Genomic DNA, 72,089 nt, shown 5'->3' on the forward strand with positions numbered 1-72,089 from the left:
ATTTTGCTTAGTCCCCTCTTCCAGTTTTTTTAAAATTTCATAGTATAAGTTAGTGCAAGGAGGCAGAACAGTTTTGCTGTTGCTATAGCTAACAATTGGGGGCTCAGCATCTTTTCTTCTTCCTTAAATGCTATATCCAAAAGGAGAAAAAAAAAAAGGAAGAGGAAAGGATGCTTTAGGCTCTGATCTCTCTTTTGCACAGTCCTGAATGAGAATCTTGCAAGGCATAGAGAGAGGCTTGGGCGTCTTAAAAGACTTAAAAGATCATGGAAATGGCAGGAAAGAGAAACGATTTTAATAGTGGCACTTTAAAATGAATTAAGAGGGGAATTTGACAAAAGGAAAACTAGCAGAGAAGGGGTAACACTTGTCTAAACAAGGCAAATCAACAATATGTACACATTGATAAAAATTAATTGATAAAATTGTTGCTGGGAAAGGAGGGCAAGATTTTGCAGCTGAGGTCAGTGAAAAAGCTGGCAGATTTGGTGATTGTTTGAATGAGAAGAGAAAGAACAATAAGGAGTCAAATGCCATCCTGAAGTATGAGCTTGTGAACTGTTGAGAAGAAGATAGCACTCTCTTTGTGAAAATATTTGGAGCTACAGCAAGACTTGGCTTGAGGAATCCTAGAATAAATGTCAACAAATTCAGAATTGGCATTTGGCAAAAACATACTTTTCCAGTTAGCATCGATCTGATAACAATAGCTGATGTCTTTTAAAGGTACTGATTCCAATGCCCACCCTTCTCAGTAAGCGTGATTACTTCAGTGCTTCAAACAGAGATAGGCTGTTAAATTTGGATACTTCAGAATCTGCACAGAAACCCTCCCATTTCTTCCCTCATGTACAGTATGTCTATATGAAGATTCTCAGTCATCCAAGTCATCTTTTTTTTGTTTTTCCTTGAAGATGTTTTGCTTCTCATCTAAGAAGCTTCTACAGTTCTGACTCAGTTAAAAAACCAAAGAAAATCCAGTTGCTTTTTGAAAAAGCACCTCTGGGTTCTTTCACATATGTATTTGGGATAGTAGAATCCTTCCATCACTACAGAGAGTGGGACTTGAGGGATATTCTACTTCAGATGTCTAGGAAAGAAAAATAGAAATTCATTTATGCTGGTTTATGGAATAAATGTTGGGTGGGATTATTTGAATTCTGAAGAACTACAAACTTAAGGAAACAGAAATGTAAGAAAAAACATTTAAAGTATTTCACTTTCCTGCTTGAAAAGTTCTGATAGAAGGCTAATTTAAAAAAAAAATTAAACCTTGAGGAACCAGAGAAACTGAGTATCTGCTATATATGATTGATGATTAAACCAGAGAGTATAGCATTGTGTCAATTTATATCATTTGCATGATGTTAACATGTAAATGATGCAAATTATGTAACTTACCTTATTTTATGCCATTTGTTCAATGAAGTCATTATGCAAATTCCATAAAACTCCACAAAATTTTAGTTTGTTACATACAAAATTTGTTATACTAAACTCCAGTTAATGAAGTTCTTATTTGAAATCAGTTATAATGGCAATGATACCACATTGGAAGACTTGAAAGAACAGGTTAGGGACAGATGTCATGGAGAAAATCTATTTACGTGGCTGCTAAGAATAAAAAATGACTTAATGGCACATCATCATCAATGATTATAATACATACTGTGTAGGACTATTGCAGCTACATAGCTTCCTGGTGTGTTTTATAAATCAAATTATATCAGTTTTAGCCCAGTAGTCACAACCAATTCAGGGTACAAGTTTGTCTGTGCAACTATGTACGAGCATATCCATGTGTGTGTGTGCACACACAAACACATACACACCAATGTCTATCCATGGGAAACAAAATGGTTCCATCTTTCAGGCAGTCTATAAAATAATTTGAGTTCACTTTATTTCTGGCAGTTTTTAACATAAAAATATTTGAATTCCATTTTTGAGATTTTTAAATATTTTGGATGTTTTGTCAGGAGGGTTGGATCCTATGGAGGTTGGGTTATATGCCTTTAAATTGAATCCTGGCAACTCCCTGGACCAGTCCCTGCAGTTTTCTTGGCAAGATTTCAGAAGTGGTTTGTCATTTCCTGCTTCCTAGGGCTGAGAGAGAGTGACTGGCCCAAAGTTACCCAACAGTCTCTCAGTTTCTAGTCTGATTCTCTAACCAAATTGTGTCTCTTTTGTCAGGAGTAGAAATATACCATTTTTAAAAAATATAATTTGTTATTTTATCATATCCCAAAACAATATACAGTATACATAATGTGGTAAAAACCCAAATTCATTTTCTAAATATGTTTATATAAATACATGAAAATAATCAAACTTCACAATTTAAAAAAACTGATGTAAACAGAGCAGTAGCAATTGGGAAGAATCACGGAACAGTAATTAAAAGGAAAATAAAGAAGAAAGATTTTTTTTTCTTTATAAATCAACTCTCAGTTTTCCTTGATTTGTAAATCTAAAGTCTGTGCTCTATCCTGACTGCATTTTTTCAGAGGACGCTGGCTGGAGTCCAATTAAAGACAGTCACACTTAAGTCCCATTCAATTTAAAGTGTTTTAACATAATTGTAATAACACTGACTCATTGATTCCAGTAGGACTTAAGCACAACTAACTTTAATTAGATTGGAATCATTATTTTTAAATTGGAAGGTATACAATGTATACAGTTTGAGCCTCTGGACAAATGAGAATCAGCACTGCTCAGAAATGTGATGTTAGCAAATTTTGCTCTGAGTTTTCCTCCAAGTAGATTTTATTTTTATTTAATGTTTCTTATTTAATAAGTGAAGAATACAGAAATAATATTATTTAATTTGTTTAAATTGATGCTTTTAATAACTGAGCCCTGTTTGAAAATAGTTTGAAGAAAAGACTTTAAAAGATAGCCAATATAGTATTCAGATAAACTAGTGGTATAGGGCATGGAGCCTAAGGCTACTATCTAATTGTGGGGTCTAGATTATTTATGGATGAACACTTTAATTACCTTTAAAAAAAATCTCAACATCTATCACTCTGTTAATAATGCGTTATGGAATGGAATCCTACACTAGGAATATAAAACAAGAGTAATTGTGCAATAATACAGACCCCTCAACCAAAAAAGTACATCTCAATTAAGCTTCTACAATGCAATGGTGAATATAATCAATTACTCTTTTAATTATTCATTTGGCTGATATTCTGCCTTTCTATTCTGGAAAGTGTACTCCATTATATATTCAAGGCTAAAGCACTTAGATGATTTTTGGAGCCACAGAATATAACTTTGGCTAAAATCAGAAATCTGAGGCATTTTCCAAGTTGAGGTAACTGAGATGACTGGACAATTATCTTTTCATTTCTGGGTTTCAACCACTGATATCACCTGGAGTTGTATATAGCCACTGTGATTAGGAGTTACTGATAATTTATCATTGCTACCTTCTCCATTTCCTTGAGGTAAGCTTTTAAAATCTCAGTTCCACAATCATATGTAATTGGTGTACTGTATAAAATAAGACATCTGAAGCGTTAAGGTCACAGGAATGATCAAGTGCACTTACTGTTACAAAATATTCAGTGTTTTTGATATGATGAATAGGCTTGTCCAACTGTCCCCATATCTCCCTTGCACTTTGCTTCATCGTTTCAAAAAATGCTTATTTGCCTCATAAGATAGCTTTTTTTTTATCTCATTGCAGACTTCAAAAGAAATTACTGTGCTGTTCTTATGCAAACTGAGTCAATAAACAATCCAGAAAGAAGTAGCCTCAAATATTTCCCAGTCTGAGCGAAGCCAGGCAGATACTTTTGCTCCATTCCATCCAGGAGACTGGCAGGCAAATCTTACTTCAGTTCTGGAGTTAAAGCAGAGTTCCTCCACTCCACCTAAGATTAGTAGTCTATGTGACAAATACAACTCCATTGTCTTCCCCTTGCCAACTCACTTTTCCACTACCTTTGTCAGAACTAGTTACCCTACTTGGCAATTATTGGCAGGATTAGAAAACAACAACAACAACAGAGCCAACCCATCATTTTCATACTCCCCCCTCAGGAACAGTAATAAGTAGTGACATATTCTTTTCAAAGGTATAAGCATCTCTTGGTAGAAATTAATTGAGAAGAATTATGAGTGAGAGAAATTCTGCAAGATTCTTTGTGTGGAAGAGCCCTAATTGTGACAAAGATGCAGGTAGTTTTTTCTGCCTAGATGAAATGGGTGTATATAATGAAATGGGTGTACAAACTAGAGAAAGGCTACCAATGGTATGCCAAATGTTGCTGAACTGAAGTTTCCAGCCTCTCTCATTGCTGACTACGTTTCCTAGGGAGACTGGGAGTTGTAGATCCAGAACACAGGGTGTTTCATAGGTTCAGCAACTTATCAAGGCTCAATCCTCTAGTATAATGAAAATAAACTATACATTTATTAATGACAACACAATGTGGTCTGTTTAGGACAAAAAAAAACAATGTACTATTAAGGGATGGGGCAGATAGCACACAATATAACATGTAAGTTGGCTGCAGGTTGCTAACGAGATGTAGTTGGCAGAAAGAATGTGATTAGGGTTCAAACGTTTGAACTGGTTTCTATTAGAGAACTTTCAGTCATTTTCAAATGGGGCATTTGAGTTTACAGAGCCAGTCCTGGATGAAAGGCACAATACTGTACTGTAAAAAGTTAGAAAAACTGGGACACTCCAGTGTATCCTACTTCACAGGATTATTATGAAGAAAACACTGGAGAAGTATGTATTTTTCTGTGTGTTTTACATTTCATCCTTCTTTCAGATCATAAGTCTACACAGACCTCATCTACTCCAATGTTTACAACAACAACCCTGTAAGGTAGAATGGGCTGAGAGTGAATGACAGAATGGAAGCCACCCAGTGAGCTTCCATATCTCACCATGGTCTTATCTAACACTCTATTTGCTGTTCATCAAAAAATAGAAAATAAAAATAAAATAAATATGAAATAAACTCGGTGGCAGAGGTTGTATAACAGTTTAAAGCAGTGCTTTTCAAACTTGGCAACTTTTAAGATGTATGGAGTTCAACTCAGTATGTTTGCTGGGGAATTCTGGGAGTTGAACTCCATACATCTTAAAGTTACCAAGTTTGAAAAGCACTGCTTTAAAGCCATCTAGTATCAGTAATGGAGAACCTATGACATGAATGCCAAAGGTGACATGCCGTTACTTTTTAAAGGATGAATGTCAGCATTCACCAACACTCAGCAGCACCTATTTTCAAAAGCGCGCCCCATTCTGGCATGATTTTCAGAAGCATCGGAGGCTGCATGAGAATGGGACATGCCTTGGGAAGGCTGCAGTGAACACCCCTGAAGGTAAGAGGCGCCTAGCATTTTAAGTGGTAGTGGTGGAACTCAGTCTGAAGTCAATGCCCAGGCCTCAAATTCAAGCTCAACCTCAGCACTACCATGAAGTGCCACCGTTCATCAGGATGGACTAGATGGGGGAAAGATAGAAAATTATTTATCTTTTGTTTGGTGGGGGGTAACACTGCAGCAGAGCCAAGTTAGGCACTTTCCGAATTTTTGACATGCCGAGCCCAAGAGGCTCACCATCACTGATCTAGGCTAAGGAAATCTGTTGGGTCCCATTCATTCACCATTCAGCCCTTAATATTTTTTGTTGACCAGATTTGAGATAAGGCAATTCTGAATTTAAGGCCCGCTGACAGATGGCATAACTTTGGGGGTCATCTGGAGGGACATGGTGGAGGTTTCATTACGATCTGCCAGGCAGAGCACTGATTTGACAGTAGCCTGGGACTGGAAATTGAAAAACCTGGGTGAAGGCCATGACAAACATCTTCTGTAAACTCTGTCAAGAAATGCACTTGGATACAGCGAATAAGGAGTTCCTACCTTATAAGGTTGCCATATCTGGACGGCAAAACTCTTGTGCACTTTTAGCGTTGCAGGGGTAGTCAACCTTGGCTCTTTTATGACTCGTGGACTTCAACTCCCAGAATTCCTGAGCCAGCTCTGGGAGTTGAAGTCCACGAGTCATAAAAGAGCCAAGGTTGACTACCCCTGGTTTACAGTCTAAAACTACTTTAGAAGCAAAACATCTCCTGCTCTGATCTCCAATCCTGAGGTTACAGTCTCGACGTTTCCAGCCCTGCCTTTCCCCCCTCCTCTGTAGCACAGCAACAGCCAGCTATAACCGGCCGCCGAACCTCCTGGCGCTTCCCTCCAGCAAGATGGGGAAGTCCCCTTCCTATTTTCCAGCAAATTATTAATTGACGCTTTGCATTTGCCTTAAATGCTGCTAATCCGAGGGGGCTCAGTGCTTGCGGTTAACCTGCGCCGAGGCCGGAACTCGGTTTGGGGCGGGTGGAAGCGAGCCGAGGGAGGCGACCTCAAACAGCGGTGCGGCTGTAATTATTCCCCAGACAAATCTCTGCCGATCCAGAAGACCAGAGAAACCGCAGCCCATATTGCACGGCCTACCATCCCCGCCCGCAAGGATAATTTGAGACTCAAATCCCAGCAAAGACCTGCTACAAATTGCTGCAAATTAAGCTGATTTCGCCCGAATGAGGGATTTTCTGCTGCAGATCAAGCCTTCGTGAGAGTTGATGAGGCGGGGGATTAGGGAAAGGGCTGAAATCAAAGGGGCAGGACGAGGCGGGTGGCTGAGTGGGGGGATCAGAGGGAGGCAGAAGAAGGAAAGACGGCAGATTGGCCTAACAGTGAAAGTCCTGGAGCATTAGCATTTGGTTGATTCTTACGTTCAATGACATTTTATTCCATTATCAAATGTATGATTAGCCTAAACAAAAATAGAAGGGATGCAAAGAAGACTTGGTGGACATCGGGGTTATTTTTATTTTTCTCCTGATTTTAAGACGATGAAATCTCTCTCACTTTGCCAGTTTGTGCCATTTTAAAGGAGAGGACCAAGTGAACCAATTCCCTCAAATATCTGTATCTTGAATTTATTGGCACTTTGTCAAAAGTGATCTCTGTTCTAGCCCAGATACAGGCCCCTGTATTTGCATATGTATATGTGTATATGTATGCATGTAGTTGAAAGACTGCTGCGGTTTTCATTTATAGGAATGCTGTTCTTAAAAGTCAAAAGGGTATGGTATTATTGGAATCATTTTGTGTGAGAGACTGTAAACTAAGCCCCTTCCTATATTTTATATCTTTCCTTCAATAAACTCGTGTTTTTCCTCCACTTTCAGTAATTGTGTTTTTAACTCAGGTTTGATGGTTGAACTCTTGTTTTTGTTGTTCAGAGTATTCTTTTATTTGCAAAATTATCCCGCTATTCCCATGTATTTATTATTTGGAAAACTTTGATCAACTATAGATAACTATGATAAAAGCAATTATTAGATATCAAGGTTTTCTTTTTCTGTTCAATAGTGTCTGATTCTCAGAGACTGTTTGGACAAGTCCCTGCAGTTTTCTTTGCAAGGTTTGTTCAGAAGTTGTTTGCCATTGCCTCCTTCCTAGGGCTGAGAAAGAGTGGTTAGCCCAAGATCACCCACATGGCTTTGTGCCTCAGATGGGCTAGAACAGGGGTCTCCAAGCTTGGCAACTTTAAAACTTGTGGACTTCAACTCCCAGAATTCCTCAGCCAGTGTGTCTGGCTGAGGAATTCTGGGAGTTGAAGTCCACAAGTCTTAAAGTTGCCAAGGTTGGGGACCTCTGGGCTAGAACTCACAGTCTCTCAGTTTCTAGCCTCATGCCTTAGCCACTACACCAAACTGGCCCTCACATATTAAATAATCATGTCTTTGTCATATCAGTATTATGCTACCTTAGAAATTTATGGCTGTTCCAGCAGACTAAAAGCCAATTATTTTGTAACCTCAATTAAGTCAATTCTATCCCCAATTCTTAATAAAGACACTCTCTTATGTCTTTATTAGGAATAAAATCACTGTACTGAAAGGTCAAACACAGGGAGTTTACAAGAATAAGACAAGAATTTAGCCAAAGGATCAAATAGGCAATAAAAGGAACCATTTACTTTTTATTCTTCCCCATCTCAACTGTATCCTTTACTTTTCATCTGTTTTAAGAGGGATGCATGTTGCAGCTATTTGCAATTGCACTATTAAAGATTTTATGCTGTGCATGTTAAAGTTAAAAAGATATATGTACTAAGAGTCACTATGAATGTAATCAACTTGATTTAATACTAATAGGAAACAGTAAATGGAATTTATGACTTTAAAATAAGTGATTTTTTAAAAACACAAGTACTTTGTGCATAATGGGGGAAAATCTCAATCTGAAGAGTTTATTAGAGTCTAATCCCTCATCAACAAACGAAACCAGGGCTGCCCACCCAATAATCCGAACTGCCATTAAAATATTAAAAATAAATCTAATCGTCTCTTTATCCAAAATAAGCAACTTTTATATGGAGAGAACCCTCTTGGAAGAGAATTATTCCTAGTGTTGCAAATGAAATTCAGTCAGGAAATTGAAGCTGCATTTAAAATCAGATGAAGCAGTATAGTAAGAGATAAAATATAATATGACAAATTAAAAACATTCATTTAAACACACTGAATGTCCTCTAAAAACTGTAGTGTTGCAAATGAGACTCCACTGAGATTCTTACTCCCTGCTTATTCAGGGGAGATCTGTTCAGATTTAGAATTTTAAAAGTGTGGATAGGATATTGAAAAAACAGTTATCCAAACCCACAAATGATTCTTATCTTCTGAATATCTATTCTTACATATTGCATGGTATTTCCTTCATTGCTGGCATATCTTCTCTATTGACAGTCCCTGGGAAAATCAGATGGGGTGAATGAGCTTTGATGATCCTTGAGTGATAAAGATCTGCCCTTCAGACTCAGTTAAGATTTTGCTTGGTACTGTACTAACTGGGTGGCCTTGTAGGGAAGTCTTAGATCAGGCTTTTTCTACATCTATTGCAGTACTGTTCTATAATTGGCAGAAGTTCTTCATACTCTTAGGTTTTGGTTTTTTTTCATGTTTTGTCAGTGGAAATTATTTTAGATCCAATTATTCAAGTGAACCTGGCAAAGCAGATGCTTTACCTCTGAGTTATGCCTCTATCCTTCCATCTCAGTTTCTGTTTGATAGTGGGAGCCTTAATAATAGCAGAGGTTTCTATTGGTGATATCGTAAGAGTTCTTCCTGAAATGTGTAGGACATCCAGGTGTTGGTACTTCTGCTAGCATTTCTGACAATGAAGCTGTAAGCTGTTCTTCTTGCTGACAATGATGATGTAGCACCTGGCTTGTTTTGATTTTCTCTCCTAACTTTCTCTGGCTGGACCTCATTCCTTAAGGAATCATTGTATAGCCTTTCCAGTTTTAAAGGTTTTTTTTTTCTTTTCTAGAACTCCCTACCAAATCAAAACTGAAAATAGTTGTGGGTTCTAAATTGTCTTTCATCTCTGAATTCTTGATAGCTAATAAGAAAACCTAAACCTAAGGAAAACTAATAATTTTGTTATCTATATTCTAGTATTATACTTTATTTTGTTCTTAAAACCTTTCATGATAATTAAATTGCCAGTAAGTTTTAGTCATTATTTAGCAGAGCATGAGAATTTGAAGAAAAACATCGATCTACAATGGCTTCTGGTACCACTTTTTATGAGAGATTGTTTTCTCCCACGTTTGTTCACAACCTTTTCGCAGTTCTTCTCAAAATTGCATATTTTGAGTTTGCCAAGTTCTTATTTGCTTTATCCCAAAAAAATATGCAACTAATAATAAGAATAAAAAATTAAAGAATTTCCTCAAGAATGCCATTTAAATTCATAAATAGTTTTAAAAGCTATTGTTTTTATTAAACAAACAAGTGCTGCTCTTCTCTTCCCATCTTAACGAATTATTACTGTTGTTGTTTTGGAGAGAATCTGCACCTCTTGATGCCAGGCAAATTTTTTCCAATTCCATAGATAGAATTTTAATTTGGTTAACTGTTTCATTCTGCCTTTTTCAATTTTAGTTTTGATTTTAATTGCTATGGGCCAATTTGCAGTTGCTTCCGTAGGAAATATAATTGAAGATCAATAGAAATAGTAATAAGTATTAATATACAGTGTATCTTTAATTGGGATCAATCACACCACTGTTGTGAAAATCAAGCCTGTACTACCACAGTAACCTGAGCAAGTATATTCTGTGATGCTAAAAAAATAATAATTCCTTGGGTTTAAAGATTCACATAAGAGGATGCAATTAAGCTCAGTGGGATATTTGGCTTTGTAAAATTAATATTTCTTCCTTCTTACAAAATTAAAATACACAGTTTAATTCCCAAACTTTAAAGCATTGTCAGGTATAGTTTGCAGAAATGCATAAAACTGTTAAAGAAAAACAAATTGAAACCCACTAGTGTTACAGAAATGACTTAATGAAACTTAACACTACTAATTAACAACTCAGTTGTGTTTATGGTTCTCCTTGCATTAGCTATGTGATAATATAAAGGTCTGCAGTGATGAATATTTTATTTATGAATAGATTACTTAGGTGAATTGTAGAATGGTAACTCAGTATTAAATGAATGGACTCAGTTTTTGACCTGTTGACATATTGGACATCAAAGTAACAAATCTATTTTCATGTGTTTTTATATCATGTATAAATAGATGTGCAATTCTGTAATTAGCCATCTATCCTTTGTTAACAACATAATATTTTATGACAAATGTTATAGTTATGTTTTGTTTTTCTTTTCCTATATAAGCAAAGGAAAATTCTGAGAAAAAATAATCCATTAACATTTGATGTCAAACCTATGTGAGCGATTATCGTATAACTTTGAATTTACTTCAGAAGCTGCCCTTAAGATAGAACAATTAGGTTTAGGGAGACAATTTTAATCTAAATCTTTAAAAGAAATTGTACATTAACTATTTTTAATGTTTTTACTTTTTAAGACCAACCATTTGTCTGAAATGGTATAAGGACTCCTGCTTGAACAGGGGGTGGACTAGAAGATCTCCAAGGTCCCTTCCAACTCTGTTATTCTGGAAATGTATTAATGTAATTGCTAGGAATTGTTATTGACATTTTTGGAAGTTACACTGCATTTTATTAAACTAGAACTACTGTAAGTACAATGTATTCTTTCACTAAAAAAGAATGTACACTAAAAAAACCCTGCCATTTGGCCCATTAATGTATTAACACTAGGTAATAGCGCAGTCATTTATATCAGTCATGCAGAAAATTTAAAATTTCACAATATTTCACATATAAGAACATAATTCAATGTACTATAGAACTATAGATATTTATATCTCAATTTCTTTGACAGTCTGAAATGTATTGCAACTTTAGTCCTTTCTGGTTGAAAGGAAATATTTTTTGGGATATTCAGTTAGAGTAGTTTGGGCTGCAGTTTTTAAGAAAAAGAAAAAACTGTTTGGAATATAAACAATTTCTTTTTGCCCAATGTTTTAAAAAGCTTCTTTAATTGTACAAACTGTTTAGATGGAGGATTGTTTTAGATGGAAATAGCTTTGTTGACCTAGCACTATATTCTAACTAACAAAATAAACTCATTTTTTTTTTATTTCTGTTAGGGTGGTAAATCTGGAAATGTATTTCCTTTGGAAATTAAATTGACCACAAGTTGTAGACAACCGTCATCTTTTCCAGCCTAATATGTTTGTGCAGCTACATATTAATCCATTTATTGATTAATCCATGTATTGTCAAGCTATAACAATGATTTCTGTTAAATCCCAAAGTCTTTAAACACCTTGGCTTTCTTGCTTATTGAGTTTTAAACTATATAGAGACTGCTTACCAAGTGAAAATGAAGTCTGCATAAGTACAGCATAGGCTTATTTGAACCCTACTTGAATTATTTTCCATAAGCAAATAATTGTTGCTTTTAACTGCATCAAATTTTGTATACAAAATCCTGTATGAAAGTTACCTGCACAACAGAAATTCACAAGGCACTTTGTGTATTTTTACACAATTATTAATTACACTTTTTATATTTAAATTTTTTTATAAGGGTCAGTGTAACTAGTTTCGTGTGCGGGCCAAATAAAAATGATGTAAAGTGAATTAAAAAAACCAATTTCTGAATACTGAAATTAAATGAAAAAAATTGCAATCCATCTCTTCCCATGTAAGCTGCTTATTTTCTAGTACACAGGGAAAATATATATTTTGTATAATTGGAAGAAGGAATATAGAATATAGAGAAGGTCTTTTAAAAACAATTTTAGAGGACAACATAGAAAAGATCTTTCATTCCTGTAATTTTTTTCTTCCCCTAATTTTTTAAAATAATACTGTCTATATCAGCATGTAGTCAGATTTATCTGGTGTTTGATTTCCCAGATATTGAATGATACTATTGTGTGGTATAATAAGTACTAAAATTGGGTGGTGCCATTTATTATAAATGTTTCCTAAGGTTTTTTAGACTATCTGTACATATTTAGTTAACTGGAAAGTTCTGAGTTCAAAATAATAGATTATACTTATTTTGTGCCACTATTATCTTGATTTAAAAGTGGTAGTATACCATATGTAGAAATTTGCATTTTCTCAAGCTAATTTGATCGTATGGCATAATCCAGACTTTAAAATCAGTTTTAAGCAATCTGTTGCGTGAAAGCTTTGAAGGGAGTTTAGGTTAATTATTGGATGATAATCATTGTCTGTCTATCTGTCTGTCTATCTATCTGTGTATCATCATACTGCCTTCATTATTTTTCTAAATAATTCAAGGTGACATACATAAGACTCTTTCCTCTTTTTATTTTCCTCACAACCTGTGAGGTGGGTTGGGCTGAGAGTGACTGGCCTAAGGTCACCCTGCTGGCTTTCATGCCTAATCATTTCCTGTGTTAATGAACAAATATAATTTATATGTTTCCACCAACTAGTTGGATTTACAATTACTGTATGTATTAGATAATCCATGACTCGTTGGATTCTTTCCACATATAATATAGACTGGCACCATTTCTCCTTCCTTCACAACTCTTAGCAGAGCCCCATCTTCCCTTGTGCCACACGACCTACATGTCCTGGGAAGTGTAGTGGAAAATCATGTTCATGTGACCAGACTAACTGCAGCAATGCTGAAGTGGCCGCAACTTTGCAAATACAACTGCTGTGAAGATCCTTGAATTTCAGTTATGCAGGTCTGGCAGGAGGTTCACCATTTTGCAGGCCAGGAAGAATCATAATGTCAGCCCCACCAGATAGACTGAGCCAGGGAATATATTCCATAGGAAGACTAAAACTATTTTTTGGAGAGTGGCAATAAAAACAGAATCTTGCAACTTTGTACTGTACCCCCTCCCCTTTTTTTAGAGAGATCTCTCTCCAAGTCATTTCTTGTGGAGTTCTTGGTGCTCTCACGTTTGGTTATTCTCTTGCAAATGTTTCATTATCCAACTAGGCAAAATCTTCAGTGCTAGCCTAGGTTACCTAACAATTACCCAACTAGGTAAGCATCTTGCTAGCACTGAATATGTCACCTAATTGGATAATGAAATGTCTGCAAGAAAACAAGCTCAGAGAGTACCAAGGACTCCACAGTTCAACTCTGAACTATAGAAATTCTCTTCTATTGACATTTCCATATATTCTCTGGTGGTTTGGATGTCAGCTATGTTTTTCTTTGTTGCTTTGATAATGAATCTGTTGTATCTCTGTCGAAGTCATCTTCTTTAGGGACACATGGCAACAGAAAGGCTGGTGGTTGAAGCATGTTGATCCTCCAGCCAGAAATGACAGATTGAGGTGCTACAATGATGAGTTTAGGCAAACTTGACTGAAGAGAAAAGGGAAAAATTCATTTTAAGTACGGTAGTCACATGGAAAATATTAAGAAGCAGGGAGGAGAAACATACAGAACTACTAAAAATATAGACAGCTTCTGAAAAATGCCTCTAAGAAAAAAATATAAGGCTCTGAGCAGATTATAGTCCAAGTGATCTTAAACTCATTGAATAGGCATCATACTATGACTACTTTCTGCATTTTGGCCCTACAAACTGCCTTGTAACTAATTTTCAGTTAATTCACTAATTTTCAACTCAGTACAAGATTTACAATTCCTAGTGGTTTTAATAAAAGTTAACAAGTGAGTAAAAGATATATATGGGTTCATGGTTTGAGTATTTATATAATTGTTAGTGGACATTTTTGTTTCTTCCTAGCATTTTCCTGCAAGTGCAAGGTCCTTTTTTTAATTTATCGATCAAGTGTTGATCCATTGGTTGTGACACGAATTGACCATCCTGATGTCATGAGCTGAGACACAGCAACTGATCTAAAGTTACTCAGCTGGCTTTCATGCCTAAGGCAGGACTAGAACTCAGTCTCCTGCATTCTAGCCTGGTTAGCAAAGCAATTAAATAGATGGCTTTGCTAGCATTTAAAATGGTACAGTGGGAACTGAAAGAGCTTATCAAAAACTGTTCCTTGAATCTCTCTCAACTTGGCCTCCAAAATTTGGTGGCTAAGGTGATGGGAATTGTTATCTAATATACATAGCATATAAGTTTACAGAAGGATGTATTATTGTTTTTATTATTATTGCTGTTCCACGTTTCTACCTATAATATGATTGATGATGTGATAGTGTAGGATTTATAATTCATTCCTCTGACAAATATTTTCCAGTAAGCTAAGTTTACACTGCCCACTTGAAGGAGATGGGGCGGTTCCTAAAGATGATAGATGATAGATAGATAGATAGATAGATAGATAGATAGATAGATAGATAGATAGATAGATAGACAGATAGACAGATAGACAGACAGACAGACAGACAGACAGACAGACACAGATGATTTACAGATGGACAGACAGACAGTCATTTTAAGAAGAAAGGATTCATCAAATTGCAGTAGCATTTTGTAATTGATAAAATATATGAATCATTGTGGACTTGGAAAAAAGCCAAGATATTGCCTGAATCTACATTCATATTTAGAGATCTTTTTTAAAAAATAGTGGAGTATTTGTAGTCATAAGAATCTTAGCTTCTACTTTCAGTCAATCCTTTATATTTAGATCTCATGAGTATAGATCAAAAATGCAAATATATGAATTAACAGAAGGCATATGAAGTCTCTTCTCCTCTTTCTTATTCCATATCAGGGTTGATTCCTGGAGATTGCTTGGACAAGTACCTGTAGTTTTTTTGATAATTTTCAGAAGTGGTTTTCCATTCTCTTCTTTTTAGGGCTGAGAGAGAATGACCAGCCCAAGATCATCTAACTGGCTTTATGCTTAAGGCAGGATTAGAACTTATAATTTCGTACTTTTAATCTGTTGCCTTAACCACTACACCATACAGACTCTCTTATATACCATAGCTTATAACTTAGTTATATATTTGAAGAAGCAAAAGTAGCAACATTGAAGAAGCAACATTGTTGACTACTCAATAGAAACCTCTGCCTTGAAATCATTGGTAGTTGGATATTAATGATTAATTAAATAGAGCAGTTGAAAGGTTTATTAATGTTGAGGAAAAGATATGTTGACCAATGGGAGCTGATAAGCTGTGCAAAGTCAATGAAGTAAATATCAGAAGGCATAGCTACCTAGGGGCCCATAGGCTTCAGTGGTCACCCTTTGTTCCTCAATCTTAAAAAAGCCAGACCTGGCATTATGGTACTTGCATGGCCAGAATTATCTAGGATTATTCATAGGATGGAACCATGGGTGGAGCACAGAGCAACAGGTAGATGCAGGCTGTGGGTTAGGGTAAGGGTTAGATAGCAAGGAGATATAAAAAAAGCTCTTATTTTTTGCCATCTAATAGTCATCTGGATTTTTTCACTGCAGATCTAATAGCACTAGCTCCCGCTTAGCCTGCCTGCAGTACTTCATCCAAACAGAGCAGAATTGCCAATAGCAATTCTGTTTTTTCTCCTGAAAACAACTTGTGGGTGCAATTCATGGGCACCAGAACAAATGAGGAGTTTGCCTTGGAACTCCATGGTTTCTGAGTGATTCCCCTATATAGGCCCTGTATTTGTGCTGGAAGATATGAGGTGGGGGAAGGATGGTGCAAGGCAGGCTATTTATTTAGATTGCCAACCAACTATTGCACTTTTCTAACTTCTATGCAACTTTACAAAATCATTGGGCATATTTCTAATACAAATGACATTTTTAGAGTGGCTTCAAAATCTTTATAAAGCAACATCTTCCTGTGCTGTTCAATGGTTTTATAATGTAGATTAGATATTTCACTCATGGATGGAAGATTCAAAGTCATTTCTATGAGAGAACTATGCAGCATAGAAATTAGTTTTGTATAGGAAATACTATGAACCACATGAGTAGTTTTTCATATATGGTAGCCATTTATTTAGCAGACTTTGTTCAAGCAGACTTCAGATTTAACAGGCAAAATTTGCTGGATCAGAGTTCTGTCCAGATTACAGACAATAATAGCATTATTTGTTATTTAGCAAATCAGTCTGGATAATATTTATTGCTTACCCATTCACTGTTAACAATAAAGCAAGTTTTTTGGTGGCACTCCAAAATCCCATTCACCAATTAACAGACATTCATCTTTAACAGACAATCTAGTTCTCTATTCATCTGTGAAATTCTGGGTTTGCTGTAAAATTAATGCATACGTACCTACATAACTAAAGTTCCACACAATTCCAACTGGAAAATTGGTATTATAAAATGGTTATAGTGACAAGCAAATAGTAGTTTTCAAATTTTTTTATACAATTTAAGCATTGAGACAGCAGCTCAAAGATCCTGAGAAGCAGGAATATATAGTTGTCTGCATCTTTCTAATGTCTCTTGAACATATTTTATTGTATACATGACTTTAAATAAATTATGGGGAAAACACATTCCTAAATGCCAAAAACAAGGCTATATTTTTAAGTTTAAAATGTATACTCCTGGATAATTGTAAACTTTCTTAATTTAAAAAGCTTGTCAGTGTTTACAAATTAAAGTCCATTTTTATTTAAATAGGTACAAACACCATTTGAGTAAATATAATAGATGTTTTAAAATAAACATATTAATGTTATCTTTCATTAAATTGAAAATAATGTATATTAATCTAAATGTGATCTAGTTATATTAAAAAAATCTAGCTGCAATAATTTTGAAACCTTAAATCAAATTCAAATTAATGAAGATTATTGAGAATTATTGAAATTTATTCCGTATTCAGTTGAAGTTAACACTATTAAATATATAATTCATTTTAATATATTTAATATATTTCCTTCAACCTCTTATTTATTTTACTATGAAAAATAAACTTATGCAATGTTCAAATTAGTCCTGTTTTCACTTATTCTACTAAAGTGTGTGTGTGTGTATGGCAATATTGAATTTACATGATAAAATCTAATTACTGCAAGTCAACAAACTTGAAGGTAGACTAAATTAACGTTTCGTAGCTCTTACACATTCTTTCATTTTTGCATTCAACCAAAATGCTGATTGAACAATTGACCGTAATCTAAAATTGACCGTTGGCAACTCGTTCAGAGCAAAGCTCAAGGTGTAAAACGATTTGCAAAATCTCTAGATTGCTCCCATGATGTTATGATTGAATTTTCACTCTTTAATCGTCTCTCTTTTTAAAAGTCTCAGGTCATTGAAAACATACTAGCACGCACAATTTCGCTGTTTCGTTGTCCTGTCCGCGAAATTTACAGCTAGAAGCCAGCACCCTCTGCAGAGAGGTGCATCTCCCTAACAGTGGCAAATCCACTGGTCTGTTTTAATAGACAGAAGCCAGGCGGGACAGGCGTTTGAATAAACCTCGAAGCGGCGGGAGGCGATTTTATTGGTGAATGGAAAGGAAATCACCTCGGCGGCTGGGCGCCCTTCCGACCCAGGCAGCCTTTGCCTTCCCCTCCGAAGGAAGGGGGGGGAGGCGCCCCTCGCTTTGCCCCCACCACTTCTCCCCCCCCCATTTGCTTAGCCAGGGGAGCCCCCCCCCGCGCTTCTCTTCCTGCTTCTGCCGCTTCCGGGCCTCTCTCTTCCAGCCGTCCACGTTACACGGTGCCCCTGGGCAATACCGCTCGTTGGTAATCGCTGGTGCTCCGCGCAGACGGGCTTCCTCCCAACCGCGAGGCGTCCGAGGGCCCGGCCTGGAACGGCGCCAAGTCCACCGGTCCTTCGGAGGGGCTCCGCTTCCTTCGCTTTTCTCACCTGGCCTAAGCGCTCCCATACCTGTCACCCGTTGGGAGACGCGCAGAGGTTCTTTCTGCTCTGGGTGGCGGACCGGCTCTCGGCTGCTCTCGGGCGCCTGCCTCCTTCGCTCCTCTCAGGGAGCCAGAGGGCGGCTGGGGCTGGGCTCCTCGGCGCGCTTCTGCTGGTCCCGGCGCGCCCCAAGCCGACCAGCCTCTCCCGCCTTCTCTCTTTTCACCTTATCTCTCTCTCTCTCTCTCTCTCCCTCTCTCACCGCCTCCCCCCCCCGCGCTTTTTGGAATTCCTAATCGCGGATGGCCTCTGTGATTGGCTGCTCGGTTCTGATCCCGCTTGGGCACCAGCCCGGGCGTATAAAAGGGGCCTGAGGCGGGGGCTCCCGAGCATTCCCCGGAGCGGGCACAAGGGACCAGTCACAGCATGACGGGCAAAGCGGGGGACGCGCTGGCCCACAGCCTGCCCGGCAAACCCCAACCCCCCGAAGGCGCGCCTCCTCCTATGCCGGCCTCCGGTTCTAACGGGGCAGGGGCTGTAGTAGGGGGCTGTGCCGCGGGGGCCAAGCCTAGCTCGGGCCCTACAGCACCGCGCTGCACCGGCTTCGGCATTCAGGAAATCTTGGGCTTGAACAAGGAGCCGCCTTCCCAACCTCGCGCCGCCCTGGACTCCTTACCCGCCGGGCACCTGCTGGCGGCCCGCTCCGTCCTCAGCCCAGGCGGGGTGGGCAGCGTGGGCATGGGCTTGCTGAGCACCGGCAGCCTCCCGGGTTTCTACGCGCAGCCCACTTTCCTGGAGGTATTGGCCGACCCGCCCAGCGTACACCTGCAGCCGCTGGGCAGAGCCCCCGCGCAGCTAGACACCAGCCAGACGGCCAGCTCAGGTAGAGCTCTTGTGGCGGAAGAGAGCAGTGGGGAGGAGGGCCCTGGGCCCGGGAGGAAGCTGGGAGACACTGGGAATCGCTATCCCGGGCGGTGAGATCTCTGCCCTTGACAAGGCAAGGTGCTGCGAACCACTCCAGACAGACCAGTCTATTGCAGCTGATCCCGAAGCGGCGATCGCTGCGCCCCAGCCTCTCCGGCAGGGTTTACGAGTCTCCCCGATGCAAGGGATGCTCGATCTCATTTCAGACCTTCCCGATTTTGTCAGACGTGAGCGATTTTCGGCTAAGCGCCTTGCAGTCACACAGTGCATCAAAATAAAATTAACAACACCGAGAGATAAAATGGTGAGAAGTAGCGGTGTAGGAACCAAACCTTGCTCAAAGTACTCTTCCGCCTTTTGTAGACCAAAAAAAAAAAAAAAAAATGCAGCCGCGGTGCGGCTTGAATTACCCTAAAAAGTCCCATATGTAGTAAAGGGCGCTAGGATAATAAGCATGCATCATTTGATGTCTTAAAGTTTAAACCAAAACAGTATAAAGAGAAATGCAGTAACGGCAAGCATTAAAAATAACACAACGCTCCGGGAAATTGTTAAACAGGAGAGAGAGGCGCCGTGGTTAATGTAGGGATCCTAACAAGAAAATGCCCCGCTGCTTTATTCTGTTCCCTTTTCCCAAAGTCCAGAGTTTTCTTTTCCCAACCTGTAAATACAGGGAAGGCTAGAGGAATAAAAAGCTCCCCGAAAGATTTATTTCCTGCCTATCGAATGTAAAAGATTCTCTCCCTCTTCCACATAACTTTTGATTTCCCCGTCTAGCTCGTTCTTTCCATTTTGTTTAGTATTTTTTTTTTAAAAAAAATCCTAATGATTGACAAACGAAATCTCAGGGTGGGAGAAATTTGAAAAGAAAAGAAAATCTGATTTGAAAAGAAAACTAGAGGCCAGGCCTAGGAGGGAGAAAAGATGCGGGGGAAAAAAGTAGCTAGAAGAGAGCGAGGCATCCATCCTCCCGGCTGGAAGGGTTTGCGGGGCGCCCTCCCAGGAAAGAGAAATCCGATCAAACGAAATCCTCCCCCACGAAAGCCCCGATCCGAGAAAGTTCGGACGAGGCCTGCGGGGTGACAGCCGGGCGTGTTCCTCGGAGCGGGCGGGGGAAAGCTCCCCACCCCCCCATCACCCCCCACCCCCCCCAAAGAAGCAGCCCCTCTCCATCGCTCCCGCCTTTCTGTCTTCAGATTCCGAAGATGTTTCCTCCACGGACAGAAAAATGTCGAAATCGACCTTAAACCAGAGTAAGAAGCGGAAGAAGAGGCGGCACAGGTAAGGCAACCTTCTTTTCAAGGCCGAGGTTTGCGCTCTGGGGCAGCAGGACTAGTCTCCCCCCCCCCCCCCAACCGGTCCTTGGACTTGCCGCCCGCCCGGTGCGCTGGCCGGGGTTTTGTTGGCGGGCCGCTTCCCTCTCTGGGCCTTGCAGATCTGGGTCTTGCCTGCCCCGCATCCCGCCAGGTTCAGGTCTTCTCGTTGTGGGGGCGGTGGGGAGGGCGGGAGAGCGACGAGCCAGCAAGGTTCCTGCACGTAGCGTCACGTCCTCTGCCAATAGATCCTGAGCGATCCCTTGGTCTTCAGGTTTTACTCTGAAGCACAATTCCCAAGAAGACGGAGACTGCGTTAAGGGGCTAGAGATTTTCTCCACGCCAAGCCAAGCGTCGTATGTATTTTGTTCTCCCAACTTTTATTTGTGGAACCATCAAATCCAAATAATCTCAAAGGGGATCTTCCTATTTCTGGCTGATCTCTAGCTCTTCTCTTTCACAGCTGCCGGAGGGAGCTGTCCAAAGGGTTCCCCCTGTACACTTTTCTTTCCACAAAGCCATTCAGGGCTGGGAATAAATCGAAGAAATCAGTATGCTAGAGCAGTTTACAAACCAAACCATTGCTTTACCCAACCAGATCGGTTTCTAATTCGCGTTTAATTTTTCTGCAAGTGCTTGGTTTCTCAACAAGGGCATCCCTGATTTATCAAGATTTTCTTTTGTCTGTAAAACAACTTTAATTCCTCCTTCCCATTTGGCAAGGATGCTGAAACTTTTTTGTGTGATTAGTAATAAAATACAACGTCTGAGGTGACAGGAATTGTAACCCAACCCATCTGGAGAATTCTAGATGGGAGAAAAAAATACCTGAAAATATTCCTGAACAGTTTGGAGACTGAAAAACACACCACTTTACAGTAAAGCTGGGGGAATCACCCAAAGAAAAGTCTGCTCCCTTTCTTACTGATTCAGACTCCAAGAAGGACCTTGCCATTTTGTTCTCTCTCCCCCCTCCCCCCCTTGCACAGGTGATCAACAGAACGAAAACCATTGTAGGGCCCATTTTGCGTATTAGTTCTGTTTTGTGTATTCAGCAGCAAGTCCACCTAGACCTGATTTGGGAAGATTAAGTTTGCTAATGGGCAGAATATCTGGCTGTAATGAAAAAAGAAAGAAAAAAGAAAGAAAGAATGGTTTATTTGCTTTGAGAATTACAACAACTGAAATTGCAACAAATAATTCTCAGTTTTATTGATACATGAACAAATGAGAGCAAGAACTTTTCAGTGAATCGGGCCAATATGCAGGGATATTTTTGCTATGTAGTAGATCAATGTTAGAATTCTTGCAGGTTTTATATTTGCATCTAGAATGAATTGTTTCAGAAATTTGAGAATTTTAGTGTTGAATATGATAATAATTCTATAATTTGCAAAATGCAATATTTTTTTAAAAAAGACAATGTCTTCAGGAAATGCCCCAAAATTAGTGGCAATGTGGAGGGGAACTACACCTCTCTATATCCTGAGCAAGAAAGGAGAGGTTAGTTATTACCGGTAGTACTATTGTTTTTACAGAGAATCTGAAAGAATCTGTTACAAACAAATTTTAAGACTACATTTCAAAAGCGTGGATTTTGCCTGTATTTTTGACAGGAATTCTATCTACCCTCAAAAGGAGTGGATAAATTTTAAAATAAAAATCCTGCCACTGTTCTTGGGTCCCAAAATAATGCACAATAAGAGAAGCAATTTGTTTTGAGAAAAAGGCAGTGAGGCATTGCAAAAGCTTGCTCCATCTAGATAGGTGATCATTCTGGGAGAGCAAGAGGCGGTTGGGACACACCAGAACACAGATTTGATAGCAGAAGGAGCCCCTCATAATGTTAGTATTATTAAGCTGATGGAAGTGTTTAACATGTACATGTTAGGAGGTAATTCAGATATCTCTTGACAATGCTCTTGGGAAATATGTAAATATTTAAAAATCAATGCTTAATCTTTAGAATCTTGGCTTTGATTTTTTTTCTTTTTGAAGCAGTTTTTTATCAGAAGGTTGATTTCATATTATTTTCAATTTGTTTATATGCTTGTGTGTGTGCGCTTAGGCACATGCAGACAAGCTTTTATATAGAAATGAAAAATATTGAAATGCAGTTGGCTTCCATGGTAGGTTAATCTCATAACCAGAGAATTTTCTGTGCTTCAGAAATTCATCAGAATGTTTATTCAGATTTGGAGCACAACATGATCCATACATTTTCACCTCTGCAAATATCTCTCATCCCCTTCTGGAGTTGTGCTTTCAATTCCAGGGGCTTTTTTTATGCCTAAAGTGAGGAGAACTCCTAATTCGGGCTATTGAGATTTCGAAGAAGCATATCTTTACTATGAAATTATTTTGAAACAGTAGAATCATAGGGTGAGAAGCTAAGCTAAATTCCTGAAGATAGGTGTTCTTACATTGTAAAGTGTTTGGAGTATATTCTTTACAAACAAAATATTAGCAAATGAGGAAGATTTGGATTTTCCAAATGTTAGGAAAGGAGATAAAAAGGGTGATGTTACATCATCAGTAACACATTGGTTATTCTACTCTGCCAATTAAGGATTGGAAGTAAAATAATTTCTTTTAAAAACATTAATGTGAACAATATTTTGCAACAGAAAAAGCAGAAAAATAAATAGATGGACTTTGTTCTTGAAAACTTAAATATTATCATAAAGTCTGTTGTTCTGGTGTCTGGTTACAGATAAGGAAAGTCCACATTTCTCCATTTCACAGAATTTAACTGGATCCATAGTGATGGAGTTGGTGGAATCTTCTTGTTAGATTTTGTTGCAGCACTATGGAATTCTTAATGAATGTTAATGCCACATTTCACAAAAAGAAATGATGATAATTCTAATTTGGAAGTCTTTTTAATCCATACCTATTATTAATTCAGCTGCTTCTATAGTACCTGGAACTAAATTGTGCCCCTTATTTTCAACACAATGCGAAATTTTTGTTTGAAAAAAACACAAAGCTGAATTAATTAATAAGAAATCTAAAGACCAATAGGAGTAGCTTTTTTATTTGATAACACCGTACCTTTTACATATAGGTACTAAATTTAATTTCTAAATTTAGACTAAAACCCATTTATTTGGGTGCAAGCTCACTAACATTCACATTGGAATGTTTAGGATCACAGCATAGATGAGCAAAACCAGATTCTATTTACTATCTCAGAGAAGAGTTATCTAAGAAGAGAAATGGTATGAAGGAACCCACACTATAAATGATACCTATTCAGAATTAGAGGTAATATAGGATAGTATATTGGTAAATGTATCTCTCCTCTCATGTTTTTCTGGAAAAGCTGGGCAGATATTTTAGATTTCTCCTCCAATTCTTAAAGAAAATAACGTCTTTGTTTTCATATAATTAATGATTAATTCCTCTTAGAGGGCAGGGCAAAAAGCAATGGGTAGAAGCTTGTCAGAGGGAGACCCAACCTGGAACTAAGGAGAAATTTCTTAATAGTGAAAGCAATTAGTTAATGGAACAACTTGCTTCCTGGAGTTCGGGGTACTTCATTGCTGGAGGTTTTGAAGAAAAGACTGGACAGCCATTTGTCTGAGATAGAATAAGGACTCCTGCCTTGGGCAAGGGTTTGGACTAGAGGACCTCCAAGGTCCCTTTCAGCCCTATAATTCTATTTCCATAATAATTACATCTTTGCTACTCTCTCCACGTTGATGTTAGAGTGCAATCTAAGTCCATTTGTTTCAATAGTAATCCTTTACATCTTCATTTTTTTCCTTTACAGTAAATAGGAAGACCCAATATACTTTCCTTGGCATTCTTCGTCCTAAGAAGAACTCTTTTGTATAATGTATTCACGTTCTTATTTTTTCCTTTGCTGCTGTGCTTTTTAAGGTTTTTTTTCTTTTAACTTTTTTCATCAGTGAATTTTATTCCATTTAGGACAATCTTCACATCCTACCAGCTGGAGGAACTGGAAAAAGCGTTCAACGAAGCCCATTATCCTGACGTTTATGCAAGAGAAATGCTGGCTATGAAAACAGAACTTCCTGAAGATAGGATACAGGTAATTATATTGCTGTGAAATTCAGTCATTCCATGTCATAACTACTCACTATTTTTTTTTCAACATACTTTGCTTTCTTTGAAAAGACTGATATACTCTGTAAGACAAGTCTTCTCTCATTTGATGCCAGTGAATTTGATAATGTGGGCTGCTGGATTATTATAATACAACATATTTGGAAAGGTACAAGGTTCGGAAAGGTTGTTTTAAAGGGCTGTCTTGTAACTGATTCATCCCAAATCTCAAAGATAATGTTGAATTGGTGTGCTTTCTTGTGTGCCTAAGCCTGCACTAATTGTTCTAGCTTTTATTAGTTAGATATTTTATATAAGAGGATGCAATTGTTTTTGCATGCTGAAGATTAACAAAATGTTGAAAGAAGTGTAGTTTTCTATAAGACTTCATCAGGATTCAGGATGTATGACAACTTCTGTAATTGCAAGGCTTTTAATCCAAATGTAATAAAAGTTGTCCAAAACGGTTATAAATCAGGATCAAGAGAATAATAAACAATCAGGAAAACTTAGGAATATTCAAGGTGTAGTAGTACTTAGTATAGTTGGATCATCTTGGAAAATAGGCCTTCATAAGATGGAGAGTTGGGACTGTGTTCTTCATGTTAGCTGTCTTGACATTGAGAAAAGTTAGTACTGCAACTAGATGGCACTTTTCACATCCAGAGCTCACAGACCCAGTTGCAATGGGAATAGAATGCTGATGATACTGGAAGTAATGTAGTGAAGTCTTAGAACTCAGAATCTTTCTAGGCCCACATATGAAAGAACACCTAAGAGAAGTGAGAACTACTGGCTGTGATAGGAAATCATGCCTAAAGTGACCTTAGGAGCAAAGAATTGGTTAATACTTTGGATCTTCACTAAATTCCCCCTTTTAAATACTGTATTTTTAATTATTTTTGTAGAAAAGTTTACTGAAGAGTAGAATTCATTATTTCCAAACTACTAAGTTTACTTCTTAATTTCCTCTGGAGAGACATATTATGTTAAAAAAATTAACATAAATGTTCATAAACATATGAATTTGTCATAATTGTTCATGATGGAAACAACGATTCATTCAGATTTTGTAAGTTTTAGAGGTGTTCATAAACAGCCGAATATCAAGTAATTTAGAATAATCAGAGATTACAGTTTTCATATAGCAGTGTAGTTGCTTTATGAAATAATGGTTGATGAACAAAAAGGCTCAGCTCCATTACATTTTGAACCAGTTTTCAGATGTCATCATGTTATAACAGCATTCAACACTTGATTTCTATACTTATTTTGTTTCACTAACAATGTAAACGATTTAAACTATAAATATTACACCACACAGCTCGATGTTATAAAGATTGTATAAAATGAAGCTGATATATTGTGGGAAAGTCTTGTGGTGCAGTTGTGTAATGGGATGGATCTGCCCTACTTAAATTTTATATAAGAATACATAACTTTGTTAGCATATCTTACTCCATCTTTCAATGCAGTTATAGCAATGGGATAGATTGAGCTTTCAGGCATCAATAGAACTGAAATATAGGTAAACCTGTGATCTTCTGCATGCAAAAGACAATTCTCTGTTATTGAGCTATGATTCCTTCTACCTTGTTCTTTGCAAAGGAATTACTTTATCAAGAAATTATTTAAAAAATGAATAACATGGCCCTGGACAGCCCCACAGATTTTTTATAAAAAATAAAAATAAAGGAAGTTTGTTATTTATATACAGTACATTAACAAAATTATATATTTTATATGCAGCCCAAGACAATTCCTCTTCATTCATTGTGGCCCAGGCAAGCCAAAAAGTTGGACAACTATACTATATACAGTCTGAACCATAACTGGCTAAGCAAGACTAAGAGTTATGTTCTAGACATCTTCTAGGCATTATTTCATGAGGGTTTCCCCATTAAGTATTAGTATAGCATTGGCCTTTTTTATTAGAATAACTATGTGAAGACTACAACAATTTCCTGTTCTTTACAATTGCATTCTTCATCTATTTGCATATATATTCTGCCACCCTTCTGCCCATTATATTTTGGGATCTCATCTTCCTATAGCATCCCCCAATTCAATGTGTAACCAAGCTATAAAACTGTTTACTTAAATTATGCACGATAAATCATCCCTTCTCCAGCTCTTTAATCATTTGATTGCTCTTTACTGAACTTCCTTCAGTTTGTCAGTCTACCTGGTAACAAGACATCAAGTGTGCAATGCAATATACCAAGAATGGAAAATGGAAGTGGAGGGAAGAACTCTATCCTTGAAGGCCGTTGCTATTATTGATATTATTATTGGCTTACATCAGTTCAGATTCTAATATCAGAAATCAGATTTTGGTTCATGCTCTTTATACAGCATTAACACTTGCTGTTTTTGGTTACTTCCGATGACTCATGATAGAACTCTTTAACGTTTTTGGCCTATTTGGAATTTTGAGAGAATGGTGTGGGTTGCTATGCCTGTGGTGCATAGCGAGGTTGCTTGCCCAATCACAGGAACATGGAGCAGGGCATAGATCTGTGATGGTCATGTTTTTGTCATCCCAGTGAAGATTGTAGATTTACAGCTACGGGGACTGTGATCCAGAAGATAAGCAGTAATCCCAGAACATTTGTATTGGCTTCTGAGAGGCTTTCAAGTTAATGCTGTATTTTGTGATAATGTTGTAAATTACTGGGAGGAAATTACTTTTACCCAATTCTCAATTGTTAAGTTGCAGTGTTGGAGAAAAATACATTTTATCTGAGCTAGCTTTCCAGTATTTTTAGCCCCAATATGCTTTAGGTAACTGTAAGGTCCTTCCTTGTAGACACTGATTTAACAATCTTAGTGCTGAGCAAACAGTCTTGTATCACAAGATACATAGGATACATAATTAGGCCTCCCTAATAGTGATTTTTCTAGGTCCTTCCTCTCAAGGAAGACCTGTCTGAGCTCTGTTGTCAGGTGAGATTATTTTTAATGAGTCCAATAAAATCTGGAGAATGTGGATGCTAGACTCTATGTATGATACATTTGTTTTATTCTTTCTGAGGTATTTTAATTGACAATGATATTTAATTTCACACTGTATTTTTTAATTTTGCAGTACTATGTTTGATAGTCAATATTATGGATGGGATATTACTTCAGAAATTAGAACAAGCAAAAAGGTACCTCTTGGTTTATAGTCATGGGCATGTCTATGTGTGAATCATAGATTAGCTCCAAAGAAATTTCTTTAGACTGAGAATCAATTCAGGGAATTACTTGTAAATCAGGTTTTACTAATTCTCATACCAAGGAAGACAATGCATTACTGATTCAGAAACTCTGGGGTGGGTAATAATTGGCAGAAAATATGGCAGACTCTTTTAGCATTTCCCCCTTGATACAGTTCATGTATGTTTGACTGCCTGAGGAGCAAATATAATCCAATCTTTAGAACTGAGACAGGAATGTTAGATTGTTAGGCAGGAGTGCAAATTATTAGTTTTTAAATTATTCATATTATATTTTAAGGCTAAGGTAAAATGTAATATTTGGGGGATTTTCTACTTTTGCTAAAATGACCTGATTGGCTTTGAGCAATGATCCACTAATCCAAATATTCTAAATATCCAAATATTTATCCACTAATCCAAATATTCTGATTTCATTGCAATACCATATCAAGAAGAGATACATATTTAACTTTAGGAAAAATACAGTACTTGGACTTTTACAACTGGATGTTTTTGTTCTTCACTGTTACATGTTTTCACCTAGTATAACCTCTTGTTTTCTTCAAACATGTATTTTCTTTCATCTATTATTCTTCAGGATACTACTTGTATTCATCTGATTTGGTTAATAATAAATCCATCTTCATGTTAGTAAGTGAATCATATTTTAAAGTTTTACACCCAAACTCACTTTTTTCTTCATTAGGTAATTTCTTCCATTATTCTAGGCCTGATATCAAACTTTGGTGTTTCTCACCCAGGTTTCTTTCATTATCAAAGCAAGGTACCAATATTACCAATGAACCTCAAAAAATAATAATAATCAAGAATTATGCTACAATGTATCTAATATTTTGGTGATATCATTTGTAATAAATGAATCTGTGTAAATTACTGTTTTGATGTCAAATGTTAACTAGAATTGCCACAAGTGAATTTTGGATATACCAGTTTCAATTAAATGATGCTTTCTAGGTTTATACCTAGAGGCATAACTGGCAGGAAAGGTTTAGTCAACCTTGGCTCTTTTATGACTCGTGGACTTCAACTCCCAGAATTCCTGAGCCAGCATGGCTGGCTCAGGAATTCTGGGAGTTGAAGTCCACGAGTCATAAAAGAGCCAAGGTTGACTACCCCTGGTTTAAACCATAGTGCATAGTGCTGTACTAATACTAGCTTCTCTGTGCTTCTGCAAAGCAGCAGGAAGGAGAGCAGCTATCTGTTTTGTGATCAGCCATGCAGACCATGCGCCTCTTTTCCTATACTCATTTAACTTCATATCTTTTTATAGGGTCATAGAAAATGATAGCAGAGTAAATATTGTAAATAACCTTGATGCAGCATATGAATAGGGAGACACAATGTATTTCCTGGTTTATTATACTTCTTCAGATCTCTGAAATAACACTTCAAACTGCATATTTTCTAAACAAATCTAAATCTGAGCAGATGGGAAGGTTTGGAAACCACACATCTGAAAAATGTCTCATTTAAACTGATGTGTTTTCTTAAATGAGAAATGAAAATAACTGGATACCTTTTACTAAGCAAGATAATTCTGAATAAGTAGGTTGCTTCTGTGAAAATCCAATAACCTGTTGTCGAAACTCTCCCAAAGTGCTGAGATGTTAATTTTAATAAGCACAGTCTCTACAATGTGTGTGTTTGTGTGTATTTGACAACAGATTAGGCAAAACTAGACCTATTGAATTAAAATTTGAGTATCAGTTTTATCATTACGTTATAATTTCCAGAAAGAAACAAACGAAATCTGACCCAAAATGTTTCAGTCTAAAAAAATGTACATATTTGTATACACATATACACTCAGACCATATACTGAAGATAAAAAGATCAAATCATAAGAGAAAGGTCAGTTGGCTAATTATGAGAGAAGAGTTTTAAACTATGTACTACAACAGCTATAAGAGGAAATTATAAAAGGGCTTTGTTTCTGAAGAATCTGAATATGAAAGTATTAAATTGAGCCAAAGAGTCAAGCTGGAAATCCATCATATGTATCAGTTACCCTGTTGCTTGGCAGGTTTTCCGCCAGTGTAACCTTGGAGCTGCTGAATTTCTTCAATTTCTAAATGGGAAGATGGTTTTCAGCGGAGGATTTATGGACTCCAGGATGAGCTCCTCTTTCACTGGTTTTGATTGGCTCCTTTATTAACCAAGAATCCCCAGGAATCGAAATGATAGAAGAGATGCCTTGAGTGCTGGTGGAAAAAGAAAAGCAAACTTGGCTGAGCAGTTACGAACTCAAGCTCAATCCCACACAGTAATAGAAGTGTTTCTATTTCTACTCCTTTATTGCTTAGGTGACTTTGTCTGAGAGTGTCCAACACCATTTTAAAACTCCTGCCTGGGTACTGTGACTGTTTCACATGGTATTTTGCCCATAACATCGTTCAGATTTGAGAATCTTTGCTGCTAATGGACTCTGTTTTGGCAAGAAGGGCAAAGTCTTGCAATAAAATGGTTGAAGCAAAAAAGATGAAAGTGCTGTTTGCCCATTCAAGGTTCCTTGCCTTTTGATTGCCCCTGAATAGTTTCCATGACTTGGACAGTCCTCCTGGATGGGCATATAAGGGCTGTGGTCAAGGATGTCTTTGTCCTGCTTCAGCTGGTGCACTAGTTGTGGCCTTACCTGAAGCATGGGGGCCTTGCTGTGGTAGCTCATACCTTCATCACCTCTCATTTAAGCTACACAATATTCAGTATGTGAGAACGCCTGTGAAGTCCACCAGGAAGCTTTAGCTGGATTCAGCAGTTGTTTGAGGGTCCTCATCAACGCAAGTACATTTCACTAGTCTCTGAGCCTTGTATCTTCCAACTGGTCTCAACCAGCCTGTTGAAAATTTATCTTTTTGACATTTAAAGCTTTATGTGATCTGGCAGGGGAGTATTTGCACTATTGCCTTTTATGACCTCCTTTAATCCATTCATCTTCTATAGATGGATGTAGTGAGAAACTCTTTTGGTTCTAGCAGATACAAGTGAACAAGCAAGCAGTTAAAGCAAAAATACAGTCGTTCTTGTAAAGCAAGGGAAAGATCTGACATATTTATTAGTTAGTCCTTGTTTAATGATCAGTTGCTTAACAATTGTTTCAAGTTAGAACAGATTTCAAAAAAAGCTCCTTATGACCTGTCCTGTAAGTTACAACTGCCACCCCTCCCCCTGCAGTCACATGATCACATTTTGGGCACTTGGCAACTGGCTCACCTTTATGATTGGTTGCAGCATCCTGACCACAATTTTTTATGATAGAAGATGGCTAAAAACTCTGCCCACTGAAAATGCTGGATTCACGTAATGACCATATGATTCAGTAAACAACCATGTGATTCATTTAAAAATCATGGTGACTTTTTATGTTAGTTGTAAAAACAATAATAAAATTGAATCTGGGCATGTGGTCCCTTGAGTTTGACTGCAATAACTTATGACTGAAATTCCGGGCTCCATTGTGGTCATTAAGTTGAAGACTACATGTACAAAGGATCTAATGGTGGTCAGACTAGTGAAGGACAGTGGTTTTATATATTTAAGAAGAGACTGGACAACCATTTGTCTGAAATGGTATAGGGTTTTCTGCTTGAGCAGGGGGTTGGACTAGAAGCCCTCCAAGGTCCCATCCAACTCTGTTATTCTCTGTTATTTATAGGATAGGGTTTATAGGAACTTGTTCGAATAAGAGACATTACATAGATTTCAATACAGGAAAGGAAGAGGTAAGTTTCAAAAATAAATGTAAAGAGATTAGAACATGTCAGAACCTCAAGGAAAAAGTTTTCGTATTCCATCCTTAAGAAAAGGATATGAGCTAAATGGATAATTAGTCTGATATTACATAACACGGCGTTTATTTTTCTTATGCTGTTGCTGTCTAGTACTGATCTCCAAAGCTTATTGAGGGAACTACTAGGAAGCACATGGAATTTCCTAATTTATACATGCAAAGGAAAAGTATATACTGTGTAATGAAGGAAGAATTAGGCATTAACTGAATATTCAAACTCCCGAAATCTATGGATTTTATTATATGGTAAAGAAGAACCTGAGAATCCCTGGTGGTGGATCTGAGATCACTGGCTATCAATTTGGTCCTCTGGTGGACAAATTAAGTAAACACATGTCAAAGTCGTATTAATTTTTCTGCTTACCGTAAATGTTCCAAGGATACTGAATGTAATCTTCTACTTATAAGCCAAGAAAGCTGCAGATAATTAATTCTTTTTAAAAATTGGACCACTGATGCATTAAAGAAATCTTAAATCTGTTTATAAACACTGTAAAACTAATCTAAAATAAGCAAGCTAGAAACAATATAAAACAGTATAGCAAATATTAAACATAGAATAAAAATAAAATTATATCAGGAGACAGCAAATGTAAAATTTATTAAAAGAACACAGAAAATACATCACATTAGAAGCTGGTGTCCAGTATTGCAGAGGAGAAATCATTCCAAAATACAGAAATCACAGGAATAAAGGCAAATCTCTAAGTTAGTAAAAAGCAGAAGCTGGAAGCTGCAGTACAGAATATATATTAACCTGGGAGTAAGATTCCTTCATGTACAGAACACATAAAAAGCAATTAGTATTATAACCTGAAAAAAACATAAGATCGTATATCTCCAACTATATACTAAATAAATATAATTAGAAAAATGCTACTAGCAGTCTTCACTTCATCCGGGAATAGCCTCCATTTGTGTTTATAGAATGAAATGCCTATTTAAATTTCAGGAGTAAGCAAAATGAGGATTAATGTATGTGTAATATCTTTGTCTTACAAGAGATGTCTTGTATTTTTGATTATAGCAGAGTGATAAACTGGATTGCTGTAAGAATGAACGTCTGATATAGTTTGCAGTAACAAAGGGTTTGTAAATAATGCAGAAACTCCATATAGCATTTTCTCTAGATTAGATCTATTTCCTAAGGTGTCTTACTAGGACTTCCATTTTGAAGGAGAGTTTGGTAGATGGGGTGGGGCTAATTTTGGAAGGAGATATTAACCACACATATTTATATTTTGGACATTGTTTGCATTGACAAATGGTACCACAATTTTAAAATAGTGCAGTGGGTATTTTTTAAAAAAATTAAAAACTAGTTTTATTCAAGATAGACTTAAGCTTGTCAAAGTGGCAAAAAGGTGTCACTTTTTAAACGGTATACAAGTATTAATTAACCCCAATTCAACAGAAGATCAGTTTTCTTGCAACAGACATTTATCCTTCTAATCTATAGACTTGCTTACTTGCTGGATTTTTTTTTTAAAAAAGCAATATAATTATTTAGTTTCTCTTGCGTACTGATTTTAAACCAGACATCATACCAGTTATATTCATATTACTTTAAATACTTATTGAAGGGGTGTCTATCTGCATGCTATATGTATGTTTATCTGTAGATGCTGACTTTAGTATTAAAACTTTAATTTCCTTTTCATACATTGCAATCTGTCACAATAGATTGGTCATGCAAGATATGAAATCCGTATGTATACATAAAAGTTGGCTTCCAGTACTAAGCAAGGCAGTACTCTAGAATAATTCCTATTCCCAGGAATGAAGTGATATTTTCTATACTTTAGAACATTACCACATAACCCTAAATATGCAACATAGCCTACTGATGTGTAATCATGTCCACTGAATCTCAGTTCATAAATAAGACCTACAGTTAACATTATAGACATTCAAGTTCTGGGGTCATAAAAATGAGGCTAGATTTAAAAACAATAGCTATCAGTAGAAGCTCTTCTAAATATTTTTAAAGGACATAACAAATGCTTGGAATTGGGAGAAACATTTCATCATTCTGACAAGCTCTGGAATCAATTACCTTTTGCTCTGAAATCAGCAGGAAAGTGTACCTGATTCATTCCATCAATGTGGAATTTATCCCTTAATACAGAGAACTTCTCATGTTTGAATTTGTACACTGATGAAACAGGAAAGAAAACATATACCGGTAGTACTGGATAATGTAAAATCTCATTGCATGGAGCCATCTAGCGGACAAGACAAAGACAAGAAGAAATATACCATATGCGAATCTGATCAGGGAGGACTGAGTGAAGATTTCTGTGTGGATATTTCCAGACGAGAAAGCATTTTTATATGAACTGTTTTGTAATGCTCTTATAACATTTTATTTCTATCACCCTATACTCAGATGAGAACACAGAAACATTCAATATAGGTCCATGCAACAAATACATCTAGATTGGCATTTTCAGTTATATTAAAAATAAATCCATTTAAATACACACACATTATATGGAACAATGTAGATACAATGTGCATATAAGCCTGCTTATATATTCAGATTTATTTCACTGTACTTGATATGCATAAAAATATATATCAAATGAAATTTACTACAGTTGCATTTAATTTCTTTATAAACTGTTCATTTGTAATAGTTTGTTAAGCCACATGGTAAATTATATCCTTAAGATTTGTTGTTAAATGCAGAGGTGTATAACAGACTATTCCTCCCTGCTTAGTTCAAAAATGTCTTATTATCACAGTACAATTACACACAATTTTTGCTGTGTATATGAATGAGGCGGGTAAACCAGAATAGGAAAGAATTTTATTTTGAGATCAGAAGGCAGTTTGAAAGGCAGGACTTTTAGGTGTGTGTGTGTGTATAGGTATATATGTGTGTGTGTGTGTGTGTGTATTTAGGTGTATGTGTATATATATAGGTGTGTATGTATATATATTTATGCACAACCACTGTTGCTTACACAAACAGGTTTCTGGGTTGTCTCCAAGCCTCATTTAACTAGATATTACCCTACCCAAGCTCTCTTGGAAATTATTACTACCTGTGATGTCTATCTACCTATTAAGAAAGCCTAATCAGCTTTACCTTAAACTTTGTTACCTTTTTTTACATGAATTCAAAATTGCTCAAAATACTTAAAGTGAGAACTATAGTATAATAAAAGCAATAATTAATTGTAAACATGAGTTCTCAATCAAGGCAATATCCCCCATAAAATCTTTTAATAACTAATATCTCTCCATAATAGGAAAAGGTGTGATATAGCTCATTTCCAATAGTACATTTTTTTGGGACTTCATTAAAAGGCAGCAAAAACTGTAAAATAATTTATTAGTAAGGATATTCTGCCTCAGATATCTTACCCTAGTTAGATCACTATCGTGATCCAAGATTTACAACCAAGTAACATTCTTATAATTCACTCAATCCTTTGCTACTTTATTGACAATTCTAAAATATTTCTGTTCCAAATGGACATAGATTATTTGTGCAATTCAGTACTTTTTAGTATTGGATTTATAAGAATGCTTATTTAGGAATAAGTCTCATCAAATGAATATCAAATGTATTATATGATTAGTGTTGCAAATATCCTTCCTATCGTTATTTAACCCAAGTGCATACATTTTTCGTATGTTCATTGCTGTAAGAAAGGAAATACGTATTTAAATATCAGCATGTAAGGTAAGGGTGATAAAAAAAATACCCCAAAGAAAAAAGTCATAAAGGGATTTTTTATCTGTGTTACTTGCAACTTTCATGTAAGTATAATTAGGTTTGCAACCTTATTTTAATATCCAATTGGCAATGCAATTCAATAATGTATATGTATAGTTATGTATTTTCTTAATCTCAGGAGGCTTTCAATGGGGAGGGTGTTCCTCTCTACGCGGTTCTACTCAAAATCTCCCTCACGAGAATCCCCTTTGAAGTCCCCTCCAGCTACAACCTCCCCTTTCGGGGACTCGTCCTGCTCCACCCTGCCCGATTCCGCTGCCGCCCAGCGGAGTCATCACAGGGTTAAGCTGTCAGCGCTGCAATGTTAAACAGGTGTCAAAGGCGCTTCGATATATCTGCAGATTGAAATCAAATTCTTTGCTGTATAAAAAGATAAATTACCCAGGCGATTCCCGCCTCGGCCCACTCATCAGGACAGCGCCAGACGGAGAGCATTTTTTTTAATGTGCTAACGACCTAATCAAGCAATCAAGTCGGAGAAGATTGCTGAATGACCCCCCGAGCATCCATCTGCCAGCGAGCCCCCACCATTCATTTCCATTCCGCCGGGGACGCTGCGTGCCTTCCCTGGAAAGGAGAGGGAGGAAAGGGAGGGAAACAACAGGAGGGGGGGGGGCTTTAAAAAAAAAACCCTAAACAAATTAACACCCAATTTTCTAGCTTAATTAGTTAAATGAGAAAAAGCTGGTGGCTGCGGTGTGGGGCTATGCTTGCCACTGAAGGGAGGGGTGGCTGTCTCGTGGAGAAGCGAGCGAGAACTTCACCACCGCTGCGGCATTAATTAGCGCGGGTCAATGGCGCCGATCCCCAGGGAGCAGCCGCTTTAATTTCCCGTGGTATTTCAGTGCCTGAGGCCCATCGATTCAAACTGAAATTAACTTATTTTTCAATCAGGCCTGGGCTGCCCCTGGAGCTGACTCTTCCTTTACCTCCTCCTGAATAGACCGCGAGCAATTTTTCATCTCAAAGCTGATGCTTCTCTCTGAGACGGGAAAAAGGCGAGGAGAGAGAAAGTGCGCGCGCCCCCGGGCGATAATAGATATCTGCTAGCGGTAGGCTCGCGGCCTGAATGGTGGAAGCTGGTGCCGTCAACGGGACATGTCTGCACCACCCAAGAGGGTTAAAAAGCAGCCGACATACATAGTATCCCCGTCTCTTTCTCCATCGCCTGATGGCCTCTAGAAGTTTTTCTTGCATTCCCTATATAGTCGAACATGCCTCTCTTTTCCTTTCTCTCTTTCTGACCTCCGTTAAATAGAGGCAAAATCCAGGCCACTTGCACAAAAGGTATAATGAGAATTAATTATAGTCCTGCAGTGAGCCATCAGACTCTGATTATTATACTGTTCAGATGGAAAAGTATGCACAATTTTACTTAGACCTTGTATGAAGTGAAAACTGGGATTGTACTAAGAGTCCATTGGAATTTGCAAATTACATTCAGTTCCATCGCGGGACTGTCATATGAAGTGATTATTTAAACATGAAACAATTCAGTATGAACCAGGACAGAGGATTCATATTGTGCGGTGTTATAATCTTGGCATTACCCTTTGGAAAAGAACAAAGGGATATTAGGGGAAGTTATTTGTCCAATGGCATTCTTTTACCTAATTTTGCAAAAAAAATCAGGTTTTGGCAACCTGCAACAAATTACAATTGCTAGTTGGGGAGGGTATGTGAATGGCAATAAGTCAGAGTCAGGGAGAACAGTGAAATTATGCTTGCTTGATCCTGAATTAACCATCTGTATTTTATATTAGAGAATTATGTGAACTCAGCTGTTACATTTTACTTTCTCATTCAAAGTATTCTGCAAATTGAGTTGAGCAAACCATGCTTCAGTTAATTGTGTCTAACTTCCCATCAAAATACCATGCCCCCATATGCAGCTTTTACCCTGTTCAGTGAAAACTGAGATTATGGCAAGTCGGTTTTCAAATAAATGTAATGAAAATAAAAGCTATATCTAGCTTTATTTGGTGATGGCAGGAAGAGTGAAAAATTGTGCCATAACTGAGAAGTTAAGGAAGGAAGGAAGGAAGGAAGGAAGGAAGGAAGGGAGGGAGGGAGGGAGGGAGGGAGGAAGGAAGGGAGGGAAAGGTTCGGCCTCAGAAAAAGAAACAGTTTTGTGTATTGGCTCCATTCTCAATCAAACCAAGTGGAAGAAAACTCATAATACATGAAACTCAGGCAGTATATGAATATGATCAGACAGTACATGAAAAGCAGCCATCCTTTGTATGCCCTTGATGCAAAGTGGAAAGAAGTTCTATCCTATAATAAGTCAATTTAGGTTTGCCTTTTTTATCCTACCTACTGTACTGTATATTTAAATGTCAGGTGGACAGGCATGGTAAGATAAAGTTGAATAGTATGGTCAGGGCAACATTCACTACACCATTTATTAGCACTTTATAATGTTACTCTCAACCTGATTTTTGGGTAGCACAAGTATGCTCAGATTACTTGAATTTGTTTTTTTAGTATGAGATACCAGAGTTTGTTCATTCACTTTTGTATTTATCTATTTTTGTGAGGCAATGTATCTCTATTCCTGCCTTCAGTATGTCTTCTATTTTTTCACAAAATTCCAACTGCAGTATTTTAAGAAGAATGAATACATCTTGCAGTTGTCATAAAACACATTTCTTCTACCTCAGAGTAGATAACATGCCAAATGCAGCCCCCAGAGTTCCTCTGATTGCAATTGCTGAAATTCAGTGGCATACTTTCTTACCATGTAGAACAGAAAACCTAAAAATGTGCTACATGTCCTAAATTGGGCTTAAGACTGCTTGAAAAAAGAGGGAAAAAATGGTTGAGACTCTTCCACAAACTCTTAGAAAGTCTTTGTCCTGTATAGTCCTAATAATTGTCCTGCACCATGTGGTCATCAACCCTAAAAAAATATTAAATGTGGCTCTCATTCATTAAAAAGTTGTGCACCCCTCTTCAAGTAGATGCAATTTTAAGTCAACTTACAATAATTGATGAAATGTTCTCTCTATATAGCCTATGTAGTAGTTAGTTACATTTAATGTTTTTTGAGAGAGGATTGTATGTATATATGTATGCATAATACTATCATCTTACATACGTTATTTTTACCTAATTCAAATTCAAATCTTTACTACCATTAAAACACCAACAATATTAAACATTTTAAAACATTTCAATAATTATAATTATCAATCATACTTAAATGGTTTGCATATGAAATTACTTTTTGAAGGACTGCTAGTTTTCCCCCTTTAAACAGCTGCTCAGTTTAACTGGATCTTCTTTCACATCTACCAAATTAATGTTCTAATGAATGATATAATTGGCATATAAAGGGATAAACATTCAAAATAATACTTGACAGTGGGGAAAGTTAATTACATTCTGTTTTAGTTAATGTGGACGAGTAATGATTTATTAGCATTAAAGACTATTCTCACTTGTACTTCACCATGACAGAGTCAGGTTCAAAAAACACCAATCTTCCCCCTTGGCCCTACAAACATTGGTTTCATCTCATTCCCAGTCAAAGAATAAAATAGCCTTAAATCATCTTTAGGCATACTAGTTTTAAAGTACAAACAACCCTTCACTGGACTAGTCAGTGCCTTTTATTCTGTTTTACTTATTCATTTATTTAAATTGAACTCATTAGGGTGCAGCAATCACACGTCAAATAAAAATTATACTTTTCTTATTAAACAATCTTCTTTATTGCAGGTTTGGTTTCAGAATCGACGGGCCAAATGGCGAAAGAGAGAAAAATGTTGGGGGAGAAGCAGTGTAATGGCAGAATATGGCCTGTATGGTGCAATGGTGCGTCACTCCATCCCACTGCCAGAATCCATTCTGAAATCAGCCAAGGATGGCATAATGGAATCTTGTGCTCCTTGGTTGTTGGGTAAGCGCTCAGTCTTGAGAACAGATCTATATTTTGATATAGCCAGTGACAGGGTTCTGACAGAGTGGAAGGGAGTAAAAGTAGCATTTCCTATGTGCCCGCTATGTGATTTGGGTTATTAGCCATGCTGGAAGGTAGATAATGGGTCTTTAGGCTAACACACCTGAAAGACCCCTTTCACCTGTTCAGAAAGCTTGTATTGTGTAAAATAGGTAGGGTAGGAAAGGAATATCTGAACATGGATTACTTATAGGCATAAAGCTCGACTATGGCCTCTCTTAAAGGTTGCACAGATCAGCAGGTATGGCTACCAATACTGCTTTTTAATGGAAGGTTTTATTAAACTTTATGGAATTTAAAACCTTTATGTCTAATGCTAATAGTCTGTGTTTTATATTATGCTCCCACAATGTTTTTGCCAAAAACATTCTTCATATTTTCTCAGCAGTTTACCACATGGAAAACTGTTATGGTGAGAATCCCCTGCCAGATGTTCATGCTGGCTGAGAACATAAACTTTTGATAACTTTGAGCAAAAAGTTTGGAAATTCTTTAAAGGTTTTTAGAAGCTTTCTAATTCAGAAAACAGTAATCACAGATCATGGCATAATAAATATGTTTAAGGGTTTGGGTAGATTTATACAAACAAGTTGATCTTGACTTACAACCATTTGTTTAGCGACTATTCAAAGTTACCACAGCATTGAAAAAGAGACTTATGACTGGTCCTTGCACTTATGACTATCAGATGTCCCTACAGTCAAATGATCAAAATTTGAGTATGTCACAACCAGCATGTATTTACGATGGTTGCGGCATCCTGGGTTCATGCAATTGCCATTTCCAATCTTCCTAGTGGCTTCCAACAAACAAAGTCAATGAGGGAAGCTGGATTTGCTTAACAACTGTGTGATTCACTTAACAACTGCCTTGTTTAGCAATGGTTCCAGTCATAAGTTGAGGACTACCAGTGTAAGAAGACCTCTGCTAGATCAGACCAAGAGTCTTTTTAGTCCAGCATTCTTTTTGATGTCTTTGGTAGTTTGCAAACAAATCTTGAAAACAATTGCCTTCTTAAAATTCCAAAATACTTGGCCAGCCTTGGCATTATTTAAAAGACCAGAGGACAAACTTTTATTCACCTCTACTCTTAGGCATTCCTTTCAGGAGCACCCTGGCATGGCAGATTAGTGGCTGGAGTGCAATCTGATCGGTTAGATGGTAATCAGATGAAAAGTCCATTCTCACAATGTTGATTGTGCATAAATTTTTCCCTTCTCCCCTTCCATGTGCCAAGCACTGTGAAGGCTTAGCAGTAAACAAACCCTATATACAAGTAATTTAACTATAACGAATTTGGCTGATAGTTTAAGGCTATTTAAATATAGTAGCCAATTTTCTCATGCCCTTCTGCTTCTTCCTTAGCTTTTCTTTTCTGCTTTTCCAGACTAATTCTTTAAATTTAACACCTGGCTTCTTACAAATGTACTGCTTCATACTTCAGTCTACTAGAAAATGAAAATTGAAAGGACATGGATGGATGGTATATGTTAGGGGGGAAAGCAGCGTGTAGGGGTTTAGCATTTCCCTCATCAAGGTTTTGTTTCACATACAGATTCACTTCTGTATTTGGTGAAATTCTGCAGCCTAATGGAATTAGGGAGTGCTGTGTCTTTGGGGTCCTCTGCCCTAGTCCAGGGATCCCCAACCCCCGGTCCATGGACCAGTAACGGGCTGCGGCATGCCAGCAACCAGTCTGCACAAATAAGCAAAGCCACATCCGCGGGATGCAGGCAGCACACAAAACCATGCACCCTCCGGTCCATGGAAAAACCTTTCTCCACGGAACCGGTCCCTGGTGCCCAAAAGGTTGGGGACCTCTGCCCTAGTCCACTAAACTGCAGGGATAACAAGTTTTGTCGTTTTGCTGCCTTAGAAATCTATATGTTTCTTTATAAACATAGATTTCTTTTGTAACTCTGCTTTCAGCTCTATTAAAGGACAATTCATCCCCACAAAGGATGCTTCTTCCTCCTCCAATCTAAAATATTCAGATTTGACATCAGGGTTCAGACACAAAGATAAATACATATAGGTGGAACACTGGTGTAAGTTTCTCCTCAAGCCTGGCTGTTCTTATTAGAGAATTGGCTGGAGGTCTTCCTCATGCAGGGCCCCTTCATTGGGCTCTCTGTGTGACTGCTGTTTGAAGCAAGGCTTTCTGCTTTTCCTTAATTCTGGCCTTTCTTTATCTTTACTGTTTTCAGTTCAAGATGGCTTTCCCATGCCCAGGCGCTTTTCTAAACCCGAATACCAACAATTCTTTTTAGGGATGCACAAAAAGTCTCTGGAGGCAGCGGCTGAGGCAGGAAGGAAGCCGGAGATGGAACGCCAGGCCCTGCCCAAGCTTGACAAGAGTGACAAGGAAGAAAGGGGGGCAGATTCCAAAACTACCATTTCCCAGGAGGAACTCAGAGAGAACAGCATTGCTGCCCTCAGGGCCAAAGCTCAGGAGCATAGCACCAAAGTCCTGGGGACCATCCCTGGAGATCCTCCTACCCCAGTCAGGAAGCCAGAAAAAGAGGAAGAGGCAGCCACGGCAGAGGATGATCGGCAAATGGAGAAATCAGATTTATTACAAGAGGATGAAAAACTGGTTTAGAAGGAAGGGATGATGGGAAATCAGCCATCTTCTTGAAGACTGACTCATCTAGTAGCTTCAGCCTCCTCTCAGACTAATGGGGTCCTCCCTGTAGTCCCTACTCACCTGGAGGGTGGATCCACTTGGTCTCTATACATTTCAGGAAATCACAGGCTAAGGCCATGTTGTGTTGGGTGTGTTCAGAGACTGATTCCCTCAGGAGCATATTGCCCCTGCGATCTTTGTGCTCAGGAGCCCTTGGGCTCTGCCTCCCTCCATTTCAAGCAGGGAGAGGGAGGTGGACATTGAATACTTTCACAGTTTATTAAATCATTATTGCCTTCCCCCACCTGCTATTCAGCCTCCATTATTCCATTATCACTTCCTCTTTAAAAATAGTCATCTCATTATCTAGATTCACACTTTGTGATAAACCATGTTTTATTTTAACCGTGATTTTTTTTGAGTAGGCTTCAATGTTTAGTTTTGCTGTCACATTTAATCCATATACCTTAGTTTACAAATCACAATGTTTGGTACAGACAACATACTAAGCCAAAGCAAACAAACGATACAATGGCTTACCATGCTGTCTGTGCTCAATCATTATATTCAGTGATCAAAATAAGTATCTTTCTGCTTGACTTGATCAGGTTGTTACCTTTCTCAGAAGAGAATTAAAAGGCTTAATTATGCATATTTATATTTTCATTTCAAACTGCCCATTGCCTGGCATTAAGGCTATATAATAAAGGAACCATTCTTTTCCAAAAATCGACCCGAAATTTAAAATTGATCAGGTGGCAACCCTACCTCATACTGAGTGTGTTCCTGATTATAGTATCAGCATCATTGATTTAAGAGGTTCAGCTGCCCTACTCTACTAACACAATGTGAACTTTGCCTAATAATACCTAATTTTGGACTGTTTAAGATATCCAGATGTAGCTTGTCACAGTCTGCCTTTGCTTACCATCTTGAAATAGGTAATGCCATTTTTTCCCCTAGAGCATTTCAGGAGAAATCATATCAATAAAATAAAATATACTTGTACGACACTGAGTTAATTCCAGTGAAGGTTATATTCCATATATTGTAAAGTAATCATGAATTGCTATGGTTGGGAATGGAGCACTCAGGGTACCAAGACTATCTGGATGCCATATCGTGTAACTCAGATCCCAGCCACTTTTCCCAATCTTGTATGTTTAGCTTTAGATAGGGTAGTTGATGATGTGAAAAATGCATCTAAGAGATAAATTTCAGTTGTTATACTCGATATTCAACATCCTTAAGGGACTGTGAACAATGAATTAAGCAAGAGTCTGATTTCATCTGCTCTTGAGCCTGGATGGCTTCCTTATGGTTCACAAATTCAAGTCAAGAAATGGAGAGTAAGACTTACCTCTAGTAGTGATGTTTCTTGAGAAAGAAATTTTCACTTGAGTTTTAGAAACCTATTAGTACTGCATTGTGTTTACATTAATATGAAAATTCTATCAGAAGTGTTTCATCGTTAGTGATCATTAACTATCTTTGCTTGGTGTTGCAGCCAGCAAATGGTAAAGATAGAATCACTGTATTAGCAAATACTTATAGTCAGTTAATGGTCATTTAAGTAATCATAATATATCAAGTCATGTACACATTATTGCCCAAGAAACTCCGTTTCATAAAAACACGGCTCTTTTCTTTTTCGGTGAAGGCCCAGGATAGCAAGTCCCCATTTTCCCCCTGTCTTTATTTTTAACAAGAGCTGTTTTATTTATGATTGATTTTCCTTGCTGATATAATCCCTTTCTATGTCCCCCAGTTATCTGGTGTTTTAGATAATAACCCATGGTATGTAAATATTGTATATATGGTAAGAAAAATTGGTATTTGAGGTGTTTAAGATAAAAAGTTGTAACAACTAGTCTTTGAAACTTGTGATTTTGTGCCATTTTTCTGTAAAGATATAAATCAGAATAAATACAAATTGAAGATGAACAAGAATGATGCTGCAGTATAACTAATAAGTGCTGTTTAGATATTGCAACATAGGCAATATCTGAATTAAATAAAATCCTTTTTATGGCCTTTAGGCCACAGAGGGCTGTATCTCAGCATGAGAAGAAAACTATTAATACAAAAGGGACATTTAGAAACAGCATATTAGTAACTGTAGTAACTTTCATTAAAGTATTTGATTATTATTGCTATTTTTCTGGCTTTCTATGCAGAAAAAAAGCTTAAAACACGGATGCTTTTAAGAGAAACCACCAGTTTAGATGAATCCACTCTATCTTCTCTGACTTAATGCTAAATGAGATGTATCACCTCCAACACTTCTCTTTGAGCACTGAGGAAGACTGCATTGTTTCCAACACTTGAATCAAAATGCCATGACACATTGTGTCCTGTTGTGTCCATTCTGGATTCTTATATCAGGCAGGAAAAAAAGAACCAAAACAAAAACCAACATTATTTCTCAAAACAGCCCATGAATTTGTTAAACTTTACTATCCTTATTAATATTAGGGGAGAAAGCCATCGGAGACAAATTCATCAGTCACCATTACTTCAGTACCAGAAATAAGATTAAACATAAAGATGCCAGAGAATGGCTGACTTTTAATATTTTGCCATCATATTGCAAGCTGCCTCTTTCTCCAATAGCCTCTTCATCACTTAGATTTAAAGGAAAATCTGATTGAAGGAGGACCGATAATAGTCTGCTATTGTTTTGAAAATGGACTACTGAATTCTAATGTTACTCCCTCCATCTTTCTTGCTATTGGATGAGAGGATAGATACGGAGTCACTGATTATTTGTTCCTTATTGTGTTTTGATATTTTCTGTGTCTATGTTTGCATTACATAATGAATATTTTTTCTGCTTAAAAGCTTTATACATGAGTTTTGAATATTTATTTATTATTATAAATATTGAGTTCCTACTAGTTACTAATACCATCTAGATTTGTTAACATGTTGAAGCATGTTCCAGAACCATCCATGAATACTTTTCTTGTTGATATTAAGAATTTACAAATGCATTAAAATTACAAATTTATATTCCACAAAAAGCTACATATTCCATATTTAAGTTCCATTGTTTCACTTCACATTTTTAATGCATATAGTTTGCTCTTTTAATTAGCCTTTTTGGATTTTTATTCAAGTTGGTTATGCAAAATACATAAAGAAATATATGTAAGTATGTATAGAAGAATTTGAGCATTTCTCTGGATCAATTATTCTATATGTTTGCTATATTAGGTTAAATCACTGGAGTTATTGAAAATTAAAGAAGGCCATATGTTATATGAACACCGTTATTTAACTACCTTAGATTAGGATTGTTTAGAAATAGATGTGCAGATGCTAAAGAGCAAAATGATTTTGCCTTTTTTATTTATAAGTGTGTTGCTACATAAATAATGCATTTTTAAAACAAGAAACATTAAATCTCAGTATTCAGCTGTCAGAATTTTAACAGTATTTTGATACATGAAATAGGGAGATAAAATGATGACCTTGTCCTTCCATAACCTGGGCTCAAATCTTAAAATACCTTCATTCTGCCTTTTTTTTGGCTCTGCTCCTCTCATGGTAGTACTCAGCTAAAAAAGAATATTGTTAAAATTACTGTCTGGTTCTCCTAATTGTATTATTGTATGCCTTTGACCTTAATGCGGGGGTTCCCAAGCTGTGGAGCATATCTGGGAGAGGAGGGTCATGAGGTTGCAGACCCAACTGAAACCTCCCTCTTGTCCAGTTAGCTTTGCAGGGTGTACACCCACTGGTGATCCATAGATGCCGGAGGAGTTACAGAAGGCCACTTAGGCCAAGTAAAGGCAGCCCTTGACATAGCAGAGCCTCTAGTAAGTACACACGGTCTGACAGGGCTCCTCCAGGATTTGCATGTTTTCACTGGAAGCATAGCTAGGATGGACTACTCTCAGTAGATGGAAAGCTGCCTAGATGGAGCTTTGTGGGGAGATGTGGGATACTTGCCTGCTCCTCTCTTGGTGTTAGGGTGAAAGTGGCAGAAGCCCAGTCCAGAAGGATGCAATGCTGGCTGCACTCTTATTACTGATTCACCCTGGATGTGGACATCTGTGGAATGGGACAGGTTGCAGGCGCATCTACCACACGTTCTCTGAATTGTAAAAAGAGCTGCTGCTGGATGATAACATCAGCTTTGGAGGTCTGATTGGCTTGCTGCTTCTTCATTGAGGCCCTGGATCTATGGCCCTGTAGGAAAAGAATATCATTCCGATCTTTCTGTGTAAAATCCATTAGGGCAGCTTCCCAGATAGAAAGGATACCTAACTTGCCAGCTAGAAGGACACTGTGCTGCCCCTATGCCTGCCTCTGGTTATGGTTGAAGGGCCTGGAAACCTTGGCCAAGGTTTGGGTCTCCCATGCCCATTCCTTGTTGCATTGCTCCTGGGAATCTGGGATTGGAGAAGGTATAATGGATCTCCTCTGTAGGTGGTTAAAAAAAAGTAAGATGCTGGTCATAACAGTGTGATCCAAGCTCCACCTATTTTGTATGTGTACTACACATAAAAAACAGGTTTGATCACACTGTCATGGCTATCATCTTGACTTTTTTTGTACCATACTCTGCACATACCCCTGCATTAGAGGGAGAGTATTTCTGTGGACAGAGGGCTTTTAGGCTTCTTAAAAGGCATCATCCAAGCAGACCTCATATTTGTCTTTGAAGATGGGTAGAACTGGAAATCTCGCTGGGTTTGCTAGAAAAAAAAATCTTGCATTAAATGTGACATTTTAAAATGCTTATCTGAGCTTTTCCTTAAATGAATAAGATCATTTCCTCATTAATTTTTCCTAGCATCATTTAGCCTCCCTTGTGCCTGTAAATCAAGAGTGAAAATAGACTTTATTTCTTCCATGCAACGACTAGGAGATGCTATAAGACACTATAAATTACAGGTGCTGAAATGGCTTTAGCTTGCAAAAAAGGCCCAATATTAAAGGTCTTTGTTGGTGTAACTGCTGGCCTGGGATGGTCAAACTACCAATACGATGCTGAGTGCGCATAAATTACATTACGTTTGGTTGCAAAGCTGGAGCCCTGTCAGACTGTGCTCCAGGCTTTCTGCAGCCATTCTGCCAGGACTGTTTTGATTAATATTGAGCAAATTTCACTGATTATCTTAATGATGAGAAACAAGAAATCGGACATTTGAACATCACATTCCTTCAATTTAGAAAATATACTCTTTGTCAGCTATGGCACATCATTTATGTTACAATTAGGAATTCAAATAACATTAAGGTTTCCCTGCCACAAAAGAAATCCCTGTTTTGCTCTTTCCCTTTTCAGTCGAGTTACATGGTTTCTCTGGGCTTACTGTTTTCTTTGAGTAGCCTGCATCATTTTTTTATTCAGATCTGATAACTCAATTAAATCCAATCATCTCTAACCCTAAATCCCAATATAGTCTTAAGGCAGAAGTCACAAAAGATGGCAGCATCTACTTAGCCTTGTCTGATCTCAAAAAAGGAGAGCAGGGTACTTGGACGGCAGACCACCAATAAGCCAGATAAGCTAACCTGTAAAGTTCAACTTAAAATCTTTACAATAGGGCCAAGGTTCTGAAAATTTGCAATATCAAGGTCTTCTAAAATTATAAATTAAATTTGTATGACCATTCCTCGTGAATAAACTAATAAATAATGTATAAAACCAAATACATTAATAATAAAACATGTGACTAGTTTGATAGAGGGTTAAACCCACTGTTTAGCCACCTCTCAAAACTTGCTTTGGGCTACTTGCACAGGCCTGTTGTAGGGTTGCTCACAAAAAAACAAGGGCAAGTTGTGGCAAAGTTTCTGCTCTGCCTATGCAAGATTGATAGGACTTCAGTATATATTTTTTGCAACCTTCCCTCTACTTTGCAGACAATTCCCTGGGGATTTCATGACCCACAGTTTGAAAATTCCTTTTATATGTCAACTTTGACAAAAAAACAATTCCCCAGAGCTGACAAATGTCTTTCCATTTGTCCACATGCTGATGGTGCAGCCATCCTACTACAGATTTAGGGAGAAACCCTTGAACCCTTCTCTTAAATTGTGGAGAAAAAAGACTCACAATTGGTTATGCTCCATCAAGGATGGTGCATAATCTTTATTAAGAGGTTTTAAGTCATAAACATTGTTAGAATATTAATAGCATCTGAATGGAGCAAATTAAGACATTTAATATTTGTGAGTTACTTTTCAGTCTTTTGCTGTTGGCACAGGACAAGTAAGAGCTTTTATAGCAGGGCATATCAATGTTAATGCTATTCCTTGTTTTTTGCTAGTAGCAAAAACAATAATTACATCACTGCTGCTTTTTTTAAAGTTAAGGTGATTAGTCACATGCTGTTTCGCTTGCCGATTTGCAATTATAAAGACCTAAGGCTTCTAAAAGCAACGTGGTCTAAATGGCAAGTTTCTTGGAACATGTCCATCTCATTATTGTACAAGAAATCTGGAGCAACTTCTTTAGAGGCTCAGCTTTGTCAACTAAGATTTTGGCTAAAATTGATTTCTATTGATTTATCCCTTTATTCTTTGAGATTTTGGAGTGGTCTTTTATTTCTTGGAAGAAAGGGGTTGAATTTGATGTTAAGGTACTATGGACTTTAAGAAAGCAAAAGGAAGTCAAGGCAATGTGTGTTTGACAGTAATCATCAGAAAGAACCAAATACAACTCTCAGCCACTGTAATGGTTTATCCCAAAGATCTTTCACGTCTGATAATATATTGTATTACATTCACTGAGAATCTTCTCTTGGGCCAGATTAATTTTTAGCCATTCATGTTAATGGAAGGTAAATATGACATAAAAAAGGCATGAATATTTATGCCCATGGCCAGAGGAAAAAACCAAGAAGCTATGCATGTGTTACTGTGTTGCCCATTCTATATGCACAAATTTAATAATGTTCCTTGTTCAATTGCATTGGTAAGTAAGGTGAGGATTATATCCAGAAATCTTTGTAAGGGTTGCCAAGTTTTATTCATCAGCTATTGTTATAGATGGAGAAAGAAAAATACACACACAAACACACACACACACACACACACCATGCATATACAAACACAGAATACATTTATATGCATAAACACATTAAAATTATTTAGATTGGTTTAATTATTTTTATTTTCCTTACTTTAAATATATTTATTGTCAACAGGCATGTGAATGAAGATGGCTCTTTTGACATAATTAGATTTCTGATATTGTCTTGCATTGTCTTTAAACAAATCATGAGAAGGATTTTGGGTTATAGTGGACAACTCAGTGAAGGTATCAACGCAAGGTGTGGTAACTGTTAAACAGATTCCATGCTAGGAGTCATTAGAAAAGGGACTGAAACTGCTGATACTGAAATAACCCAAGATTAATTTGTCATTGCAGTATCAGCAATTTATCTTTAGCTAGCAAGCTAACCGTACCTAGACAACTGTATGCAGTTCTGACCACAACTGAAAAGGAATATAAAACCTGGAAAACATGCAGAGGAGGGAACTAATGATCAGGTTGAACACATTTCTTATGAGAAAAATTGGAACATTTGGGACTTTTTACATGAGAAAAAGGATGACTAAAGATAGACATGATTGGCATGGAGAAGGTGAGCAAAGAATTTTTTCTCTTTCTCTGAAAATGCTAGGACCAGGCAACATCCAATGGAGCTATTGGAAGGAGATTCAAAACAAACAAAAGTATTTTTTTAATAGCACATAATTAATGTATGAATTTTATTACCTCAGGACATGATGATGGCCTCTAATTTGGATGGCTTTAAAAAAAGGGGATTAGATGAATTCTTGGAGAACAAGTCTATCAAAAAAAATTTATCTTAAAGACTCAGTGTTATTTTTGGAACTGGGCAATATGTCTTCAAATGCAAGTTGCAGGAGAAGTATGGTAGAAAAGGAGTTTCTGTGTTTTGCAGAACATTTGAAGGACCATTGTAAGAAACCAAATGATGAGCTTCTCATCTATTCTGCAAAGGAATTTTTAAAAAGCAGCATGAAAATACACAGCTGAATCTTGAAATTGATAGATGCGTGAAAGGGAATATCTACTTACATTGAATTTAAAATTTCAGGTTTGGAGTAATTGTTTTTTGGAATATAGAAGATACTAGTTAATATATTTGAGAATTCCTGGAGAACTGATCAAATGCCAGGATGACTGGAGGAAAGCTAATATCCCAGTCTTCAAAAATAGGTTGTTGTAATTTGGATGCTTACAAGAGGTTTGGCTCGGGGGCTTAAATGGTCCCTTTGAACTCTATGATTCTACTCTGTGAATTTGATTATAAAATAAAACATATGGGTTTGTGTGTGAAAGCACTATGAATGTGACCTGAGGGATCAAGCTGTGTATTACATGGGTTAGGGAAATCCATCTGCACATTTGGCAGGTATGGTTAGAATCAGTTCACACATTATACTGCGTTATTTTGTTAACAATTGGTTGGGTGCAGATATAGCATTAAACCTGGGAATCTCTCTTGCTGCTTGTCTGACTAAACCAAGGTAAAATAATAAAAATTAAAAGTTTGCATCCTGCAAAACAAAGCAGAATTTTAACATCATCTTTTTTTGTCCAAGTATGCTTTTGGCTTCATATTTTAGAAGTATTTATCCATTTCTGATTTTGCAGTTTTCTCAATATCACGCCTGCATTAATAATGAGTAATAGGATTTAAAATAAGAGAGCTTATATAGTAGTTTTGTGTGTGTGTGTGTGGGAGGGTAGGGGTCCTCAAATGCTGAGTCCTGGACAAGTCCCTGTAGTTTTTTGGGTAAGATTTTGTGTGATGGAATTAACCTATTGCAATACAATATAAAATGAAGAAGTTCAAATCATGGCAGCAGAAAGTTGTCTTTTCCTACTCTCAGCTTCCGTCTGTCTGTGAGAGAGGAAGAACAACTGCCACTCTGTAGTCTGTGGGTGTTAAAGGGGTTGAGTCTCAATGCAGGATGCTCAGTGTCTCTGGTGCTGAAGAACTGGCTGTCCTTAATATGGTGTTGTGAAGACTGTTTTCCCAAAATGGACAGGGCCAGGATGAAGAAGCAGTACAGTGAGGACAAACATTGAATTGGCTCCTGTTATATTAATGAACTAATTTTAATGTGATTGGTTTTAAAATCTGTGATTTAGAAAAAAAATCTCAGTTTTATAGGACCACTTATACACTATTATAAGTGTAATAGGGCCTTAGGTTGTATATCCCTGCCATAAAGAAATGTGCATGAGTTAAATTTGGTGCATAAATCTTACTGAGAGAACAATATCAGAATATCATAAAATATCCAGGCTATATGCCAGTACACTGTCTAGGCATATTTGTCTTACATTTTTGGATATTCGTTGGATATAACTGCACTGGTTGCCAGTTTGCTTCTGCGTCCAATTCAAGGTCTTTTTTGGCATGGGTCCAGGCTGCCTTAGGAACTGCTTCCCACCAATGGGATTGGCTCACCCCTGCTGCTCTGGCAGAAAGGGCATGCTGCGGATTCCGTTGGACAATGGGAATTTCGGCTAACCGGGACTAGGAGAAGATCCTTTTCTGCTGTGGCTCCCATCCTTTGGAACCTCCTGCCCCTTGAGATGAGGTCTGCCTTTTTGGCCTTCTGAAAGGGCCTGAAAACTTGGCTCTGCCAATTGGCTTGGGGTTTTGCTTGGAGCATTTCACTCTGGAGGTGGTTAATAGACTAAGATCCCAGGCGACTGATGGACCCTGAAAGGTTCCTGACGGAGCTTGGGCCATATCCGGAGGATCTGGTCCACGACTCGGCGGAAAACCAGGCGGCGGCTTGGGAGACAACTGCCGCCGCTGCATTGGACCGAGTCGTGCCTTTGCGGCCTCTGACCCGACGTAGATCTCGACTGGCCCCCTGGTTTACCGGGGAGCTGAGAGAGATGAAACGTCGGAAAAGATGCCTAGAGAGCAGTTGGAGGGCCAGCCGAACCGAATCCGATCGAACACAGGTAAGGATACATGTTAGATCCTANGTATGCTTTTGGCTTCACATTTTAGAAGTATTTATCCATTTCTGATTTTGCAGTTTTCTCAACATAATGCCTGCATTAATAATGAGTAACAGGATTTAAAATAAGAGAGCCTATATAGTAGTTTTGTGTGTGTGTGTGTGTGGGGTCCTCAAATGCTGAGTCCTGGACAAGTCCCTGTAGTTTTTTGGGTAAGATTTTGTGTGATGAAATTAACCTATTGCAATACAATATAAAATCAAGAAGTTCAAATCATGGCAGCAGAAAGTTGTCTTTTCCTACTGTCAGCTACCGTCTGTCTGTGAGAGAGGAAGAACAACTGCCACTCTGTAGTCTGTGGGTGTTAAAGGGGTTGAGTCTCAATGCAGGATGCTCAGTGTCTCTGGTGCTGAAGAACTGGCTGTCCTTAATATGGTGTTGTGAAGACTGTTTTCCCAAAATGGACAGGGCCAGGATGAAGAAGCAGTACAGTGATGACAAACATTGAATTGGCTCCTGTTATATTAATTAACTAATTTTAATGTGATTGGTTTTAAAATCTGTGATTTAGAAAAAAAATCTCAGTTTTATAGGACCACTTATACACTATTATAAGTGTAATAGGGGCCTTAGGTTGTATATCCCTGCCATAAAGAAATGTGCATGAGTTAAATTTGGTGCATAAATCTTACTGAGAGAAACAATATCAGAATATCATAAAATATCCAGGCTATATGCCAGTACACTGTCTAGGCATATTTGTCTTACATTTTTGGATATTCGTTGGATATAACTGCACTGGTTGCCAGTTTGCTTCTGCGTCCAATTCAAGGTCTTTTTTGGCATGGGTCCAGGCTGCCTTAGGAACTGCTTCCCACCAATGGAATTGGCTCACCCCTGCTGCTCTGGCAGAAAGGGCATGCTGCGGATTCCGTTGGACAATGGGAATTTCGGCTAACCGGGACTAGGAGAAGATCCTTTTCTGCTGTGGCTCCCATCCTTTGGAACCTCCTGCCCCTTTAGATGAGGTCTGCCTTTTTGGCCTTCTGAAAGGGCCTGAAAACTTGGCTCTGCCAATTGGCTTGGGGTTTTACTTGGAGCATTTCACTCTGGAGGTGGTTAATAGACTAAGATCCCACCTCCACACCATTTATGTATTGCTTCTTTTCTTATCCAGTTTTTTCTTACCTTTTAATGTTTTAATTTTTAAGATTTAACATGTTAATGTTTTTAATGTGCTAATTTATATTGTTGCTTTATGATGTTGCAAGTCATACAGTTGCTTGACAGTGAGATGGACGACATATAGATTTAATAAATAGTTTCTAGCTTGGGTAGAAGCAGGACGAACATTTTGGTATAAAAGTGGTTTCTGGCAAAATGTGCCCAAACTGACTGTGTAAGCAAATAAAGGACTGGATTGACATCAAGATTAACATTAGACCAACAATCAAGAAGAAAACAATATCCCAATCAAGGAATTCCCAAACAAGCTAACAGTAAACAGCCCAACCATAGAATCCCAAAGACCACTCGCACACAATAGTATCCCTGGCTCAGAAACAGAGAAAATGGAAGACTGAAAAATTGATGGCTGGATGGCACTGATGAGATCCTAAAAAGGTGAGAAGTTTAAATAACAAATGCATGAATTATTGTACGGACATTGAGAATAGTTTGTAAGAATAGAAATGTATGCACAGGATAAATGGTGCTGGTACAAACTAATTTTAGCTATGTTTATCTTTTTTGTTCCTTTGCTTACTCCCTCATGTTCTATTTCTGCACTATGCATCATGTTACTTATCTGAAAGACAAAAATCTTTGTATGTATGAAGCATTCACATGTGTTATGAAAGAGGATTGCTGACCCAACTAATCTCTTCTTGGTCAGTTAAAATTAGCTATGTTAGACTGGCATTCAGTGTCATAGAATTTGACAGATTATTAGAGTGTTCTGTGAGATGAGCAGCTATATACATTAGACAAACCAACCAACCAACAAATCTCACCAAGAGGAGAATTAATTCCAGCCTGTCCCTAAAATTCACAAAAATCCACCATTTAAACTTTAATGCAGAGTTTTTTCTTATTGAACTCCACCTTGCAAATAAGTGAGCTCAGCTGTCCATCAGAGACTGTTACATAGGATTGCAGAGAAGTGAGATCTGTAAAGAAGTCTCATGAGTCCCTGTGTCAAATTTTAAAAAAAGATTTATTTTCTCATTCTTTAACAACAACAACAACAACAACAACAACAACAACAACAACAACAACAACAACAACAACAACAATAATAATAATAATAATAATAATAATAATAATAATAATAATAATAATAATAATAATAATAATGTTGGAAGGAACCTCAGAGGTCTTCTAGTCCAACCCCCTGCTCAGGCAGGAAACCCTATACCATTTCAGACACTGCTGTTCAAAACAAAAGAGCATGCAGACCTGGATCTGATAGTGTGCTCCTATAGATAGAACAACATAAGAAAAAACAACACAGAAACAGCAGAGAGAAGTAAAAGTATACAAGTAGTTTTCAATTTACTATTGGTTGCTTAGTGACTGTTCAAAGCTTTGACAGACCTTCCCCCCCCAAAGCTATGACCATGACCACATTTCAAAGTTCTGACATTGCCCCCCCCCTGTGGTCAGATGACCACATTTGGGATGCTTGGCAACTGCCCCTCATTTATGGCCATTTGCAGTGTGCCTGGTCACATGACTGATTTACAATTTTGCTGAGCACTGGTATTTTGATTTCCAGGAAAAGCCATCCCATACTGAAAAATGAGTTTGCTTAATAATCATGCTTAATGAATGCCATGAAAAGGGTCATAAAGCTGGGTCTGGTGATGTGGTTATGACTCACGATTTATGACTCTAATTGCCAGACTCGATTATGTTTGTAACTCAAGGACTATACTAGCTGAAAAAAAGAGATCTGTGGCAAAAATGTTCACCAATTTTGTAGCTGTAACAGAGAACTTTTCCATCAGGGTTTATCCATCAAGAAACTGAGACATAACCTACATCGGTGTGGGCTACCAGTAAGACTTGTTGCCATTCTTGGACTATGGACTCCAAATATTATGTATCCCCCCCACCCAAAAAAAACCAGCCACCTGACACATGGCTGACCATTTTCAGTGATAAAAGGCAATTTTCTTTCAGGAAAACCTGGTTGCTTTCACCGATCCCATTATTTTAAAGATGTCTTTCTTCTAAGTAACCCTAAAATTTCCCACTTTGAAATAAGGAACTGTAACTCCTGGCAAACTCTGTGTATAATGACTGAGTCAATTGTTGTAGAAAATGAGATGTTTGAATGTAATGAAGGTACTCTAACAAAAGTTTTCTCTTTATCATAAATTGGCCTATTATGATTTACACATTCTATGCACCAGTGCATGTCATTCTTTATGATTAGATTAGTTTTTCACGTGCCTGGGAGCTCCTTTGCTTGCAGGCAGCAGAAGTAAATACTGCTATTCTATGTAAACAAGATTCAACAGGAAGATTCTGAGCCAGCATGGTCTAGTTTGACTAAAATGTGACTGTGTGTGAGAGTACCAGTCAAAGCTGGATTTAATACAGGAGCATGTTCAGATTCCAGTTAGGCAGTACTAAATCCCACCCACTACTCCTCCTTTAAAAGGGATTGGATTTCCTTTGCTTATGTTTCTCTAGAAGTAGAGTAGTATACGTGTACTATATGTTTCAGGAAGAGAGTATGACATTCTTGAAATCTCCGTTTAAATGCAGATTTACCATCTGATTCTAGAAAACCTAATGGGACCACATTTCTTAGTGCCAGAAGCAAATATTTTTATTTTTATTTTTTACTTTTGCTAGTAAGATTTTATCCTTGAAGATTTTATCTGGATAAAAATAAAGGACACTCTTATACCCTAGAATTATGGCCTGGCTGCTGGTTAGAATTTGCTTCCCCAAAATTGCCTTTGGAAATAAATTTTTTTATCAAAGCAGAGCATGGAGCAGAGGTCCCTTGACTGCATACATGCCAGAAGCCACAGCTTTTCCTGGACCAAGGAATCACCAAGAACTATACCAGCTCTCAGTGGAGCAAGCAGAGGTATTCTGGGGAGCGCTAGCAAGAAGCCGGCTGATGTGGAACACTCCTTTTCATTCTGTTAGTGACTGTAACTTTCAGCAGGGCAAGGTGTCCTGGTTCCTCGGAGGACAGCTCAATGTAGCAGGTAAGTAGAAATTCAACTGTTCTTTGTCTCTTTCTACTTGTGAAAGAAAAAATATTGCAGCCCAGGATCTTTTGGTACAGGGTCTTTTAAAATCCTGTTTTAAATTTTACCAAAGTCAACATTCCAATCATTTTCCCTTCTTTTTGAATACCATGAGAATTAATGTACTTGATCCTTTTAAAACACACTTTGAATGTAGTTTTAAAAAGTAGCAAAATATCAGAAAGGATGGGAGAGAAAAAGCGTTGCATAAATAGCATAGTATGTAGCGTGGATCTAAAACTCTTCCTATCTACAGTATGAAGCTCTTTGTTTATCAGACTTCTGTAGCTGCTTACTGGAAGGATTACAATGATGTGAATTATCCCTGTTTTTCTATCTTTGGAAAAAAGTCACAAAAAAAGGAACACAAAATATACAGAAAAGCAGAATAAGCTGTAATATGTTGTTTATTCTTGCACTGGATTCAGGAAGACATTGATCTAGTTGACTTTGGAACGAATGTTCTTTGCAAAATGTCTTTTAGAAGTACCTTACTGTTTAGAAGCATTTTACTGGTTTTAAAAAAATCAGCTCAAGTTTTTATACTTTACAAAATGTTTATGTTAGGGTAGATTTAAAATAACTAAAATGTCTGCAATAGAATCAAATGGTTGATAACAATACAATGAAAAAAAGTGCAGATCATAGAATACAAACTGTGAATGTGAAAAAGTATCATTTATTCAGCATGAGTAAATTGTTTATACAGCTCACGTCATTTCACTCATCTGTTGTATATGTGCTATGTATGTTTTTCATCTAGCCTATCAGATAGGTTTGGGCAGTGGTGGGATTCAAATATGTGAACAACCGATTCTCTGTGTGGATGCTGCTTCCGGAAGTCCATTCTGGGCCTGGGCAACAAAAAATTAGCTACCGGTTCTGCCGAAGTGGTGTGAACTGGCTGAATCCCACCACTGGCTTTGGGGTAGTTTTAATCTCTTTTCTGATGATTGTATCCTGCTCATATCCTGCAGGAATGGAATGACATAGAAATATTAGTAAGTAAACCATGGACATTGAGAAACTACATTTCAACTGAACTGATATTTCTTGGACAAAACATAGTGACGCTTACATAAGCTACTATGGCCTTTCTCCTATCAACATAGTAATCAGGGTTCCTGCAGATATTCTTCAAATATAACATCTTAATATAATGTATGTGACATAATCCTAACACTAGAAAAAACAAACCAGAACACACATCTGTGCTAAGTATCACTCTTACATATAAAAGCCTTCTAACCTACATTAGTTTTCTTAAAATTATAGAGTGGAAGAGACTGTTTAGCAACCCTGTCCTCCGTGCAGGGATCCAAATTAAATCATCCATAGGAGATAGCTGTATCAATATGAGACTTGCCATTGGTAATTATCTAGATCCTTTTTTCCTTCTTTCTGAAGATTAAGAACATTTGCTGCTGTCCTCAGCTGTCAGGTACTTGTTCTCCAGGAGTTCCAGCATCCACCTCCCAGCAGTGAGGCATCAGCAGTGGATTTGCTACATCCAATGCAATCGACTATGATTCTACCATTCCTTCTAGATCTATAATTTTTAAAACAACTGTGTGTTTTATCTACCTCACTCCTATAACTTTATAGCTGGATTCACATAACACACTAAACCACAATGTGACTGAGCTTTGGGTCAATGCCTGACTTTACACATTGCAGTAGATTATGGTTTGCTTAACTATAGTCTACTGAATAAACACATTAAACATAACATGCGATTGAGACAAGTCAGGTGCTCCCAGATGATGGAAATTGTAGAGTGGAAAGAAAGGCTTATAGTTTTGTCGATAATGCAATGAATGGATAAATAACGATGCAATTAATGGAGAAAAAATAAGTACTGCAATAAAATATACATTTACTATTATTGTAAAGGTCAAAATAAATTTGACACAAGTAGCCATTTTGATTTGCTTCATTTAGATCAGGGGTCTTCAAACTTGGCCCTTTTATGACTTGTGGACGCTGGCTGAGGAATTCTGGGAATTGAAATCCACAAGTAAAGGGGCCAAGTTGAAGACCCCTGATTTAGATAAAAAGCCTGTAAGCAAGTGAGATAGTTACAGTACTGTGTGAATTAACAGTTAAGCTGGCTTTTTTCTCCCAGTCTGGCTCCAATAGTGGAAATGAGTCTTCCTGAGAGGAAAAAAAAAACACCAAAACCTGTGTGAAGCATTGAGATGCAAAATTCAAGTAAACATGGTGGAGAATTTGATGTCCTTCACTCACATGACACCTAGTATGTAAAAAGTAGATTTATAGCAATACTTTCTAAAACTTGTGTTATAGAAACATTGTATTTTTTTCTGTAATGAATCCAAGTTAAGGATTAGAAGCCCTGAAAATGTTCATGGCTTAGAAGTAGAAAGTATCTATGTAACAAATTATCTATTTAGAATGTTTCTTAATTCTACCAATAACTACTATGTTCTGAATGGGTTACATGAACAAGATAAAAACACAGTTAATCAAGAAGCTGTTATTTCAAGAAAAAGTAGAATCTGTGGTTTAAATTCTGAAATGTATTTATGGGCTATGCAGTTAATCTACTAACATTTGTTCGAGACTGCAAATGATTAACTTTAGATTCTAGAACTCTTGAGTTGTGAAAATCAATAGTACATTTTACAATTGACATGAGCTACGTAGATGACCTTGAGCAGGGCAACGTGCACAATTTGACTTTAGGTTGTACAATTCATTTATCAATTGTTAATTTTGCACCTGAACTTTGTAAGCAAATAATGACAAGTCTGTTCATATATATTCACACACACATATTTATGTTGAATCAAGCATATATATGTATGTGTGTTTATGTGCATGTATATATGCATATATACAATATGTATATAGGTATAGATATATAATTATAGCGAGAGAGGGTTAATTCTTGATTCTTAGCATAGTACAATTGATTGAGGAAACATGGCTTAGTCATCAACATTAATTTTATGATGGGCACAGTAACAGCAGCTGCAGATGGCTGAATGTGTAATAATGAGAGGTGTATTTTCTTTCAGTTAACTGTCTGGATCGACATGTCCACAAAAATCCAAATAAAGTAGCGTTAATCTGGGAGAAAGATGAGCCTGGGCAAGAAGACCAAATTACATACAGGTCCTGACTTATCATTTTCTCTATCCATCTATTTCAGTCTTCTAAGAGGTGTGAATCTTCTTAATGGTTAACACTTACTTTTTTGATCTCAGTGTAAGGACATCAAGTCCTCGGTTTCTAGAGAATGGAAAAGATTTGAATTGAAATGTCAATATTACTTTATTGAAAGTCAGACCAGTGATTCATAGAACCCAGTATAGTAGACAGACCATGCTTGTTTTCTGAAATAGAGACCTTTCTGTTTGTCCTAATTTGAATAGGAGATATACAGTACTGTAATGAAGACCAAAGTTCGTAACTGGTCATAAAAGCGGTTCTCCACTGTTATTGTTCTCTGTTACCTTGATTTGGAGATGCCTAATGGAATAATAAAAGAGTGTATCAAAACTACTTAATTTCTTTGGGCAGAGAATTGCTAGAATTGACATGTCGACTTGGGAACACCTTAAAGAGGCAGGGAGTGAAGAAAGGTGACAGAGTCACTATCTACATGCCTTCCTGTCCAATGGCTGTGGTGGCTATGTTGGCTTGTGCCAGGATTGGAGCAATACATACAGTAGTATTTGCTGGATTCAGTTCTGTTGCATTAGCTGACAGGATCCAAGATGGTAAGAATGCTGCATTTCTTTCTCTGTTTTATTTTAGTTTTCTTTTTAGTGACCAATATGATGTCCAAAAGTATGAATATTTATGACTTGCTTTTAACCACAAACAATATTCTTAACATATCGAGATCCTCATTCCTCCAGTGCTGGCAGAAAGAGAAGCATATATCTTAGCTTAAAAGGACTTCTGCCCTTGGTAAAGCAGTAGAAATTGAAGACCCAAGAATTTTTATTTTGTAATTTGGCTTTTAAACAAGGGAAGATGGCCTTTAAAGCTGATGGTCTTTCTTTCTCCATCTCTTGCTCTCAAATTTTCAGACTCCAACAGATTATCCCCCTCCTCCATGTATGCTTTTGAATGGTGGCCAAGGCTACAACATAAATTAAAGATACTCACAATGACATTAATGTGATAGTAGTTGTGTGTTTGTTGTATGTGTATGTAGGGATGGTAAATAGCAATAATTAGATCTGGGTGACGGCCTGGATTGGGACCATGGAGTGGGAAGAGGAGAGTTCTGATTACTTCCCACTCCAATTGCTGCGATTATTTGTTTTGGAAATAACCCTTAAGGAGGCAAGCTAGAAGAGTTTCCCAAATAATCCTGAGATTATTTCTAACCTATAACAAATAATGCACTTGTTAAAATATACTCTACAGGGAAGAATTTACTAGATGAATTCTCCCTTAGAATACAAAGCAGGAGAAAGTTGCTTTGAAAACATACATTTTTCATACTAACTTTTTTTGCATGGGGTGGGGGTGTATTGCCTTTTTTCAGCTCAGTCTGAAACAGTGATCACAGTCAATCAAGGTTTGAGAGGAGGCAAGGTTGTTGAACTAAAGCAGACAGTAGACCAGGCTGTGAAGTCTTGTCCAACAGTGAAGCGAGTTTTTGTTTCAAAAAGAACAGATGAGAAAGTTCTCATGTCTGATTTAGACATACCGCTAGAGCAGGTGAGTAATACTCTTCTTACTCTTTTTACTGACTGAAGAAGAGACCCAAACCACAACACAAATTTGGGTCTCCCAGTTTCCATAGTTTCTGAATTCATGGAGGATGAGTACTATAGTCCTTCTTTTCTCTTCCTTCAGGTCATGCTTGGCCTTAAGATCCTAGTTTCTATTAACCTAGAGTTTCCTTTTAGATGGAAAATGAACTAGAGAGTTGTGTGTTAACATTGTAATATCAGTTAACAAATCAGCTTGCAATAATATGCCAGAACTGAGAAGGCACTAACTAAGATGCCTCTGAGACTCATTTCCTTCTCCTTTCTTATCTCTTCTCTTCCCTTACCTCTTCTCCTCTATGAATTTTAACTCTTTTTCTGCATTCCCTCTGCACTAGGCACTGGTTCAGTCAACGTTTTTTGCTTCTTAATCTTAAAGAAAGTTTTGGTGCCTTTAGAGCAAATTGCCCAAGAACTTTATTTCTTTGAGGCGGTGCCTCTCAAACGTTTCTTTCATCACCCAAAACTGCTTATGAGAAACTCCTAAATGTTGCTGCTATGACTGGATAGTATCTTCATATGTTGTTATCCAAAGAAAAAAACACTTTTATTCAATTTGGGAGTAATTTATCCCTGTTTGGGAAGCACTGCTCCTGCGCAGGGAAGAGGAAGGCAGAATCGGTCTGAACTTGGTTTCCTTCCATGATTTGAGTCCCTCATCTGACCCAGGGATACTATTGTGTTCTACCTAGTGATAGTAAGCCAGAATTCCTGGATTTTATTATATAAGGTAACTTTTTTTTTCAGAGTTATGGATTTACAAATACTGTATGTACATAAAGGAAGGGTGGGAAAGATGCTGTTACAGTGATCATCCATGACTTCAAAATGCATCTTCTAAAATTCCTAAAATATATCTAAAGCCATGAAGACCATTTGTTAAGAATTCTGGTAGTTGTTTTAAATAGCAGTTCTGTCCTCCCAGTATTGATTGGGATCCCATTACTGGCAAAAGGAGGAGATCCAATTCATTTTTTATAGCAGCTCTCTAATTAAAATCATTGTCCTTTGGGGCAAAACACTCAGGTTTCAAAAATATGAAATAATAAAAAAGTTGGAAAGTACATATTAGAGGCAAGGTAAAGGTGATAATAAGCATGTCACCTGCAGCTATGTCATTTAACATAAAATGAGATGACAATTCAGGGTGAAATGATGAAATAATGGTTATTGTATAGTCCTGGAAGCTAGGTGCATGTTACCATGAAGGAAAACAACCTTCCTTAGAGACACAAGGAAAGAAGGAAGAAGGGTTTGTATATAAGCAACGCTAGGTATATCAGAAATAGCCCATAAGGGGGTCAAAATTCTTTGCACAGTCTTGAGAAATAGAAGTTTGTTTCATAAAAGTGAGCATTTGGAGACTGTATTCCATACTAAATTTCATTATTAGTTTGGTCATTGGTACAGAGGGAACTAGAGAAGATCACAGAAGCTTTGAGGAGAGATTTCTGAAAGATTATCTGCTTCCTGTGACAGGAAATGATGAAAGAGGATGTAACCTGTCAACCTGCTACCTTGGAGAGTGAAGATTTACTGTTCCTCCTTTACACCTCAGGAAGTACTGGAAAACCCAAAGGCCTGATCCATTCCCAGGCAGGCTACTTGCTATATGCTGCCCTCACACATAAGGTACAACATGGGGGTATCTTGCAATTCCGCAAGGACGATTACATTCTGTGGCATTTTATCTGTTGGCTAACCTGTTGACTGTAATTCTTCATGGATAGATTGGGTGGTCACACAAAGCACTGAAAGTAAGCAAGTCCTGTGCAGATAGCAAACCAGGCAGTAAACAGCCAGCAAACGTAGTGTTTTTCCACATGACCACTTTTTATTGTAAAAAGTTTTTATTCTCCATGAAATTAATTAGAAAGCAAATTCCTTATGAACAATAGGAGATTACTATTCTCATACTTAACATGTTTATTCGGAAGCTCCATTATATGAGGCAGAATTTATTTCCAAGGAGTATATACAAAATCACAATGAAATATCTATACTCTTGTCATGAATATCCAAATCAAGCTCTATAGTACTCTGTGGGCTTATTCCCAAATGATAGCCCTTGTAGCTAGAAGTCTCTGTCTGGCAGACTGATCCTGTATTAACGTGGAATGTAACACCATTGTACTTTGGAGAAGTACACTGGGATCAGACAAATTTTCAGATTCTTTCACCACAGGATGAAGTTTGATATCTCCACCTTTCCAGCATGTAAGGGTTCATATGTTTATTTGCAAGAAAAAAACTGCTGTGAATTTAATTTAAAAGAGTTAATTGTGTTACTACAAATAACACAGTTTTAAACTTGTATTTTTGTAAAAGCAAAGGACAAAAAGACTGGGATATTGGTCACAGTACTTTAATGTGTGGTTCAGCCCTTAGTTCAAGTGCCATTGGGAACCACAAGACAACTCTGACACGAATTCGTATTCTTCTCTCCCAGCTGGAACTCATAGTGGCGCCTTCTTACTAAAAGAAATCCCCAAATTAACCCAGAGAATGTCAAGTTTCCATTGCAAACAGAATGATCTCTCACCCACAACCCCTCTCTGGAATCCTCATCTGTTACAATGGATTTGGAAAGAAAGGGGAGTGAAGAGAGGGCTGGGAGTGGAGCAGCATTGTTTTCAATAATAGCTGCAGTAATAACAGCCAAGAAACTAAAGATAGTGCATTAGAGAATGTTCTGCTATGCAAGAAGTCAGGAAGTGAAATAATACAGTGTCAGGCCACAGAAAAACAGTTCCTGGGTCAGTTTTGCACGGTAGATGTTGACAAAGTTACCTAATCTATTTTTCCCCCAAAACTATATTAACATTCCAGTAACTACATTCTGGAAACAGGAGGCTGAACGAGAGGTTTCACAGAACTAGTTGCTACAACAGTACTCACAGAGCCTGTAATTATTAATTAGAGGAGAGTCACATACTGATACTAGGAAAAAGACAAAAGAGGGTTCCAATTTGCAAATGTTGATTTATATATTAAGATAGAAATCTAGAAATGATGTGTGTTTCATCATAGTTGGGAAGCCTGTGATACGGTGAGCAGACAATTTATTTCATTTGCTGTCTAGGTGTTGCTAACTGTTGATGGAAAACTTCAAGTTCCTTTCTGTCACTTTTAGTGATTTCTTAATCTTTAATCTTTAAGGCAAATTTGGATTGGAAAGTTTTGGGGCACTGCAAAAAAAAAAAAAAAAGGATCATTTCACCAGAAGAATCAGTGATGTGATTTTTGAAGAACATCTGTGGAATGATTAATTGTAGTTAGAGGCAATGCAGGGAATGGAAGAGTTTGATTTAACTCTCTTAAAGCAGGAGAAGAAATATGCATGTCCAGATGGCCATGTGATATTTATTATCATTGAGATTAAAAATTACCTTGAAAACAACACCTGACTCCAAAGATTATATATGCCCTTCTCCTTCACATTTGTTTTTTGATTGCTACTTCTTTCATTCATTATAAGGCATGTTCATGCTTTTTTATCTCCCTCTTTACATCATATTAAAGTACAATATGATATTTGAGGATATTCTATCTGTACATTTAATTTTTCATGAAAGTTCAAGAAACTTTGAAACTATTGTCAGTATCAGTTACCAAAGGTTAGGAAAAGTCCACTCCCACCTTGTTCAGGTGAATCCTGAAAATGGTGTGATGGAAGCTGGTATTCATGGTAAGTCATTTGATAAAAAGAGCAAAGGAAGGCAAGTCTCAATTCCTTTCTTAAATAGGTGGCTACATCATGAAAATATTGCGAATAATAAGAGAATCTCACGTTAATTCTCAAACATAGTGATAGTTTCTTCCTTGCTCTTTTTTTGTCAATGAACATATGATTGCTCACCAACCAGACTCACTGGTTTGAGCTGGGAGGTTATGCAAAAATAAATGAAATGAAATAGGTATCTGACCATAGATAATACCATGATTATTGGAGGAACTGGGGGCTATACATTAAAACTCCACACCTGGAGGTTGCCTGATTGGGGAAAATTATATAAGCATATTGGGACAGGAGAAAGCTGCTTATATCTCATGTTGCCCCCTTTTTCTTTAGTATGTGTTTGACTACCACGACGGAGATATTTTTAGCTGCGTTGCAGATATTGGTTGGATCACAGGTCACAGTTATGTGGTATATGGACCTTTATGTAATGGAGGAACTACAGTCCTTTTTGAGAGTACTCCAGTGTATCCTAATCCAGGTAAAAAAACAATTAAAATAAAAAATGTAAACGATTAGGGAATGGGGTGTTGGTGCAAGACAAAGAAAGGCACAACATTATATGGTTTAGGTATAACCAGTAGACTAATTTGTGGCTCATATATCTTTTATTTTACTTTATTTCTATGCAGCCCATTTTCAAAGGCTTCAAGATAACATCAATAATTGAATTTGTTACCTCATTACATACTACTCTTGCTTCTCTTCTCTTGTGGTCATTATCATTCCTTATCCTATATTCCATTAACTGGCTTCCTCTACATACTGTATGTTAAGGTTGTTCTCCAAAATAATATATTCACTGGAGGTGGTATACTAATTAGTTAGGATTAATAGAAGATAAAACTTTTCCATTGCCGCCTCATATCTGTTAGCTTAGACAAACATGCAAGTTAAGAGTGATGGAGCTGTGGGATTTTTTAATATATGGGATATTAAATGGGAGCATAACAGAAATTGTGTTTTATGGGTAGACCCATTTCAAATAGTAGCTTTTTACACAGTGATAACGGTGTGGCAATGCTTGCAGCTAAACACATAATTACTATGCTTTCTAAAGGCATAGTGTCCTGAAATCACTGGTGGATTCATTCATTACATTAGGCCTTCATTAACACCACAATAGCATTTATTTATTTATTTATTTATTTGTTGATTGATTTGTATCTCACCTTTATTATTTATTAACTGAAGCAGTGAACATATCCAACACACCTTCCTCCTCCTATTTTCCCCACAAGAACAACCCTGTGAGGCAAGTTGGGGTGAGGGAGAGTGACTGGCCCAAAGTCTCCCAACTGGCTTTCATAGCTTAGGCAGGACTTGAACTCATAGTCTGCTGCTTTCTAGCCTGGTGCTTTAACCACTAGGCCAGTATTGGCAATGAAAATGATATTCATTCTTTAAAGACTTTATATGCATTTCCTTTACAAGTTCATACATACAGTACATTTTTATCTATTTTGTATGGAACTTTTTAATACATTTAATTATATATGAAATTTAGAAACTGCCCATCTCTCCCACAGAGTCATTCTGGTATATAAGTAAAATATAAAACATAAAAGTTTTATATAAATATTATATAAGGATTACATGTAAATGTATATGTACACAGCATGTACATCTAATAACTATTACATGTACTTCATGCAGAATTAAAATATGGGAATGTGACCTACTTCAGCTTTGCATTTTGACTTTATATATTTGAAAAGCACATGTTTGTAAATGTGAACCAGGTAAAGAGTTTCTCTGTCATTTCAGGGCGTTATTGGGAAACTGTGGAGAGGTTAAAGATAAATCAGTTTTATGGAGCCCCAACAGCAATTCGCCTTCTTCTTAAATACGGAGATAACTGGGTAAAGAAATATGACAGGTCTTCCCTCAAAATTCTCGGATCAGGTGAGTTGTAAGCCAACCAATATCATTTTCATCCTGGCAAAGAATGTGTATATAGTTCTTGTGCTCTCTGAGCTTGGTTGTTTACTTGCAGATGTTTCATTTCCCCACTACTCTGCACGCAAACAACAAAACTCAGAGAATCTTAAGGACTCCACAGTTCAACCCCGAGTTATTCTCTTTAATTGGAATTTGTATGGTAGTTAGGTTAGCAGGCGAGGTATTAAATTCATCATATTTGCAGGATTCACATATTTTGCTATTCCAGTATTTTTTTAATCATCATTTATTAAAATGCCATTGAGAATGGTATGCACATAACACTAAGCTATAATGGATGGATTCACATATTATGCTAAGCTAAAGCCATAATATGTTAAGGTTTAACAAAATGCACCCAAACCATTGGGTTTTTTTACAAGTTATTTTGTTTTTCTTCTCTCCTTACAGTGGGAGAACCTATCAATTCAGAAGCCTGGGAGTGGTACTTCAATGTGGTTGGAGATAGAAAGTGTCCTGTAGTTGATACATGGTGGCAAACTGGTAGGAAGACTATAAATTCACTATTTTTGGAGAAGTAATTGTCACTTGGTTAAGCATTTATTTGCAAAGATTAGTATGCATCATGTCTTATATGCCAAGTAAGATAGAAATGGAGGATTTAAATATGCTGACCCAAAACTTGATTTAAAACAAACAAACAAATTAAAGATACTTGATGGTAACAGCTGGACTACATTCATTAAGATTATAATCTATGGGATAGAGTCCTATACATAGGAATATTTGCAAAAATGTTCCAGGGACACAACCAGGTATCTTTTGTTTTTCTACAAACTATAAGATCAGAAGCATAACTTGTATCATGAACAAATACAAGGAATTTTCATTTACAAAGTGGTGATCATAAAGATTATAAAGATTTTCTTATTAGCATTCCCTCATTATCTTTCCTTCATTTCAGAAACAGGAGGCATCTGTATTGCCCCTCGACCTTCAGACCCTGAAGATGAGATTGTTCCAGCTATGGCCATGAGGCCATTCTTTGGCATCAGACCTTCTCTTCTAGATGATAAAGTATATTTTTTAATTGTATCAAGTATATTGGAGAATTGATCATCCATTTTTCAATTCACACAAGTTCTTAAAAAAGAAATAAGTATCAAAGCAACAATTGTATACTATGTGTTTTCCCTTTACTTTCCTGAATTGGTTCTTTCTTGAAATAGCATGATTACCTACCTCATGCCTTTAAATCTCTTCCCCAAAGTCTTGTTTAATAAAAGAGTTTAGATTATGTCTCCTGGTACTATTGCATATTATCATTAAATCAATGTATAATTGAAATCATCCTATATATTTCCCCGTTTCCATTCCATTCTCTTTCCAGTTTTTCTCTGTATCTATTTGAGATTACAAGTGTCCTGGATTGGGATCTAGTATACCTGTGCTTTGTAAAGCATTATGTAGAGGGGTGGTGTTTTTTTAATATTACATTATGTATTAGTTAACCAGTATAATATGTTCAAACAAGGCTTTGGATAAAGATTTCCTGGTGAGGTCAGCATAATGTGAGAGCTGAAGTCTTTGTTTTATTTTTAGTTCCGGGTAAATTTTTCTGGATTCATATATTTTATTATTTATTAAATTTATACGCCACTCATCACACTGTTGAAACAACTCTGGGTGGTATATTCCTATACAATAAACTATACTTTTAAAATCGTGATTTGTTGAAGAAGTCCTAGGAACCTGGTTTACACATATCACTAAGTCATAATGTGTGATCTATAAACCACTTGAAACTCAAACTCAATCTTGATCCAATCCAATTAGACAATGAAAAACAATAACAGTTTTAAAATAGCAGGGAAACTGAACTGGGTACATAGGCTACATAAGTCAAATGTCTTTCTATAGGAAAGATAGGAAATGCATGATTTTGTAAAATGAGTTAACTGACAATGATGTACGTGCCTTCAGCTGCATTCTTTTTTAAGCGTCAGTAATAACATGAATAACTATGCAGACCACTTCCGAAGTTAAGTAAGTTTATACTATTTTTTTCTCTCTCTCTCCAGGGAAATGTCTTAACACAGAATGATGTCTCTGGAGCCCTCTGTATTTCTCAGGCTTGGCCAGGCATGGCAAGATCTATTTACAATGATCACCAGCGTTTTCTGGAGACCTATCTAATGCCTTACCCAGGTATAGATCAGTGGAGATGGAAAGGGAAAATAAGAGTAATATATAGTTCTCAACAGTGTTTAGAAATTATAATTCCCTCTTCTGAATCCTTGTGTACAATGGGACATAGAAGCAGAAAAAGATTTTTTAAGTTACTGTCAGAGCCAAACTCACAATGCCATCCATATAATTCAACAGAAAACAAAAATGTGGGTCAGGGCTGAACTGTGGAATCCTTGGTGCTATCTGAACATTGTTGTTTGTTTGCAGGTGTTTCATGATCCAACTAGTGCACTGATGTTACCTAGTTGGGTAATGAAATATCTGTAAGCAAATAACCAAATTCCAAGGACTCCTTACTCACGTATTTACCATTTATGACAATTATATGCATATTTCCTATAAATGTAAATAGTAGGAGCAAAGAGTATGATTTGGATTCAGATCTTAGAAGGCCACAAAGACTTTAACAAATGCAAACTGGGCCTCTGCACTTATTGTTTGCATTGTAAAGGTGAATGCTTTCCTTCTAATTCAAATAATCTGGTGATATAGAAAGGAAAATGACCTTGACTAAGATATGCAGGAATCATTCCCTAGAAAAAATGGGCTGAAGCATTTTTTTTTAAAGTCCAGAACCTTGAGATAACAAAAGGATTAGATGTTAGGGAGGGAAATTACAACTCTACCTTTCAATTTTTTTTTTAATTGGAGGACAGAAATATTGTGTTATATACCTTGAAGTGGTACAGTAGAGGAAAAGGTTTTCAACTTAGCTGTTTGTGAAAAATAGCTGGGAGAAGTCCCAGGCTTTTGATGGAATACCTACAACAGATATAGTTCTGTGCAAATGTTTAGGCACCCTGATCAGATTGTATGTTTCAGTGAATGTAGAGATTAAGAGATTCATTGAAATAAGTAAGCTATTTGGGGTGCCTAAAGTTTTGTATTCAGCTGGTTCAGAGTGGTTCAAAGTGTGGCGGCATGGGCAGTTCTTGGGGCCCCAAGAATGGCCCATGCAACATCACTGCTCCATGAGCTGCATTGACTGCTAGTTTGCTTCCGGGTACAATTCAAGGTGTTGGTGATCATCTTTAAAGCCCTTTGTGGCATGGGTTCAGGTCACCTGAGGGACATCTCATCCCACTGCAATTGACCCTTCCCACCCATGCCAGCAGAGGAGGCATGGTATGGGTCCTGTCGGCCTGATTATTCTAGCTAATGGGGTTCAGGAGAAGGACCTTCTTTGCCATTGCACCTGCCCTCTGGAAAATCTTGTCCCCCCCCCAATGTGAGATTGGCTCTAACCCTCCTATCTTTCCTAAGGACCTGAAGACCTGGCTCTGCCAGTTGGCTTGTGCCCCCAACGGGGGAACAACACAGCGGAGATGGTGGATTAACAAAAGCTCTCATCCCCACCCTGCCCCCATCCTCCCTACTTGTAATTGGATTTTAATGATTCATTTTAACTTATTTATGTTTTAATATATATAAATAGGTTTTTATGATTGCAAACCCTGTGGTTAAGATGGGCAGCCAATAAATCTTTTCTTACGTTCATCCAGTGTGGGAACATTTTGGACTTTCTAAAGGAAAATAACTGCCTTATATTTTTTGCCCTGTTTTTCATCCTAGGATATTTCTTCACTGGAGATGGGGCCTATCGGACAAGTCAAGGATATTACCAGTTGACAGGCCGCCTGGATGATGTCATCAACATCAGTGGGCATAGGCTAGGCACTGCTGAAATAGAAGATGTTGTGGTAAGAGGCATGGAGAAACTAGCAGTTATTACAACATCTTAGTAGTCACCTAAGAACATACCAAGATATAATGATATGGGCAGCTGTTGCTGTTTGAGCTGGCCCTCTAGCTGAATTGCTTGTGGCTTTCCAGACTTCTGCATGTTTTATTGCTCCTTCCACACCGACTTGGGATTGGTGGGAAACAACAAAATATGAAAAAAAAATTTGATTGCCAGAAAATTATAAACAAATGCCTTCCTCATTTTCCTTTTGGAAACTAAAACTGTAGATCATAACTGCACGTATGTGGTTTCTACTCTCAGTATTGTAATTTTCATAATATTGTTAATAATATTGTTATTAATATTGTTATCCAAAATATACAGGGCTTTAAAAATGATAAGAATAATGAATGATACAGAAAATAATATATTTAAGGAGATACCGGAATTTAAAAATGTAGTGAAATTTTCTCAGTGAATCTCCAGTAGCCTACTACAATGAAAAGTAGAGGTGTACATATCTGTACACGTATATAAAATTCCTGAGTTATTCAAAAAAGCCACCACAAAAGTTAATCAAGTAACACACATCAATGCTTTCTCCAATCCTCCTGACATTAATTTGCCAATAACATTACATTGTGTGATACATTCTGCACTGGAGATATTTACTGCTTTAAAGCATCTCCTGCAGAATACTCTTTCTGACTCAGATTGCCCTTGAAGTGGATGCTTACTCTATTTTGTTCTACAGCTCAAAGTCTCATTAGAGGTATTTCTTCATGTAAGGGAGGTATTTTATCACATAATCACTTAACCTGCACTGGGAAGAAGGCCTGGTACCTCAGAGCCTTGCCTTGCTATTCTATTCCTTTTGTTTTGACCACACCAGGCTTAGTGAACCACATGTTTCCGCCAGCCTGTCAGGATCCTTGCAGTAAATTATAGACCTGTTTATGTTCCAGAATAAACATGAGGCAGTGGCAGAGTCAGCTGTGATTGGATATCCTCATAAAATCAAAGGCGAAGGTGGGTGAGTCAATTTGGCTGCTAATGACCGCTATTCCTCTATTAGACTCTGCCTTAACTAGCATATGGAATGAATATCCCACAGAATTTGTTTGCATGATGCTTGTTTATTGCATGCTTGCGATCGGCTCTATTCAGAGACTCCATGTGGTAATTTAATGACTGAAGTGAAGATCAACTTCTCAAGTCTTGGCTGAGAAGAGATATGGAATTCAACTGCAGTAAAATTTATAGTAAGAAAGGGAAGAAGAATGCAAAAGCATGAAGTTGCATACCCTGAGTCTTACCTCACAGGCCAATAACCATAAATCCTCCAATAGACTTATTCTAGAATTTGTTTGAGTGGGGCATTGTTTCAAGAGTTAATCAGCAACTCAAAAGTAAAATTAATAAAAGCTCTTACTTCCTATTCAATCTGAGCCAATAGATAGGGGGATTCAGCTTCTTACAAGCTAAAGGGACTATTTTAGTATGAAAGTCTAGTTTTGATGATTGTTTATTTTGCTCTTCTCTTTTTTTTAAACAGGTGCCTATGCATTCATTGTGCTGAAAAAAGGCTTTAAACTGTCCCAAGAAAACCTGACCTCTGAACTTGGAAGCCTTGTTTCAAAAGAGATAGCAAAATATGCAGCACCAGACCATATTCAGGTAA

General features: G+C 37.4%; 2 protein-coding genes across 2 annotated transcripts in view; both read left to right on the forward strand.

Annotated features, from left to right (window-relative positions):
- The first annotated feature begins 18,601 nt into the window (after window positions 1-18,601).
- On the forward strand, window positions 18,602-41,808 carry VSX2 (visual system homeobox 2). The gene is made up of 5 exons (XM_015819380.1): window positions 18,602-19,058; window positions 20,296-20,380; window positions 24,346-24,469; window positions 38,966-39,146; window positions 41,477-41,808. The coding sequence occupies exons 1-5, from the start codon at window positions 18,602-18,604 to the stop codon at window positions 41,806-41,808; spliced, it is 1,179 nt and encodes a 392-aa protein (XP_015674866.1).
- Window positions 41,809-55,660: 13,852 nt separating this feature from the next.
- Window positions 55,661-72,089, forward strand: part of LOC107290494 (acetyl-coenzyme A synthetase 2-like, mitochondrial) — an 18,195-nt gene continuing 1,766 nt past the window's right edge. The window contains exons 1-13 of the mRNA XM_015819377.1: window positions 55,661-56,037; window positions 59,121-59,217; window positions 59,626-59,825; window positions 60,605-60,780; window positions 62,313-62,465; window positions 64,906-65,053; window positions 66,340-66,477; window positions 66,925-67,017; window positions 67,439-67,551; window positions 68,556-68,682; window positions 70,297-70,424; window positions 71,374-71,437; window positions 71,964-72,085. Of these exons, the coding sequence (XP_015674863.1) occupies window positions 55,737-56,037; window positions 59,121-59,217; window positions 59,626-59,825; window positions 60,605-60,780; window positions 62,313-62,465; window positions 64,906-65,053; window positions 66,340-66,477; window positions 66,925-67,017; window positions 67,439-67,551; window positions 68,556-68,682; window positions 70,297-70,424; window positions 71,374-71,437; window positions 71,964-72,085 (1,860 nt within the window). The 5' untranslated portion in view covers window positions 55,661-55,736. The remainder of the gene's footprint in view (window positions 56,038-59,120; window positions 59,218-59,625; window positions 59,826-60,604; window positions 60,781-62,312; window positions 62,466-64,905; window positions 65,054-66,339; window positions 66,478-66,924; window positions 67,018-67,438; window positions 67,552-68,555; window positions 68,683-70,296; window positions 70,425-71,373; window positions 71,438-71,963; window positions 72,086-72,089) is intronic.

Source organism: Protobothrops mucrosquamatus, unplaced genomic scaffold (genome assembly GCF_001527695.2).
Source record: "Protobothrops mucrosquamatus isolate PMUCROS unplaced genomic scaffold, P.Mucros_1.0 scaffold908, whole genome shotgun sequence".
NCBI classification, from domain to species: domain Eukaryota; kingdom Metazoa; phylum Chordata; class Lepidosauria; order Squamata; family Viperidae; genus Protobothrops; species Protobothrops mucrosquamatus.

Bases quoted from the DNA above. Each gene is read 5' to 3' on its own strand.
- VSX2 (XM_015819380.1), top strand. From the start codon at position 18,602: ATGACGGGCAAAGCGGGGGACGCGCTGGCCCACAGCCTGCCCGGCAAA. The intron at 19,059-20,295 runs GTAGAGCTCTTG...TTCTGTCTTCAG, and splicing joins CAGCCAGACGGCCAGCTCAG to ATTCCGAAGATGTTTCCTCC. The intron at 24,470-38,965 runs GTAATTATATTG...TCTTTATTGCAG, and splicing joins TTCCTGAAGATAGGATACAG to GTTTGGTTTCAGAATCGACG.